This window comes from Hippoglossus hippoglossus, chromosome 20 (genome assembly GCF_009819705.1).
Source record: "Hippoglossus hippoglossus isolate fHipHip1 chromosome 20, fHipHip1.pri, whole genome shotgun sequence".
Taxonomy (NCBI): domain Eukaryota; kingdom Metazoa; phylum Chordata; class Actinopteri; order Pleuronectiformes; family Pleuronectidae; genus Hippoglossus; species Hippoglossus hippoglossus.
The window spans coordinates 4,038,880-4,110,968 of record NC_047170.1 but is presented as its reverse complement, the minus strand read 5'-3'; the positions used below and the strand labels follow the sequence as shown (position 1 = coordinate 4,110,968).

The window sequence follows — 72,089 nt, the reverse complement described above, 5'->3', positions numbered from 1 at the left end:
TATCCTTGAAGGCTTCTTTAAGATGATAATATACAGTGGGACATCATGCAAGAGGCAGCACTGGAAAGACAGCGAGAGCTTCTCAGTTTTTGTGGCTTTCGAGACGTCAGACTTGAATCACCTGGGAAAAAAAACATAAAGGCAAACTCCTCCACTGGCAATGTGAAAGAAGTGCACCGCCTTTTTTTGCAGGTTTACCCATTTTAATGAAACCTGCGTATACCTGTTAAGTTTGGTGTAAAAGAGGTTTTACAGGAACTTCAGCTGAGCAGTTTCAGCACAAGTCAGTCTCTAGTATCCACATGCTATCCAGCACTAAATGCAGCATCTGACTTAACACATGAACAAATTTGTTTTTGCCCTGAAACCTCACCGAATAACAATCTGCAGTGTTCAGCATGTTTGTCGCAGCTCACTGCAACACCATGTGTTGGTAACGGCGACTGTGTGGGTGAGCTGGGAGCTGGGAGCTGAGTGGAGTCAGGTCCAGTGGAGAACACAGGTTTCCAGCTCTGAACAGTCTCAGCAGCCACCGTGAGGAAAACAGTGAGCCAGTCTCCGACCGCACTACTTAGAGAAAGAGTTCAACATGTTGAGCCAAGGAGTGGATGTGAGGATTTCTTACCGTTCTCATGTCTGTACCGTTTATATGAAGCAACCGTCAGTTAGATCACCATGACGACTGGAATCCATCTCTGTTAGTTTGTGGTTTGTTCAAGCTGTCAGAGTCGGAGTGCTGCACTGTGGCTTTTTCCTGAGAGCTCTACCTACCAGTGCACAGTCGTCACTTACTGAACTTAGTGAGGTTTAAGCAAAAAAAAGATTTAAAGATAGAAACGCTTTTTTTTCGATGGCATTATGTTAGAAACGAGAGCTCTCCACTTCTCCGTCCTTTCATAGATAACTTAGAAAGAGCATCCTTTGAGTGCTGAACCGGAGCACTTGAAATCACAACAAGGGGGTGATGTCCTCTCTTCCCAGACGGAAACTCAGCAGTCGCCAACTGGGCACAGCTACATGTCTCTTTTACAACAAACCGCCCGCACAATGGGCACTTTCTTCGGATGAAAGGGCAGGCGGGTCCGGGTGGCGTTGTTTGGAGGAGGAGGGGGGTTGAGAGTTGGGGGTGAGAACAGGACAAGGGGATGACAGTGCAGCTCTGAGTGTGTGTCATTTTTTTTTTTTTGCAGAGGAGCGCGAGGGCACCGCTGAGGGACAGAGCAGAGGCCTGTGCGTCCGACACTTTGAATGCAGATTAGGTTACACTGTACACGGCTCCCCCAGAGTTCAGAGGGAGCGGGCTCATTTATTTTGTGGATATTATGAATGTAGGGTTTGTTTTTCAGTATCGAGCAGAACACGGATGTTTTCGCTTATTTCTTCACACAGGGGCTCAGAGGTTTGGGGGGGGGCTTTTTTTCCCGTCCTATGGAAACCATGGGATTAATCAGTCTGTAATGTAAAGCTCTCTGCAGTGCAAGTATTTACACGAACGCAGAGAGTTTATGAGAAAAAGTTTCAGCTGCAAAAAACTGGTGCAAGTAAACCCGGGATAATCCAGTGCGTGTACCCAGCTAGGGCATGATGTACACAATCTGGAAATTATAGAAGGGTTAAAAGCTTTTTCTCTGCTGGCTAAAGGTCCCAGAGGTCAGCAATAATAACCCAGAGGAGACTTCGCCTGATGAGGGAAGAAGATAAACGCTCACATGGCAAAAGGGAGGCCCGGGCCAACACAACACCAACATTATTGGCTCCTTTCTGCCTCTCTCACTCTCCCTCTGCTAAACAATGTCTTTATTCAGTTCCTTTTTTCTTTTTTTTTAAAAGGCAATATCAGTCACATATGAGCGTGGAAAACGCTGAGAGACATTCCATGCGGAGAGGGCATTTCTTTTTCCACGAGAGGCATCGCAGGAAAATCAAAAGCTTTAAAAAAGGATTTATCGGGCAGATATGGTCGCATTCCACAGCGTCTGTGTGTGTGTTGTTTTAAAGCGCGGCCGGTGAGGGAGACTGAGAGGCGGCTTGTTGGTTTTGCGCTGATGGTGCATATTAAATATTTTCAGAGTGACTACTTAGATTTAGCGGGCGACGGAGGGGTTTGATCACTTTAGCGCGGCGGCTATTTTAATAAACCGAGCAAACACCACACGGACAAACCGGCCCTTGTGTGGAAACACAGTGGTTGTGAAAAATGTTCACGTTAATTATTAACTCCCAGGACGGACTGAGAAAAGGAAAAGGGTGTGTGGATTTTGGGTGCGTGTGCTTGTGTGGGAAAGTTATGTCCCCCAAAACGCTCACTGTGTTTTTTACCCTAATCCTTGACATTTGCCTACACTAGGGTTTTTTTTTTCCTCCTTTAGTATTATAATCCTATTTTCTACCTCAGTGTGACTTCCTCCCTGAACAGTATTCTTAATTAAATTGGCTCTGAGTCTGGGGGCAACAATAATGGCGGCCATTAACCACATCTTGACACCTTCTCAACAAGTCCTGTCTCGGTCCAAAATGACTCTGAGAGAACGTCATCGATTTTTTTTCCCCGCACGTTAATAACTTGACCTCTGTTTGCTGAAACTAAGTAAGAGCTCACACCATGACAGACAGGCAGGAATTTGAAAAGGTCATTGCTCTACATGATGGAAGCCTTACATCGAATAAAACAGCGCAAGTTCAACAACCCAGAGCAGCTGGAGAGAAGGGTGTATGTGTAAGGCAATGCAGTGGTTGTAGTTTTTTCACTTTCATACATTAGGTTTTAGTATGAATAAAGTTTTGGTTAAACATACTCCAAAAGCATCAGTTTGACAGTGAAACTCTCCTTTGTTTGTGACCCTGACCCCCCCCTCAGGGGCCCCGCTCCCATCACCTTCTGACACCTAGAGAAAGGCCTTATTAAAGAAACTGGGAGGGCCGCGAGAGAAACAGGGGAGATCCCACATGGTAGCTTGGGAAGGCTTTTTTTCCCTTTGAGACGGGCCCAGCTGACTCCATCACTCAGGACCAGTGACTCTCAGAGGGGTTTCAGAGGTGTGTGTGTGTGTGTGTGTGTGTGTGTGTGTGTGTGTGTGTGTGTGTGTGTGTGTGTGTGTGTATGAGGTGGATAAAGAAAGACAGGGAGTGTCTCAAAGCCATATTGAAACAGAGACCCCATCTGGAGGCAGTGGACAGATCTGCTCAGCAGGACTGAGGCCCCTGAAGTCTGGCAGCACACTGGAGGTGCTGGAGGAGGGAGGTAGAGGTGGAGGGAGGGGTGCGTCAGGACCTCCATCTTCAAGGGAGTGCAGCAGAACATGGTAGATGGAGTGTTCCAGTAGAGTATATTTACTTTGTACCTTAAACCATAACAATCAAAGGTCAAGACGTCAAACATGACTCACTGATAAGATATGACGATGCAAAAAAAATCCATAGTAACACACACTGTTTTCATTTGATCCAGACGCCTTTTCTTTAAGACATTAGCTGTGTTTCGATTCAGGGGCTGGATCCTTCGGAGGCTGCATCTGCAACTAGACTGTCCCAATTCGAAGGCTCCTCTAAATGTGTACTTCCGCTCCCGAGCATTGGAGGCTCCATCAGGTGGATCCTTGTCTGCCCAAACCTATCCCATGATACATTGCGCTTCGGTGACAAACCATTTTTTCAAAGAGGTAAAGGCACAAGCAGCAAGGAAAGCAAAAACACTGGAAGAATATATTTTTAAATGAAAGTACTCAACCGAACAGTTAATGTTACACACGTTAAAGAAAACATCTTTTCAGTGTTTTTAATCAACCAAAGAACGTTCTCATCAGCTCTGTTGCTAGGTGACGGCAGTATGGGCAGGACAGGCTGGTGACACAAAATAAGAAGACCGTTGCAGTCTACACAGCCAATGAAGGATGCGGCCAACGCTGGCTGTGTAGCACGGGTCCTCCGAAGCCGGCGGCCCCTGAATTAAAACTTGTAAATTGATTTTATTCTAATTGAATAATATTTTACTCAGCAGTTTCCTCATTTTAGTTTTAGTCCATAGAAATATTTTGTATCACATTAATGGGGAAATCTGCTCCTCCGGTTTTGACTTTCAGGACGACACCTATACAGAAACAGAAACCATGGCCAAATCATACAGCACAAAATGTTTCTTTGTACAGTTTTCATAATAACACATTTTGTTAAAACAAGAGGTGGCTTCGGGTTGTTTTGTTTATATAAGTCTGTAAGTCGTTAAAACAAGAGAATGATAATAAAACAGCCTGAGCAAATGTTGTTCTTTCATTTCGTCACACAAAACACTTTGTTAACCTGGAGGCAGCTACTGTTGATTTTCTTTTCAATATCTGATTGATTCCACAATCTTTCCAAAACCATTACCTCCTAAATGAAGCTTAATCTTTTGATGCACACTCATAACTATCAGTCCTCTAAACATGCATGATCAAGATCCACGAATTTATATTCGAGAAAGCAACAAATATGTTGGGAAACGCACGCAATGTTGAAGATGAAATTTAGAAAAAATTCCAGGCCCCTGATCCAGATCTGCACCACACTTTTATGGGTTCTTCCCTGACGCACATCACATCCTTCCTTCAAGTTTCGTGGTAATCCATCTCGCAGTTTTTGCATAATCCTGCTTACTAACAAACAGGCATGAGCAACAAACAATCACAGACGAAACCATAACCTCACAAAATGTCTAATTGCTCTGTCTTAGTTATGTCTGTGGTTTCGTTGGATACCAGAGAGAAAAACTGGAAATTGATGTTATTTCAATATCTTGTGCCTCATTCTCGTGCTCTAAATTCTTTTTGTGAGACAAACTGACATTTTCGAAACAATCTCATTTGATCTCGTTCCAGCGGCTCCACAAGGCTCCTTCACATATTCTCCCTCTTTATGACTTGTCTTTTACGTTTGTCTATTTCTCTTTGAAGCCGTGACATTCTGCATCTGTCACGATGTTTGAGTTACAACCAGGAGAAACCACCCTGAAAAACATGTTTGTCAACTATTTTTATGTTATTTTCGTATGTCACAGAGAAAAATGATTGCTGTCATGACAGGTTTTCTTGGTTGCTTTGTTTATATTTACGACCGTGCCTTGCAGGCTGGAGCGAGCTGTCTCGTGGGCCATTCACGGCCCAGAGGTGGAGAGCTTCCCCACCCGTTCTCCACGTACAGCATCTCCCACTATTTCTGTCTGAATCTCAGGCATGTCAAACAATCTTTGTGTGCAGTGTAACGTCAGTGAATGAGTGTAACACAACTCCATTCTTTTGGTTTGCTGTTGTCAGAACAGGTCTAGAATATCTGCCCACAGTGTGGCAGCTGAGAACTGAGGGTGGCCCGGCATATCATCCACACATGTGATCCTCGAGAAGCAGAAAATCAACCATGCTCCATGTATAGTTGAACACACACACGCACACACACACAAAGGTACACACACTGCGATTCTCACGGTAACCAAACAGGAGTCTCAGTGTTACAGCCTGCGTAAATCCTGTCTTTTCATCTTGTATTTATCAGCTGTCAGTGAACAGCAACTGGAGGTGCCGGGTCAGGGAAGTCCCTCGGTGTTTTATCCCTTGTCACCAGGCAAATAGACCCTGAGGCCTGTAAGAGCTGAGGCTCCAGAGACTGGACGGATCAAACCGACAAGTCAGTATGTTGTTGCAGCCGGGGGTGTTTACAGTGCAATCCATTACTTTCTGTATTACTACCAATAAACACAAGCCTCAAACTTTTACTGAAAACACTCAATCACTGGAATCCAGTGATGACGGGCGGAGGTGTCAGGATATGCCACTGCTGTATTTGCCACTGTTGTATTGGCCACTGTCATCCTGTGTCCGTTTTTTGAAATTTGTGGTGTTTGTGCCACCAAGAGTTTTCCTTTCAAAGCACAAGCTTCCTGCTTATTAGGAGGAAACAGTCTGTACACACTCTAACACAGATGCAATGAATTGAACCGCACTGAGGACGTCTGGATATTAAGAAAACATCTCCCCTCCTGAAAATGGCCACATAAAAAGCAATGTCGCACAGAATATTCAACCCTTTGTCCTAGAAATTGAATTTACATACTACAGGCCCGTACAAAGACCGAAACATCTCCACTGAAGATTTGGGTTCATGTTCGTAGTTTTCTCTTTGCCTAGCAACAAAAGCCCTTTGCTTAAGGCGAAGAGAAGAATGTTGTTTTGATTAAATTTCAGTAGTGTAAATATCTCATTTCTCTTGCTATAAGTGACTTTTGACTTTTCCCACTTTTCTGACCAAGTGCTCTGAGTGCTGAAACTCAAGCATAAAGCAGCTGTGGTGCAGGGGAAAGAGCGTTCTGAGTTCAGTAATGATGATACATGCATCTATGAAGATCTGTGTTTCTACCTCACCATTAAAAGGTAACAGATTAGCAAATTACAATCAATTACCTGTTAGATCCTGCAGAATATCCTCTGTATGTGATTGTATCACCATTTCATCACACTGCATTTGGGCAATCGGCTTTCTCTGTAGCAGCCACAAATCAATGGAACCCTTCCTGATCATGTGAGGAGCTGCAGCTCTATCAGCACTTTCAAAAACGTGTTTGTGGAGGGACGGTTCATGACCCAAGGAGGAATCCGATACATTTCGGTTCAGATCTGGATCATGGAGTGGATCCAGGATATATTTTTTCTGTTTCTTTAGCGTAATGAGACAGGGTGTTTTGCAACATTTCCATTGATTTTTTTTTAGATAATTATTCATGGATCCTGATTCAAGTTGATCGGGCATGTTTAGGGGACTGATATTTATAAGTGTCTACAATTTGGTGCAGATCCAAATAAAAATCCGGACCTTGTGAATTTAAATGTTGTTTCATAAGGAGACCACAAGGCGGAGGTATGAAAAGCAAACATCTGTGATGTGCTTTTCTGTGAAGATGTGTGTTGTGTTTCTTTTGTGTTCAATCTGTGTGTAACTTTGTATGTGCCATGTGTCATTGGTCTGTTCAGACCTGCCAAAGAACCACAGATGTGAAATAGCTTGAAACTATAACCTGGTAAACCTGTCTCTAAAAATGTATTATAATACTTTCAGGTCAATGTACTCACCACTCATCAACTGGCACCAACTCCACTTTACATATACAAACTTATGCTTTGTTTATATGGCTGCGTATATTTTTTGAAAGTATATTTTCCCCTCCATTTTACAAAATGTCACCGTCCAGACGAGGAGATAAAAACGACTGCTAATGCTCAATCAAGCATGTCGGACCACTAGGTGGCAATAAAGTCTACATCCGCGGTTCATCAAATACCAGAGAGGGTCACTGTGGTCCAAGTTATACAGTCTCTGGGTCCAAGTTATATTGACCCCTGTGAATGCAAACTTGTCATAAGACCTAGCAGTGCTGCCCAAACGCAGAGATACCGTTAGGCCTATATAGCCACCATTGTTGTTTCTTCTCGATAAAAATATCCATAGTCTGACTGATCGCAAGTTCAAGTTCCTGGTTTAACTCTTGCACACAAAGCAAGGGACATATTAGAGGTTTGTGCAGTGTGTGCTCATGTTGATACTCTGTCTTCTACTGTAACAGGCTTTCTTTGTCTGTTTGGAGACTGAAGGTCAAACCTGACTTGTTTATGCATGTTTTTTTAAGTAACAGGCCCACCACTATGCTAACACTATTTCACTCTATCCTGTACTTATCCCATCCTTTACAGGGGTTGGCTCTTGTGCAACAGGGTGACCTCAACACTTTAAATACCCTGGTTTGTACCTTGCTGAATCAGCGGTGTCCATGATGTCTTACAAACAAAGAGACTTTATCTTCCAGTAGCAACCCACTCTTTGGGGTTTAGACATGTTTCCCGAGAGCTGGAACTAGTTTCCTCTTCAAGATTAAAAATCCATTACTGACCCAAACATCCTCCTTATATCACACACACACATACACACACGCAGTTAGAGCTCTGGTGCCCCTTGGTTGAAAGAAAACAGGAAGCGAGGGGACTCTTGGTTGGGATGGTTCCCTTCTCTCTAGCACCTGTTTTGGTTGGACTCTGTTCAGCTCTGGCTATTCTGACCTAAAATAAAATACATTTGCTTTCCTGGACACACCAACCAAGAGGCATCCAAAAATACAGACATCCTCTATTCAGAACACAATGGCCTCATGGCCTTCAGGATGTGAGTGAGTCAGTTGAGTTCCTGGCTTCCATGTTTTTAGTACGGGGAAGCTTCACTTGTTTCTGTGTTTCCCCAAAGACTCTGCCTCCCTTTTTTCATTCCCGCCCCCTCTCTCTCTGATGCCTTTATGAAAGAAACCTCTGCTGTGTTATTGGAATTGACAGCGGTGGAATAAAGCTATACACAGGGCGGTGGTTTACACCTGTGGCCACGCAGATCAGACACGACACGAATTCTGTGTTTTCCCTACATCCCGGCCGTCTCAGCTGATTTTTATCCCAACACCTCAATGAGGCTCGGTCTCTGACCCGGCCCCTCCGCACCCTGTCATAGTTGTGTATGCACAATATATACATTTCTGGCTCTGCATGCCCCAGGATGTGTTCAACAGGTATACCAACGACAAAAACAGGCCCCCTGAGATGGTTCGAACCGGGCTTGGAAACACAGGGGCCGGTTGTGGTCTGACCGCCATAGGAAACACTGCCACCAATGTTCAACCAACCAATGTCACATTTGGTCCAGGGAGTCAAGTTCCTACTGGTATTTCTAAGTTTGATACAGATCCTGTTGATGCTGCCTCCGGGAAATAGCTGCATGCTGCACTCCAAAGTTCGACATGACGAATTTGCTACACACCATCTACTCAGCTTTGATATGACTAAATAACAAACAATCGGAACAGCCTTTGAAAGTGTTACAAACTACCTTAAGCACTGTGTTTAGTTTCCTGTAAGCAGTGCAGTTGTTGACTATATACGGACACTAAAAAAAAACAGATATCCGTCAACTCGACTCGACTTCTGCTTCTGCGGAGACATAAACTCTAAAAAAAGATGGCTGACATCTCCTTGCTTCAATTGTACAAAAGCCAAGCCAAAGTATCACTGATATGGGTGGTGCGATTTTAAACTTTTGATGTAATACTGAGTCATGATTGTTGTATTGAGGCCCCACCAATACTTTACCAATCGCTAGTCAGTTTCAGCTGTCAATCAAGACGTTTCACCTCATTTTTTATGGCATCTAATAACTAATTAAAACCAAACTTGAAAACCTTTTAATGTTTCTTTGACTTTTTAATTTGGTCCATGTCCCATCCACTAACATGGAGGAGGTTATAGCCCACTCTGCAGCCAGCAACCAGGGGGCAATCAGGATGTTTTGGTTTAAATTTTTTGCACCATCCAGTGCTTGTTAAATAGAGTGCTGAAAGAATTCTATTTCCCTTGTCCTGAAGTCAATGGGTATATTGAATGGTTTTCCCTAAATCAAGGTCTGTGGTTAACACAAGGTTGTTTATTCTACTACATAGAATAAAGTAGGCCTATCCCACTCTACCTTTTTTAAGCTTGAACATTCAAAATTCAAAACAACTTTATTTGTCCCCGGAGGGCAATTAAATAATTCAAACATTTAACTAACTTTCATCCAAACTTTCGTAGCAGGGGTAAATGCAAGTTTGAATGTTGGTGGTACTGACGTTAAAGTGTGGACAGACACTTCTAGTGGTTGTATTTAGACTTCAGAAATAAGAGAGGTTCATTTGTGAAAATTATCTTGCCAAACAAAGTTTGTAAAAATCATAAACTTTTGTTTATAACATTTTCTGTAGTCCTCCAAAGCCCAATGGAAATGCTTTCTTTCTCTTCTCTTTTTGTGTATATAAATTATTTATTTTCCATTCCCCATTTTTTTATTCAATTTAGTATTGTATGGATTTCAGAATATGTTTAATTTTTTGTGATTTTAAAATCAGTTATTGATGAATTCCGTGTTTTTTTAAAATTTTAATTCTTTGTTCATTGGACATTGTGATGTTGTTTGATGACCCATAACTGAAACATCATATTTTGAATAGTGCTGGCCAGTGTGTAAACTAATTTAAGTGCTGAACACTGATTTACCAAGCGTAATATTTCTGGATCCGGTAGCTAGACTGAATGAATGACAGGAAGAGGATCCCTCTGGTTTTTCTTTGGAAAGCACACACTATAAATCCGTCTGGATCATGCACAGCCTCACACAGACCCCAGTTGTTTGCTTTCATAAATGAGACAAACAGCTCTGTGTGTTTTCACATGTGTGCATGTGTGTGTCTCCAAACTGTGTGAATGGAAAGACAGCCTCCTCTGTTGGGGCATTATGACCCTCTTCTCTCCTAAAGAAAAGGGAGAGTACACAGCACTGTCAGTGGGGGTCACAACCCCAGCACAGAGGAGACACACAGTGGTGAATGTGCCACACTGTTCGAGCGAGTAAGAGCCTGACGGAGGAGGGATACGCTGATGAGGAAAAAGAGAAGTGGGGATGGAAGTGGCGGGGAATATCTGTGGCCTCGGTGAGCTGCATGCCAAACCTTATTCCGGATACCAACCCGCCCAGGATGCTGCGTTTCTGTGCTCTCGCTCTTTTTTTTTTTCAGAACAAACAGACCAAACGGAAAAACCAAATGTATTAATTAAAACATGCAGGTGGGCGAGAGGTCGGCCAGAGTTCCTTCAAATTTGAGAAACGCGGATTAGAGGCCAGCTCACTAATGAACCACGGAGCTCATGTTGTGTGGTTAGAAGTAACAAATATAAGATGAGACTCTGAAGGAAAAGGGAGGAACGGCAGAATAAACCCGGCACAATAATGAAGTATCTCCCAACAATGTGACTGAGCTGAGCTCACAGCATTTATTCCTAATGTTTGCACGGCTCCAAATTGAAAATGACAGCGCTGATCCAGCACATTAACTTGAAAGCAGAGTGACTTTCTTATGTAATGTCTCTGCTTCACATGTTTATCATTTCCTCTTGGAAAGTTATTATTCCACAGGACCAACAAAGGCTGGAAAAATACCTTTTTTTTTTCCTCTTTTTTTGGTTATTGTCATTGCTGTGGAGGCAGACGAGGAAGGATGATGCCATTTTCTGTTTCGATTATTTAAAAGCTTCAGTGTTCTCTGTGCTGCGCAGCTTCTCTGTGACTGAGGCCCAAACATGTCATTAAAAGAGATCTGAGCAGTTGTGGTTTTGCTGGGGCAGGGCCGCTGGACACGGGTGGGACTGCATGGGATAGGCCGGAAAACAGAAACATGTTTTTGCAAAATCTTCAGTTTGGAGATTTCATTAAGTCATCTAGTATCTGTGTCTCAGAACCCTGGGTGAAAATGTCGTCTCTCCAGTTTTGTATGCTTGTATTTGGGTTGGGATGTTCTGTCTTTGTTTAATTTGTTATGACTCTTAACTAAAAGAAGCACTGTTGTTTATTTAATTTGACCTTTTGAATGACATGTGCACTGTTTTCTAAGCAACACTTTACAGTTCTCTGGTTTTAGAGTTTCCTCAGATGATGCAACACCTTTTTTTAAGACAGAATTTTTTATAAGCAATATTGATCTTGTGCTTTTCAGCAACTAGGAAGTGCTCTTTTGTTGTTTTGTCCTTTAACTTACATCAGAAGAGGGATTGACATTATGTGTCTGACTGCTGCCTGTTATTACCCAGCAGCTACATTTGAGCAAATATCACGTTTTAAAATGAAGTACACCTCTGAAGACTGACGGCTGGAGGGAATTGAGAGTTACATAGAAGCACTAATGAGATCACACAGCACTGGGATCAGCTGGTCATGTTACATGAGCTTATTATTGTGTAACAGGCTACTTAATCCAAATATACTATCAATAAATACATATACATGCATTTTAATTATAAAAATAATATTTGATAATCAGCTTCCAGACCAGCAAAGTCATCAAAATCTGCTTTAGATATAATTTTTTTACGAAAGGTGCCAGTCAACTTAATAACCATAGAAACAGTTGATCTAATAGTGAGCTAGTTGACTTTTATAGCTAACTTCAAGGTTTATTAGTCGCTTCGAAAACAGAAAGAATGGGGCACATTTACTGGTGCCATGCTTATTGCTGTTTCATGATCTGTAAAAAAAAAAACTATCGTCACACAGCTGTGATTATATAAAATATGTCGATATGTTTATGAATATGAAGTATTAATAAATTGTGCTAATAATTATATATTGGCTTATGTATTTAGAACATTATATTAGAGTATGTTGTATAATCAAATATTAATCTGATTACAACTATGTTACATTGTGTTATAATTTTTTTAAAGTTCTAATTCTAGAAAAATGTATTTAATAAATAGGTGTATAAAAACTCCTTATATATGTATTCATATCAACATTATATAGCATTATGTATAGTGCATTGAGTCATTAGGAGGTGCCACATGCTGTTCAGATCTTAACTGTGGGGGTCAAACTGCAGTATTATACACTTGGTGCGTTAAGAACATGAGGGCATTTCTCCTGCAGCTATTTTAAAGGTGCATAGAAAACATTATAAAACAGAAAATATCTTCCTTCTCACAGAGTGCACCACCCGGTGGTAGCAGACGTCTCCTGGCTCACGTACCACTCCTTACTAAGGTGTTGAGTTCTCTGAAGTGAAAGGGGAGTGCATGGTAAACCAAAGTCCAGCAGCGGTAGCACCAACTTTCACTACTGTTCGTTCTACATCTTCAGGAAAAGAATTAACGCTTATTTTTCCTGCGCTGGAATTTAAAAAATCACATGTTTTCTCCTTGCTTCAAAGTCAAACCTGCACTTCCTGAACAGGCAGAATTAATCCACAACAGCAGGGTGGTGGAAAAGCATCAGCCGTGTTTATACGTTTCAGCTACAGGAATAACATAAATCCCTGAGTAAACCTAATCTGTCGCTGATTGTAAACAGTCTGTCGCAGTAATGGCCTCTAGAACAAATGAGGACCTCATGGCGGGGGCCTCAAGTAAAAGCTCTCACACACCACCCCGCCCCCCCCTCCCCATCCATCCCCGTCTCCTATCTTACCTCTTGCCTTTTAAAATCCTCCAGTGTCTGCAGTGTCCCTGATGGGCTAAATGAGGAAGGAGCTGGTAGGAACTTCCTGCCTTTGCTCTAAACTCTCGGGGAGCTGGATATGAAAAGAGGCTGGCACCACACATCACCTCCCAGCCTTCCAAAATCCCCCCTCTCTGTCTACATCTCCACAGCTTGGGAGCAAGCAGAGGCCTGACACCGAAGCAGGCCGGGCCAGGATCTGTGCACGAGATAAGACAGGCAACAGGAAGGAGACAACCCAGGGCCCTGCTCCCTGACGTGACAGAGCCACTATTCATTTTTCAGGAAGGAGACAAAGAAAAAACAACATCAGCAATATCAGATGCAGCATTGGGAATTCAATGGGGGAATAAAAGATGAGAGTCCGCCAGTGGGCGACTTGACTTCATTAACAAACAACGCCTGTCTCTTCCCAGGAAATCGTTGGCTCGCCAAATGTTGTTTTTAATGGAGACTAAAAACACAGAAAATAACAAATTTCCCTGTAAAATCATCGCATCCTTCGTTTTAAAACACCCACAAGTAATAAATACACAAAAAAGTTTCTGCATTTAGAATTTAGCATTTTGTAAAACTTCCTTCAAATAAACAGACCTGTGGAGTCGGGGCCTCTGGGCTTCAGCTGATCGCCCAGGATAAAGGAGCACATTGGCGCCACTGCAACCAAAACACTTGTTGGTGTCACTACACACATAAATCATTCCTTTCTCTTCATCTCCGCACAGGAGCAGCGAACAATGGCAGGTAAACAGAGCAGACGGTGGAAGAAGAGTCTGTTAGCTCAGCACTGTCCTCTCCCACACACATTCCTAACAGCCTGTGTGTCTAGTTAAGGTGCAGATAAACAGCCGTGGCGGCACCATATGTCAGCACAAAGCAAGCACGCCGGACAGAGACTAGAGCAATGATTAGGATCACACACACATACAAACGCAAACAGTGGTCATGTGTACGGGCGCACAGAAAAACCGCACGGACACATGCGCCTTTCACCAAAGTCAGGAGGAGCACGGAGAAATGACGTGAATCCACTTTTCAGTACTTGACGATGCAAATGTTAAGTTCAGCTTCACTTCTCATTGTCTGTTTTCCATGCATGTCAGACGTGCAATCTACGAGAGCCAAGAAAAGAGCTTCTTTACCATGCAAACAGACATGTGTGAGGGGAATGTGAGTGGCCCCGCAGGACAAACTGACGAGGAGGAGGAGGAGGAGGAGGAGGAGACGACATGTCCGCAGCAGACGCTTCACATATGCAGATGTATATCAGCTCCCTGGGAGCGTTCCAATAAAATACTACAATGAAAATCTGCCTTTTGAGCATCAACTATTGAGCCACTGCCTGAATGGAAGTTGTTGTCAGCCTGGTTTAACAGGAGTTGTGATCCAATGATAAAAAGTGATGAAAACCTTTTTGTTATGATGTCGTTTCATTTATATTTTTCTCATGAAATGTTTTTTTTTTTTTTACAAATAAGAGAAGATTTACTCAGTTTACAGTTTTGAAAGTATTGTTGTTTTACTTTGTGTTTAAATTATGTGGAATATTATTAAAACTATCATTGCACACTAAAAAGACAACCTGTTGTGTTGCTGTTCACATAGCACAGTTTACAGTAACTAACTTTTCAGTAAAAATGTAATTTCTCATATTATCATGACAATACATTTCTGTTCTTCGTTTGACTTTTTCAGATTTCAGGTTAAAGATTTGTTTTATTATATGACTCTCAGATAATAAAGATGTTGAATGACAACAAGTGGAAGAAAGTGGAAGAATATATTCTTGCTGTGTGTAACCTTTACTTAAAGAGGTATAATCTTTAGATTTTGGATTTTTTTTCGGCCATAAAAAAAAAAAAAAAAGAAGGATTTTCAAACTGTCTCTGGCCTCCAGACAAATTCAACTCCAATATTTACTTTACTCACAGTTCAGTTTTAGTGTGAACCAACCCCTGAGGGAATATCAATCTATGAGGAATATCTGACTCTTATACTGCTGGAAGATCATGTTCACCAGATAGTCACTGGTTTGTCCAACTGCTGAGAAACAACACAGGGACACAAAAACTCTCCTAGGTTGAGGGAAACTGAAAAAGTTCTCTGTGAATTTGTTCCCATTCACAACAGATGCAGCTTTCACATCCATTAAATAATGGATTCAAACAGTTTTATATATTTTTGCTACAAACCAGACGTGGCCAGTTTGCTCCTCAGCCTTCCTTTGTTTTCAAGGGGGGAAAATTAAATTAAAATACGAACACAAAACAGACTTTAGAACACACCCAATGAAATGCCCACAAGCTATGACCTTTGAAGTCATGCTTGGCCTGCGTGTCCTGTGAGGGTGGCGGCCTCTGGCTCAGGGAACCAGCGGTTGGTTTGGCCCTCACGCTGGGAACAGAGGACTGCAGGAGGGGAGAGAGAGAGCGACAGACAGATGCATGGCTGGGAGGAAGAGGAGGAGGAGGAGGAGGACTGGATTGACAGCAGCAGGTTGCCCTGAGAACAATGTGGACTCCATAAGTGTTTGGGTCCCTACTCCATGAGCCTGAGAAGAATGAAACAGCACCACCTTGAAGTCAAGCATCAGTGTAGCTCAGACGAGGAGATGGTGAAAGTGAAGAACTCATTGTCTATGGTCAAGTAATGAGGTCAGAAACCAGCTACCAGTTACACCAGCTGTTGGTGAGGTCAAACTTGAAGTTATTAGGTGGAGATTTACCCATCACTAAATGATAAATCCAGTGTGTAGGATTTAGTGGCATCTTGTGGTGAGGTTGCAGATTGCAAGTTACTGAATACCCTACGCCTCACCACTCCCTTCCCAAGCGTGTATCTATGGTTGCCTTCAAGTAATGTAAAAAATCGTGAAAGACTTTCTGGAGTGGTTGTTTTGTCTGGGCTATAAACTTGGCATTGAAACATGATGAACTCCCTGGAAACGAATGTACACCAGGGCTCATTCTTTGTTTCTGGTGGTTATACAGCAATGAAAACATAAATAGCATTTTAATCCTAATTCTGCAAGTAAATCCCATAAATCTCCCACACAAAGTAGTTCTTTATACCCAGAATAATCAGACGAGGAAAACAACTTTAGCCTGCCAATATATGATCCATTAAAGGCTGTGCAATATGGTTCTGACACAACACTTAATACAACTCTTGTATGCATTAAACAAACATATTTACCTCTACAAAGAATTAGCAGCTACATTTTTAATCATTTGCCCATTCATTTTTTTTGTCAACTGCTTTAAAGCATGGCAAACATAATGTTTCATAATAAACAATATATACACATATGCACATTTTTATCTACAATACTGTATATACACTGACACATTATCTTTATATTTTGAAGCAAACAAAGCAAGTTTGCTTATTTACACATCTAGCATAAGGTGTAAAGTGTTTCTATCCATCTGATGAAGGTGAGTCCAATATTCACTCCCTTTTCGCTCTGTTTTTGGTCTCCACCACCTCCTGGAGGATTTAGCTGTTAAATGATCCACTATCTTCCCCAGCTAATTTCTAAATGTGTTTGTCTGCTGTCTGGTGCCTCTAAGGTTGGGTGTATATTGGTTTTCAGAGCTTCTTCACTGAAAACACGGCCACTGAAAACACGGCCACAGGCAAAACAGATGCAATGAGAAGAGTGAAGCAAAAACAGTAAGTTTACAGACTGGACAGATAAACAGTGAGCTGAAATTCACTCTAAAGCTCTGTAGCTTTAAAAAGAAATCCAACTCACACCCTCTGCTAAAGTCAAATAAGCACACAAAGTAAGTCAGAAGGACTATTGTTTGCAACGGAGATGTTTTTCCTCTTTTTTTGCTGATATTAAATGATGCTATCACCACCAGTGCATACTGATAAATCAGTGAGAAAACATTACAGGTGCGATGTGTTGGCCAGTGGCTGTTTAATGAGCTGTAATGTGCACAGTGTGTTTAGACTCCATATTCAATCCTCCCTAATACTCCTTCTCCATTTGGACCCAGCCGCAGCAGAAGATAAATCTCCACGGGAGCCACAGAATATGCTTCCTTGTTGTTAATTGAGATTTAGTGCTTACATTAACATTCTCGGGGCAGTGTTTGAAAGCTTAGGTGCGTGCCAAGTCCTCTGGAATAAGGATTAAAGTTACAGAGACAGTAAAGTAACTATGGCATGTCCTGTTAAATCCAGCCTGCACACCCTCCACCTCCCCTTCAGACAGATCTCTCATTTCACCTGTATTTACACAGACAAGACTTGCACTTGGGTTCATATGGTGGAGAATAAATAGTGAGTCGGATTGTCGGCTCTGTGGAGTTTCATGGGAAACGAGGCGGGGGGGGGGGGGGGGGGGGGGGGGCTGACTGGTTTGAGTTTCAGAGAGGGAACTCAAAGGAAGTCATAAAGCTAACTATCTTTAATGTGAGACAGTGGATGATTAGAGCTAAATAAACAATGTTTGCCAGCGTGGGGAAGTTGGAGTTTGACTTTTACTGGTTGTGTGGCCAAGTAGGTTCACTGAATCAAATTTATTGATTTTTCAGAATATAATAATGTATAGTACATTTTCTGTTCTCATCAGTGCAGTTTGGATTTGGAATTCATTTTCGTTTTACTTACAACAGTCTAGTTAAAAAAAGAGTAATCTAGCTGAATAGATTAATAGATTGCATTAAAAGATTTTCTAGCTAGGTTATGCAAAAATATGATGCCAAATGTAATAAATAATCTAAGTTTCATAATAATATTGCCATTCCCATTATACTGCAAGTAATACTACAGGCCACCTGCATGTCTTAAACAATGAGTTTTAATAATGTCTAAACTGCACATGTCTAAATTCAATCAAGATGCATCAAATTGCACACACTCATAAATATCAGTCCCCTAAATATGCTATTGCTTTGATCAAGATTCATAAATTATTCGCTGGGAAACCGGGTAATGGCCAAAATAACAGGATGGCGAATACAAATTGGTGAAATGAGATTCCTCCTTCAGGTGACTGTGCTCAGCCTTAGAGATAGGGTGAGGGGTTCGGGCATCTAGAAGGATGCCCAAACTCAAATAGACCCACTGCCCCTTTATGTTTAAAGAGAACAGTTGAGGTGGTTCGTGCATTTGATCAGGAAGCCTCCTGTGTGCCTTCTATTGGAGGTCTATTGGGTGTGCCCAACTAGGAGGACACCCAGGTGTAGACCCAGAACCTGCTGGAGGGACTACATATCTCATCTGGCCTGGGAACGCCTCAGGATCCCCCAGGAAGAGCTGGAAAGCATGGCTTATGTCTGGAACACCATACTAAATAGTGCATCTTTAATGGTGCTATCAATATGATATTTATGTGATTATAGCCTCTTTCAAATAGTTTTAATGGATTTTCTTTTGCAGGTAAGTAGAGAAAATGACCCATCCATCCATTAGCTATACACCTTATCCTTTGAGGGTTGTGGGGGGAGCTGGAGCCAATCCCAGTTGGCATTGGGAGAGATACAGGTAGAGGTGTATCCCAGGAAAATAAAAATTTACATCATACTTTATGTTGCATTTAGCTCATTCATGTCAATTTCCCCAGTTCAGATAAGGGGGTAGCTGTGTTCACTGTTACACATAGAGGCATTAAGTTAACAAAGTGTATAAAGGAAGTGATTTCAGATATACTGTAGATGTTTATTCACATATTATATGATCTTTTGTTGCAAAGGTGACCCACCAGTTTCTATCAGTCAATCACTTCATGTGATTAATCTGTGTCAGCTAAGCTGTGGCTGCTTGTAGGTGCTGTGGGTCTGCCACAATCAGACAGACTAACTGTGAGGCTCCGCAGCAGCTTTCTCTAGTCTTCCTTTTTATCAAGGACTCCATGACAGAACCAGGATGTAGAATGAGCCTTTAAACTCCAGCAGTTATCAGCTTCATGTCAGAATCCGAGCCACTGGGCCCCCACAGTAGCCGGCCGCGATAGTGATCCTGCCTTGTGTTAGCATTTATGCGTGCGCTATCCATCTCCCTGGGTTTCTGCGGGGGTCAGTGGTCGCTGATCGCTTAGAGCTCAGGAGAGTTTGCCGGAGCTCTGTGATGAAACATACACGGAGCAGGAACACCTTCATCGCACAGCAGCAAGGGGTTAGTAATGTGACACAGATGGAATCCATGCTGGTGGCTTGATGAGAGGTGGCCTGTGATTTCAAGAACCAAATCACTGGTAGACCACAATTAAATATCTGCAGCCTCCGTAACTGTCAGCCGCCTTCAGATGGGATGTTTGTGGTGATTGGGCAAAGGTACCTGGCAGCCATACTTGAACTCTACCCTACACTAAATATATCTGATGTCGTGTTTATGAAAGATTTCTCGGTAGTCCTGAAGAAATTACACAAGGGTTTGAATGTGAAATCTTCGAAAAATGTTATTACAAAGAAGGGAAAGTGAAAAATGCCATGTTGCAAGGACCACCCATGGTCAGCTTGGTGCATTCTTTGAGGCATTGTATGTAATTTGGGCAAGCTGATGTTTGTGAAACTCCTCTCCGTGCAACAAAGGATTCATTTTCTGATGTTTGTTGACTTAAAAAAAGATCCAGATTAGTGGCTTGCCAACATGACGGTCACCCTGGTGTCACTGGATAGGCCCTGTGTTAAGTCTGTGTTGCAGATATTGCCAGTGACAACATACAATCTTCTACATGGTGGCACGCAGAGTGGAAAAATCAGTTAAAACCACAAACGGAGTCGTTAAAGGAGGTTGTGATTCAGCGCAGCTCATGTGTCTTTGTATGTGACACAGAAAAATCCTCTGGTGACAGAGTTTGTTGTTTCTTTTTATTTGAATGTTTGTGTGCTGTTTTATTGTGTTGCTAGAAGTTTTAAGGCCATTGAAATTCTGTTTGAAGGCGCTGCTGCCCCCCCCCCCCCCCCTTGGGGTGTAAAGTAAAATTTTGAACACAAAGGCCATGTCAGGGCAACACCAACGTTGTTTCATTTGAATACAAGCAGTATTTCTGTGGTAACGCTTTGACATTTTAGGCTGTTTTAGCTCTCCTCGTATTTCCCCCCCTAATATTCCTACTCATCATTCAGTGCGAGCTTGGCAAGACTACCAGCGTATTCTCCTTGGCTGTGATCTTGAATTTGATTTCATTTTCATACATTGCAGATGTTTAACTCACATTTCTTTTTGTGTGCGACGGAGGCAGGAACACACGCGGTTTATTAGGAACAACTTGGGTTCTGCTTCGTTGAAAATTACCAGTCCACCAACCTGTCCTCCAGGGATGTAGCCGCATAACGCCCCTTGACTTCCCCACCGGGCATCCATCCATGCCCAGAGGCCCCAAGCCAGGAGAGCCGGGCAGAGCCAAGGAGTGTGGGGAAAGTCACCTCATAGAATATGTGTCATGTTCTTCTCCCTTATTCATGCGAGTCCCAGCCTGGTGGAGGGTAACACAAACAGGCGAACAGCAGGGGGCCACTGGCGCCAAGACAAACAAAAGGGGTTGTGTATTCGCTACAAAGCTGCACACGCACAAAAATGCAAAAAAATATACTATAATTCCAAGGCATGCATATGATTTTATAACCAAGGTTCCCTCTGAAAAACTCTCGGCGCAAAATGTACACGAGAGAAAATCCTCCGCCAAACAAACGTAATCGTCACAGTCAACATTGCAAACCAATTTGGTGAGAGGAAATAAACAGAGTGAGTGAGGTAAGCACATAACCACTGACAATGTACACATGAAGGTTTCTTGAGAGAAGCCATGAGCAGGAAAATGAGCCACATAAATGCACTCACACACACACACACACACCCACACAAGCCAAGTCATCTACATCATCCCAAGGTGCAGCTTCGGGTTTCGTGGAAGGAAAAGTGTCTTCATGGCGGAGCGTCACGTAAACGGCTGTTGAAATGTCAGAGGCTGAATGTGGTGCTGTCATGACGCCGCAGTGCCCCACTGGCCTCCTTCAGGACGGCACAGATACAGCTTTGTCGTCCTGGCAGAGGAGACCTGCACGGAATCCATATTTGTATGTGATGATGGAGCAACTCAGGCTCAGATAGAAACTGCGACCAGATCTGCTTCACATGGCTTCTTCACTTGTTTATTTTTAGTCAGATACTTGATTTTATTGGTTTAGTTACCGTTGAAATCTTTCACTTAAATAATACAAAAGTAGAGCCATTATAGCGACTAACACAGACTAATGTTTTTGCTTTGTAACAAAGGATCCATAGTTCGTTTAAGGTGAACTGACCAAAGAACAGTCTAAAAATCACTTAATCCTCAAAAGGTTTAAACATGGTTAATCGTGGTTGGCATGCATACAAACAAGCTTATGGTCAAACATGCCGCCACTTAAGCATGTGCTGATCCACACACACACACACACACACACACACACACACACACACACACACACACACACACACACACACACACACACACACACACACACACACACACACACACACACACATGCAGACAGGGCAGAGTTAGCGCACTGTACTGACTCTGGTCGGTCTGAGGTCTGGAGCAGTTTTCACCTGCTGCCTCTGAACTCAGCACAAAGACCTTATTGTGACCAGTTAGATTCCACTGTTAATCATGGCTGAGATTATAAGACTTTGATACACACACACACACTCACACATATACTCATGAGTGGGTTTCTTTTCCCCCTCTAACACGCTTTCACACCAGCATGAGCATATACAGTAGACACTTGCATGCTAGAAGTCATGTGGAGGCACTCACACACACACACACACACACACACACATATATATCACTGCCTCGGGACAGTTCTCTCAACCTGAGCAATGTGAGCAGCTTGTACCGACCTCATTCAAAGTGTGACGGCTGCTCACTTGTCAAAATACACACACACACACACGCACACACTAACCCTAAAAGAAAATCTTAGTGTTTTGAAAGAGGGTCAGAAAGTGAGCACCAGCCAAAATGTCCTGACTGAATGTGTTCTAAGCTCAAAATGGTCCTTACTTCCATTCATTGTGGACAGTCTAACCAAAACCTTAAACCTAACCTTAACCGTGTCCAATTCATGCCTAATCCTAAATTAAACCTAACCACAATTCACGTCTTACCTCTGACCTTAACCAGGAGCTTAGAAACAACGTTTTGCCTCATGGGGAGCAGGCTACTGGTTTTGAAAATGTCAGTGTTGATGCTGGAAAAGGTGCAAAAACAAGTTCAAGCACACACGCGCACACACACGCACACACACACACCCACACACACACACACACACACACACACAAACACACACACACAGCAGTGCAGGCTTTTTTTTTTTAAATCATAGTTAAAGCACTCTGTATAATGTATGCCAATATTTTAGTCATAGATGCCTTAAAGACGTAAAATGTGATACTTTGCTGAATAACTTCAGAAATGTGTCATGAACCTTTTTTCAAGAAAGGCCATAGGTTGGGATGACCAGCAGGCTTATACCACCACCTGCTGGAGAAAGCACGAGATTGATTTATCCTTGCATGGATGGATCATGTAACCTCATTACTCATGCTAAGAATATACGAAATATTAAGAGAAGAGAAGCAAGCATGTAACACTGAGCCTTGTTTTTGTAAAACACCCATTGTCTCTACAAGTTCATGTTTTATTTTTAGAGCTAGCTCACTGTATTACATTTAAAATGCCCTTTTTTCTGCAGCAGATGTTGCTCTTACTATTACATCACAGTACCAGAGGCTGAATATGAATGGTGAGGAATGACATACTTGTTAGAGGTTTTCCTGTGGGACTGTACTGGGATGGTGGAATGATCGCAGCTCGACCTCTCTCTCCACACCAGAGACACCCTAACCCTAACCCGCTATGTTCTGTCTTGTTTCCACATAGCGCTTTGATCCAATACTTTGAGTCTGAGGACGTGTGTGAAAACGATCTTGCCATTTTAACTAGAACCATTGATCATCTGCAGTAGCAGGAGTGGAGTTGGTGATCAGCCTCCCTCACTGGAGAAAATAAACATCAGTTCATATTATATTTGGATTTGAGGAATGTAGTTTTAGTTTATTTTTGAGGCGAACTAAATAAAAACATGAGGTCCTTTTTTAAAGATGCGATGAGGTGTAATAACCTGAGCTCATCTGATAAGAAGGATCTGCACAAACATGTTATTAAATACACAGTCAGAGAAGTAAGAAAGCAGCAGTCAGCCCCCAGCAGTGTCCCCCGGTCCTCTCTCAGTATCATGTAGTGCAGTGTATTTGTAATCATGTAAGGATGTCAGTAATGAACGTTTAAAACTGGATCAGGAGCATTTACAAAATATTTCCTCCAGTTTGCTCCTGGCAGTGAAACACTCACACTCACATTTTTTCTGATGGTATGATGGCATCACTGTGACACTTCATGGTTGTGTTACAGTCAGCAGTTTTTATGGTCATCTCATTCCATGCACAATCTGTGATGTGCACTTTGTGTACATGAAGCAGTGATGAAATTATGTGTGTATATTCTCTCTCTATGTAAAATACTAATAAAAGACTAATAGACTGAAGCCTAAGCAACTCTGGGAAGGTTGTGTTAATATTACCTGATAATTTGTTTATAACTATCCATTGATACAGAATGTTTACAAAGTTTTCCCTTTGAGTTGTAAATTCATTTTTACCGTACATCGAGTTGTTGTGGCCGAGTGGTTAAGGCGATGGACTCGAAATCCATTGGGGTCACCCCCGCGCAGGTTCAAATCCTGTCAACAACGATCAATCAATCCATCAAATATTATTTGTGTAGCCCATCTCATAGGGCTTAACCAGGTGCTACAAGAGTAAGGAACAACTCCTATGAATAGGGAGTAGGTGTCTAAGAGAGCCACAAGTGAAGGAAGGATCCCTCTCCCAGGACAGACAGAACTGCAATAGATGCCCCGTGGAACTGAGAACATCAACAAAATAACAATGTTTACAACATTAGGAGAAACTGTTTGTATGAATTGAAAGAGTACGATGATGTTTCCATCTATGACATCATGCTGGAAGGTCAGAGCCCTTTCTCCGAGGATTTGATTACAAGTCAAATGCAACAAAACTTTGAAGAATTCTACATGCACGAGCACTAATTTTATTGCTATCCATAGTTTTACAACAAATTGAAATAGTTTAACCCATTTAAGGGAATTTTCTAATAAAATGGAAGCAGTTCTCTGGCCTTGTTTTTGGAGCAGTAAATATATTGACCTATGATCGAAAAGGCTTCTGAAGTTTCGATGACGGAATCCATTTGGTTTTCTTGGTTGTGAAGTTGTTGTGGCCGAGTGGTCTAAGGCGATGGACTCGAAATCCATTGGGGTTTCCCCGCACAGGTTCAAATCCTGTCAACAACGGTGCATTGGAGACTAAAGAAGATACTGATGTGGTTTCTAAACAACACCTTCACAATAGCCACAAACTTGACAGCTCCATGTCAGGCTTTCCTCTTCATTAACACAACAGCAACACTGTGTTGGAATGTCTCCTTGAAGACTTTATACAGGGACTATTTCCTTGCTCTGAAGCCCCAGTTTCAGAGTTGCCTTTTTAAAGACCTACAAGCCAGATAACAGGTGACCAGTTCAAGGTGTTGACTTGAAAGAAAACTATTAAAAAATACATTTATAAGAGCGCAGGAGTCTCAGAGTGTCTTCCGGAGGTTGTTGAGAACCTCTGATAGACTTTCTGCAGATGATCTCAGTGTTCCAGAGGGGACATTGTTCAGTAGAGTGACAGCTGTGTAAGTCGGTCTGAACCCATTCAGAAGCTTATGAAATTATGTGACTGGACATTTTGGGGGTTAATGAGGGACCCACTGAACAGAATGCTGATGGTTTGATTGATAGAATTCAGGTGTTTTGGCAAACTTATAAATATAAATCTGCGATGGCTGGGAATCGAACCCAGGTCAACTGCTTGGAAGGCAGCTATGCTCACCACTATACCACCATCGCCACATCTGCATGAAAAATCCCTCACAATAAAAACAGGAGAAGAGAAGAGAAGAGAAGAGAAGAGAAGAGAAGAGAAGAGAAGAGAAGAGAAGAGAAGAGAAGAGAAGAGAAGAGAAGAGAAGAGAAGAGAACATGTAACACTGAGCCTTGTTTTGGTAAAACACCCATTGTCTCTACAAGTTCATGTTTTATTTTTAGAGCTAGCTCACTGTATTACATTTTTTCTGCAGCAGATGTTGCTCTTACTGTTACATCACATTACCAGAGGCTGAATATGAATGGTGAGGAATGACATACTTGTTAGAGGTTTTCCTGTGGGACTGTACTGGGATGGTGGAATGATCGCAGCTCGACCTCTCTCTCCACACCAGAGACAGCAGATGATTGGAGGCACCACGTTCTCTGTCTTGTTTCGAACATAGCGCTTTGATCCAATACTCTGAGTCTGAGGATGTGTGTGAAAACGATCTTGCCATTTTAACTAGAACCATTGATCATCTGCAGTAGCAGGAGTGGAGTTGGTGATCAGCCTCCCTCACTGGACAAAATAAACATCAGTTCATATTATATTTGGATTTGAGTAGTGTAGTGTTAGTTTATTTTTGAGGCGAACTAAATAAAAACATGAGGTCCTTTTTTAAAGATGCGCTGAGGTGTAATAACCTGAGCTCATCTGATAAGAAGGATCTGCACAAACATGTATCTTCTTTGAAATGTGCTTTTTGATGCCTCTCCTGCATTGGTCATTAAGACATGAGCGTTTTTACTAAGTAAATAAGTCACAGGTTGTCAGACCGATTGGTTTGTTAATGTCAGGCATCATTTTATTCTGAAAATCCAGTATCTGTTGGACCAACAACAGGGTCATGTCTGCTGAAGACTCATTTCTGTGCACGGGACGGCTGACCTGATGTGTTCACTGCTGCTTCAGTGGACATTCATGAGGATGTTTGACTCCCTGATGACAGTGGCTTCTTCCTGCAGAATTATATACCTTGTAATAATCCACACTGTAAAAGATGAAGGTGTTGACTTGGTCTCCAAGTTCCTCAGATCTCAAATTGGTCAATGTTAAAAAGGCCTCGCAATTTAACAGAACTTAAAAGATGTGAAGTAAAAATGTTGGTGCTACTGTAACTAGACAACACTCTGTGAGAGGTCTTAATGACCAATGCAGGAGAGGCTGTTTTTATTTAGTTCGCCTCAAAAATAAACTAACACTACATTCCTGAAATCCAAATCTAATATGAACTGATGTTTATTTTGTCCAGTGAGGGAGTCTGATCACCAACTCCACTCCTGCTACTGCAGATGATCAATGGTTCTAGTTAAAATGGCAAGATCGTTTTGACACACATCCTCAGACTCAGAGTATTGGATCAAAGCGCTATGTTCGAAACAAGACAGAACATAGCGGGTTAGGGTTAGGGTGTCTCTGGTGTGGAGAGAGAGGTCGAGCTGCGATCATTCCACCATCCCAGTACAGTCCCACAGGAAAACCTCTAACAAGTATGTCATTCCTCACCATTCATATTCAGCCTCTGGTACTGTGATGTAACAGTAAGAGCAACATCTGCTGCAGAAAAAATGTAATACAGTGAGCTAGCTCTAAAAATAAAACATGAACTTGTAGAGACAATGGGTGTTTTACCAAAACAAGGCTTAGTGTTACGTGCTTGCTTCTCTTCTCTTCTCTTCTCTTCTCTTCTCTTCTCTTCTCTTCTCTTCTCTTCTCTTCTCTCCTCTCCTCTCCTCTCCTCTCCTCTTCTCTTCTCTTCTCTTCTCTTCTCTTCTCTTCTCTTCTCTTCTCTTCACATCTCTTCTCCTGTTTTTATTGTGAGGCATTTTTCATACAGATGTGGCGATGGTGGTATAGTGGTGAGCATAGCTGCCTTCCAAGCAGTTGACCTGGGTTCGATTCCCAGCCATCGCAGATTTATGTTTATAGATATGCCAAAACACCTCCTTCTGTTCAGTGGGTGCCTCATAAACCCCCAAAACGTCCTAAGGCTCTAAATGGGTTTGAACTGACTTACATCGCTGACTCTGTAGTTAACCACGTCCCCTCTGGAACACTGAGATCATCTGCAGAAAGTCTATCAGAGCTGCAACAACATCCAGAAGAAACTATGAGATTCCGGTGCACTTATATATATATATATATATATATATATATATATATATATATATATATATATATATATATATATTTTTAATCATTGTCTTTCTTTTCGGTTTTTATGCATTTTTTAAATTTCATTTAATTTATTTTTCTTTTCTTTTGAATGTGATTTCATTTTCTCCTTAAAATCTGTCCTCTTCTTATTTTGAATGTCATTTTAGCATGTTTAAAAATTGTCTATATTGTATGTAAAGCACTTTGAGCGACATTTCCTGCATGCATGTAAATAAAGACTATTATTATTATTAAGACATGAGCGTTTTTAATAAGTAACTAAGTCACAGGTTGTCAGACCGATTGATTTGTTAATGTCAGGCATCATTTTATTCTGAAAATCCAGTATCTGTTGGACCAACAACAGGGTCATGTCTGCTGAAGACTCATTTCTGTGCACGGGACGGCTGACCTGATGTGTTCACTGCTGCTTCAGTGGACATTCATGAGGACGTTTGACTCCCTGATGGCAGTGGCCTCTTCCTGCAGAATTATACACCTTGTAATAATCCACACTGTAAAAGATGAAGGTGTTGACTTGGTCTCCAAGTTCCTCAGATCCCAAGTTGGTCAATATTAAAAAGGCCTCGCAATTTAACAGAATTTAAAGGATGTGAAGTAAAAATGTGTTACTGTAACAAGACAACACTCTGTGAGAGGTCTTTATAATAATAATAAATGTTATTTACATGCATACAAGAAAGAAATGCTGCTCAAAGTGCTTTACATACAATATAGATTTAAAAATAACATGCTAAAATGTAATTCAAAATGAGAAGAGGACATTTGAACATTTGAACATGTTAAAATTACATATAAAATATAAAAAGGAAAAGAAATTAGATTCAATTTAAAAAAAATGCATAAAAACAGAAAAGAAAGATAATGATTAAGAATATATGTATATAGCGCAGGAGTCTCTGATAGACTTTCTGCAGATGATCTCAGTGCTCCAGAGGGGACGTGGTTAACTACAGAGTCAGCGATGTAAGTCAGTTGAAACCCATTTAGAGCCTTGTGAATTTATATGACTCAACGTTTTGGGGGTTTATGAGGGACCCACTGAACAGAAGGAGGTGTTTTGGCATATCTATAAACATAAATCTGCGATGGCTGGGAATCGAACCCAGGTCAACTGCTTGGAAGGCAGCTATGCTCACCACTATACCACCATCGCCACATCTGCATGTAAAATCCCTAAAAATAAAAACAGGAGAAGAGACGAGAAGAGAAGAGGAGAGGCGAGAAGAGGAGAGGAGAGGAGAGGAGAGGAGAGGAGAGGAGAAGAGAAGAGAAGAGAAGAGAAGAGAAGAGAAGAGAAGAGAAGAGAAGAGAAGAGGAGAGGAGAGAAGAGGAGAGGAGAGAAGCAAGCACGTAACACTAAGCCTTGTTTTTCTAAAACACCCATTGTCTCTACAAGTTCATGTTTTATTTTCAGAGCTAGCTCACTGTATTACATTTAAAATGACCTTTTTTCTGCAGCAGATGTTGCTCTTAGTCTTACATCACATTACCAGAGGCTGAATATGAATGGTGAGGATACTTGTTAGAGGTTTTCCTGTGGGACTGTACTGGCATGGTGGAATGATTCTTCTACTTGTGAGCCCACATGTGTAAAAATTCATGGTAAAGAGTAAAACCAGCATGATGACCATAACACTATACTGTCTCTGTGTTCACTTTTCAACAATTCACCTCCTGCAGAACCAAACTGTTTCCTACCACGTGGAAGTGCAAAAGGAAACAAATGAAACAAACAACCTGCCTGCTGCAACAGTCCTATTCCTACAAGTACAGAGTGAGATTATGTGCAGTGAAACAGATTGCACATTCACCATGAATTGCACAGGCAGAAATTATTATTGCAGTTAAAAAGGGAAAATTGTGTGTGTGGGGTGTGTGTGTGTGTGTGTGTGTGTGTGTGTGTGTGTGTGTGTGTGTGTGTGTGTGCGTGTGCGTGTGTGTGTGTGTGCGTGTGTGGGTGTGTGCGTGCGTGCAGTCTGTAGTAACATTGGATTGGTGTTCATGTTCACTGGTCCTCTGTGACAATACTTGAATTAGCCAAAAGGTGGCAGTAGGCTCCTTGTCTATCTATGGCCATTTAAGTTGATTAATATTACCACTATTGCAACTTTTAACCAATTCTGTATTTCACATTATATATTTGATTTCATATAAAATGCCTGACTTACTGCTTGATATGTAAAACACTGGGTTAATATGCAGAAGATGACTGTGCTCTTCTATTCAGGTACTATATCACTACATCACAAAACGTACTGCAACCATTGTTCAGTACTAGTGCAGCATTTTTATTGATAACCAGCGGTCAGACAGAGGATTTACTGCAGTGTACATTTGTACTGAACAGAGTGAAAAAGACGGCTTAGGTAAAGTCACTAATCAACGATACATGGACTAGATTGGAATAAAATATAGAGGTAATTGTACTTTAATGTAAATGAAAAGTTAAATTACAGCTCCAGTGAGCGTCAGCATCGAGCCATTCAAAGTAATCCTTCATTTTTTTGATGCACTCAAGTGCTGGGACGCAGCCAGGAGCAGCAGAAAATACAGTCATCCATCTTTAGAAGGCTCCTGTGATTTGAATTATAATTGAATTCATAAAATGTATTATGTATATATATTCATTCATCCTACTACGGTATTTGATGTAAACCACAATAAATTGCAGCTCTTTTCTTGGACGTCACACAGAGCTTGTTTCTTTCCATGGGAATGTTTTACTCATCGATTTAAACTGGGATTTAATGCTCGCTCGCTCAGTTGTATAATCTTCTTTAATCAAATGCTTTCTTTGGGTAGTTATTGTACAGCTTATGTTTATTATAATAGTTGTTTTGTTAAATGCAGCATTGTAGGTTATACATTGGTATATTTCTCTGACTCTGGACTTCATATTGAGACTAGTATACAGTTGCAGCAGGGCAACATGGGCCAGTCACAGAGGTCCCAGAGATTCCAGGTTCACTACACTTCGAAGGGGTTGTATAATTTGATCAAGTAAAAATGTGTGGTGGAAATAAATTGACTGAGTTCCAGAATAGGTTTCCCTTAAACTAATTTCTTGCAGGGTCTAAAATTAAATGTCAACCTCAAATCGATTGTTTGAGTTTATATTCTGCTCACATGGGACACATTCTACAGAGTTTTACACACAGCTTGGTGCTCTGTACTTGGTGGCAGTGGTGGGATGTAACAAAGTACATGTACTTTGTTACAGTACTTTAGTAAACTTGTATTTGTACCATGATTTGTACTCTACTTGAGTAGATTTATTTTGGGGTTGTTTTCAGTGTTTACTCCACTACAGCTATTAGAAAATATCTGTACTTTCTACTCCACTACATTTTTACAATGCATTGTATTACATGTTCCCATTTTTTAAAATATTTTAAAACTAAATTAAACCAGCAGCAGCACTCACCTAAAATACACCACCAACACTTATAATGAAGTAGTAGACTGTTGCATTAGGGATAGATTACACTCAGCAAGTACTTTTACTTTAAATTCTTCAAGTATATTTTAAAGCAAGTACTTACTTTTACTCAAATAGAGAAGTTGAATGCTGTACTATTACTTAAGTATGTTTTTGTCAAATTATTTGTCTATTTTGAACATTTGTTGTTAAAAGTGTTTTCTTACCTGCATATATTGATATTTTTATTCAAAACATGTTCAAATTAAAAACCTTCCCTTTAAACTTATTTATCTGTATTTTCACTTAAGTAAATGGGAACTCGAAGGTAACAGGACACATCACCCGAACATGTTAACACAACCATGGTTACAAGAAGATTTCCCAACAAGAACAGAATATAGTTGGCCTTTATTTTTAGCATTATTCTTCTTGCATAACAGTCCTTTGTCATTGCATTAAAAAACAAATCATAATAATGAGTGGAAGAAAATCAGAGGCAACATGTTTCATGCAAAGACTTTTATTTATGAATAGTCTGCAGTACTGTACAACAGCACAAACTTGTCTCTATTTACGACCATTTTAATGATCATAGCAAATATAGACAAATGTTGTGCCTTCAAAAACAGTTCCCTTTTCACAATAAATCTAAAAATACCTTGTTCTGTTTAAATATGTAGCTTAACCTTTGAAAATAAAATATACATTATATGAAATATAACACTCGTTTATTGGATAGACTATATAGTACCAAATGCAATTATATGCAAATACACCCTCTCTCTCTCTGTGACGTCTTACGCACTTCATGCACGAAAAAAGAAAATGAAAGATGCCGCGCATACAAAAGAAGCTGTACATACTTCTGTATGAAAATAGAAAATATCAAAGCAAGATGTGCACCAATCGTCTATATTATGTTACAAAGAATTGCAGTACAAAAAAGACCTACGAGCCAGATAACACGCGACCTGGAACACAGAGGTACGGGTACTGGGTGGGTAACAGGACAAAAGACGAAACCTCAGACCGAGCCTCCACTGGTGAAGCCGAGTTCGAGCCACTTCCATGCACGTGTCTACAGCCACATCCGACAGGTTCAACATCATATACAGCTGGATCAGAGAGTGACAGGGTCGAACGAGCAAAACCACTTCCAGTTTACGCTTTGAATGTTGGTATTAAACCCAGTGAATGGTGATGTCCAATGCATAGCACAAAGTTCTGTTTGGTATGTTTTTTTTTAATTACTTGTATTGCTACCCCATAAGTGACGTGAGTGTAAACCAATTGCCATTTATGCCCACAACTTATAAAGCACTGATATGTCAACATTAAATTATTTATCATGTTCAGATACTGTAATATTCCAACAGCTATGTTCTGTACAGCGTCAATACTAAGCACCTTCAGCTTAATATTTATTATTATTGCCTAAACAACTCCAAATGTCTCTTTAGTTGGTGAAAGTTAAATGAATCATCGATGTCCAGTTTAAATTAGGATTTGTAAACGGACAACACATGATGTGTGACACACGGATGAAGTTCTCCACAGAAACAGTGTGTACAAGGCACACTGCGATCAATATAGCTACATCTATCGTTTCCTGCAAGAAAAGCACTTCTGAAACTAAGATATGAACAAAGGAATCCCCACGGTTAAATATAGACTTCTGTAAATGCCACAAAATATAGATTTTTTCTCTTTGAACAGTATGAGGATCAACAAAAATAACACTTAAATCAGACGTTTCTGATACATGTTGAGATCGCTGATGGCACCGCTGAGCGTGCGAGCGCGAATCCCTGCGAGTGTAATCTCCGAGTATTTGAGGAGATTATCAGGTGCTCGCTGGTGACATAAAGCCAATAATCTCAGCAGTGCGAATCTAACACTTGTACCAAAAGGTAGGGCTTCAAAGCAAACCTTTAAATAAGATCAGCTCCTTCAAATGGAGACTTACCTCTCAAATCATGTCACAGACGCCCGAACACAACATCTATATTGCTCTTGAGTGAATCTATTCAACGACCACAGTGTTTCTCATTGCAATCCCGGCTCTCTGAGTACATTCTCTATCACACAAGTATAAGAATAAAGAGCAGGGGGTTTCATTATTAGTAACACACCCAAAGACAACACTTCCAAAAATCTAGTCGTTTCTTAACATAGATAAGAAAATATACATTTCTTCTGCAATTAAATGTCTTAAACTGATTTTTTATATTCTTAATAAAATCTAATAACTCTTTCTTATTTACATTTGGCGTAGGTTAATACTGATTGTAATGCAATACTGTTGCCTTCTTGTTTATTTTCACTGTTACATTTCCTTTGTTTGCAGAGCAGAAGCACTTTTACATTCATATTTCAACACCCGAGCAATCGAAGGAGCCCAAGTGCAGAATGGGAATAATGACACGCATTTTTCCAAAAGCAAAATAAAACAAATTCAAAAGGAGGAAGTCCGCCTGCTTGAGCAAATAAACCTTTTCGGGAGGTGGAGTGAATGGAAGGACGAGGATGACAAGGTTGAAAAGGCCTGGAGAATTGGCACCAGTGGTGCCTTTATTTGGCTGTTGAAAAAAATGCTCTCGCAGCACCAGGACAGTCAGTTCCGTGAGAAGTAATGCGTAACAGTATTGGAGGGGTCACGGCAGACAAAGCCATGAGGTGAGATGAAAGCCTTTGTTGTTGGAAAAAGCTGTTAACTTGAGAAAGACAGGTTTCCCCAGTGGTGAAGGGAAGTGTCAGAGGTTACACTCTCTCCACCCGACTGGGGTCGTAGGCGTCTGATGAGAAAATAGAGAAAAGAAAAAAATTAGACAACACCATTAAAGATAAGTCGTAGAGTCAGAGTGTCAGAGCCAAGTTATCTCTCTCTCACTAAGGTGGACCTTGAAGGAAAAGTCCAACATTTACACTGAATGCACTTATTTGCTTCATATGAAAAAAGCTATGACAATCTGTCTGCGAGTTAGGTAAGGGTAACAGTTACCCAGGCTGTTCTGAAACATGTCTAAAAACACTTCTTAAAGCTCATTAATGTGCAGTGCATGGCTTTACAATAAGATATTTACAGTACAGTATAAGATTTTACTCATTTGAAAAAACGAAAACGAAGAAAAGAGAAGTTGGTGCTGTTGGTTCATTATGAAACTGGAGCAGGTCAGCGGATGTAAGCCGAGTAGGTGGTCCTCCATATGTGGCACAGAACCCATTTGCATTCACACAGCTGAAATAATTTGGTCACACAACCACCTCCCAATCTGGTCTCTGATTGGATCTCAAATGCCTCCTCAATGTGTTCACACCTTTACTTAGACTTTAACACCACTTGTGATGGATCACTCAGAACAGCTGTTGACACCAGATCTGAGAAGGATCTGGTGTTAACATCTGTCCTGAGGGATCCAATCACACAGTTTCACAAATGTATTTGAACTCTTCTCAGTGTCCATATGTTTAATTGTTTGTGGCCACCACCACATTATCAACAATGATCACCACATGGCCGATACGTCCATCGGTCAAATCTATCTTCACAGCACATGCAGCTAAACGAGATTCATTCAACCCCTATGACTGCTCTCTCTCTCTTCCCCTTTTTCTCGCTTGCTCGCTCATTCCAACGCACAGAGACATCGGATCTCTCGGGATGGATGTTAATACGAAGCCTCGGATGAAAGGTTAGTGCACTCATGTGTGCATGCAAAGTATAGTAAGCTAAGCAGCTAGCCTAGCTACGAAAACAATTGCGGAAAAAAAGTATCAAAATCAGTAAAGCTGTTTGCAAATAGTTCAAACCATTATCATATGTATCATGTATGTCTTTACTTTCAAGTCAAAATAAGCAGATCAAATCATTTATCTCCTAATTCTTTGGTACCCACCTGAGACCGGATGCATCTCCTCATCCTCAATGTTCGAGGGGCCACAGATCCCAGAGCTGAAGCTGAGTGGCAGCGTTATCTCTCTCTTGGGAACACTGCGTGGTTTAGGAAGCAGAGGGGGCTTCTGCAGCTTGGTGCGCTGCTTTGGTTTGGGCAACTTTTGCCTTGTCGATTCAGCTTTCCTGACCTCCTCTGCATTCTGTCCGTCTCTCACTTTCTCCAAAGGCTTCTCTATATCCACCTCCACAATTTTCCGCTCCACCTCTCCTTCAGACTCTTCTGTTTTTAATTCAACATCGACTTCTCTACTCCTTTTATTGTCTACTTTCAGTGCAATCTCAACATTGATTTCTCCTCCCTCCTCTTCTTGTCTTTGCTCTTCATTACATATCCTTTCTTTCATTTCCCCTTTAGGCTCACCGACGTCTTCAGGGTCTCCTGACTTGTCACGTGTTTCATGTGCATTTTCATGTTTATCTGAGTTTTCTACCTCCTCCCTTCCTGCTTCCTCCAGTTTTTTTTCCTCCTCTTCTTCTTGCTTCTCCTCAACTTCCTCCTTTGCCTCTTCTTGAACCTCGCTCTCCTCTGTGTCTACCCTTTTCTCCTCCAAAACAATATCTCCTCCAGACTCAGAACCTTTGAGACTGAGGCGTCTTATTCGGGACACTGAGTCCAGCTCTTTCAGGCGTGTCATTCTGTCTGTGGTCGATCTGCTCAGAGATGTAGCAGATGAAGAAGCAGAAGTGTTGAGCTTATCTTGCAGGGATTCGATTAGTTTGCATGCCCCACCTCGCCCCTTCTTCTCCACATTACACATGCTCCGTGCTAGCTTCTCGTTTGGTGTGACAGGCAGGGATAGGGTAAGCTTACTGGGGGGAAACTCAGGCAGGTCCAGAGCTGCGGTTGACTGAGTCTCAGGATCCTGGTTGTGTTCACCACCATCACTGTGGTCATTGCTGTGCTTTTGTTCATTCTCTTCCTCTTGGTCTAACCCTAATCCTGTCTCCTTCACCTCCTCTGTCTCTGCCCCATGAACCATCAGGGACTCCTCTTTGACTTGCTCACACTCTCCTATCACCTGCTTTGCCTCTTCACTTGGACTTAGTGGTTCCTCGGCCACTGTGGCGTCAGTTTCATCCTGGTTGTCCTCAGACTGTTTGTCTGCCACTCCCAAGGCCTCCACTGGAACAGCTATACCCAGGATCCGTGCTGCCCTCTGCTCAATGGACTCATTCTCGGGAATACCTTTTGCACATTTGACCTCATACAGGTTGCTGAGGTCCTCTGCAGGCAAAGAATTGGCCTTCTCCTGAATCAGTAAGTTCTCCAGATGCTTATCGGCTATTGTTGACTCATTCTTATAGGAGATAGGCTCAGAGATGGCGTATCTCTCCGTATTGTCATTGAACACAAAGGAAACCTCCCTGCTCAGCCTTGTGATATGTGAGGAGCATTCTTTCTTGGGTGATCTGCTGCTTTCGCTCCTGCTTCTACAGATTCTTAAATTCACATCACCCCTGCATAGTGGAACACTGTCTGATTTAGCTTTTCTCTGTGTGTCCACTTCAGCTTGATGCTCTTTATTTGAATTGTGCTTGGGGCAATCACCATTTTTAACAAGTGCTACCCTACTGTCCCACAAGAGCTGCACTGTCTGACTAAGCTCCTTGTGATTGAGTGGAGACGGGACTGAGAGAGATCGCTGCATTGGCTCCCCAGGGCCGCCAGGGGTCTCTGTGTATACAGTAAGCCCCACGTCCCTCAGCAAGGACTCTTCAGGGACTGGGATGTCCTGTCTATAGAACGGGGTTGAGTCGTTGTGAAGGGATAGTGAGGACAGGAGGCAGTTGTCTTCTAGGCCTGGGTTGGGGAAAACAGAGAGCTCATTTGTTGGTGGCATGTTGTTGGCCTGTGGCCTGGAGAATGCAGTCCTTATGTCCATGCAGTCTAGATCAGCGGTAGAAGCCAAGGACTTTGATCTGACTTTTAAATTTGTGGGGTTTTCCATGTGCAGTGGTGGAAGACTGATTGCTTCCCTGCCTGGTTCTGGACCAGCAGTGAAATGTGCTCCTGTTTTAAAGGGGTCTAGTCTGTTATTCACCCCATCAAGATAATCAGCGCTCTGACCTACTTGGGGTCTCTTGCTGATTGTGTCTTCCATCTCCTTATTAATGCACTCCAGTTCACCAATTGCATCATACGGTCTTCGGTTCACTGGCTTTAAGAGAAACTGTCCAAAGGCCACTTGCTCTGCACTGTCCGGGGGACAGGAGTTGCTTTTCCTTGGAGAGGATGGCTGCTGGTCTCCCTGATCACGGGCCCTGGATGGGGAGGACGGCTCCTGCTGTAAGGGTTGCTGGGAGAGTTGCATTACTGGTGCTTGTGTTGGGCTGAGACTGGGACGGGAGAAGGCGCTGTTGCTGGAGGGATGAAGGTTTTTTTGGCCCGCCATAGGGTAACCATAAGGGCAACCACTGTCTGTCCCCAAACCACTGTCTGTGGTTGTGTCTGAGGCAGACTGAACAGGCTCTTGTCCCCCAGGCGGACTCTGGGGTTCTGGACTTTTCACCACTGTCAATGGTGAACCAGTCTGTGTTTCCTGATTACGGTACTGATTTCCAGGCCAGGACCCGGCATAGCACAACTCTTTGTCTTCTCTGGCTTGGAGTGCCCAGGCATCTATTATCTCCTTCCTTAAAGGAGCCCTCTTATAGTTCCTCATTGAGGATGTGCTGCTGGTGTGAAAGTGAGAGTAGTGGGATTTGATGGGCATCTCGTTCACAGACTTGCTCCGAACGCTTTGGCTCTCTCTGAGGCCTACAGCAAAGGTTTCTGTTTTAGTGACAGTCAGGCTTGGCATTGTCTCATTGTTGTTCTGATCTGCTGCCAAGTCTTTATTAATGTTTGTTGGTGTGTGAACAGGGACAGACACAAGACAGAAGATGGTCTCACTCACTCTTCTCTTTGTGTTCCTGTTGTTCTCTGTGCCTGAATCTGGGGCTATTTTCTTCACCTGTGTGATGGTTTCTGAAAACACTTGGTCTGAGTTGGACCCCTGGCGGGAAGAAGATCTTGATAATGGGGCCTGGAAGGTTGCAGAGGGAGATAGAGGGGGACGTTGGTTTTTGGGATATCTGTTGTTGCAGTTTTGGTCAGTTGCTGGGAAGTTATCGACAGTATCTTTGTGCAAATCACTGTGCCACCTGGTATTGTCATTGTCAAACCCGCTAGAAGACGTCTGGTTGGCATCATCGGCCAGTTTGGCAGCGATGAAAGGCCCCAACGGTGGGGGCAAAAAGGCACTGTCGTCGGACACAGGCTCCGACACGGTGACGCTGGGAAGCTCATTGCGAATGTGGCGGATCTTGTCAGCGTCCGTCAAGGAGTTGCCGCCCAGGGCTGAGGAAAAATGGCGGATGCGCGGGTCATCGAAGGGGATATACTGGACCCCTCCACCAGGGTGCTCCTGGGAAGTATACACTGGATAAAGCTGCTTCTGGCAGGACAAGCTCCTCTCTCTCTGGGGATCCGGCCAGGAACCTACTGGATGTCTGGTGAGCCAGTGAGATCCATCTGGAGCCACATGTATCTGCTGGTACACATCCCCTCGGTACCTGGAATTGAAAACAACACAGATCCAGTTATATTTCAGCAACACTGACTTCAACAAGACAAAAAGCAATAAAACAAAAGGAAACTATAAAAAACGGTTGTGAAAAGTGATGTTAGCCAATCTAACATTGCTGTATGCTTGGTTGGTGAGTGAGAATGTAGCTTTATTGCACTGGACAGATACATTGATAGCCATCAACAAATGTTGTTACCGAACAGACAGCAATTAGAGAAGACTGTAGCTTCTCCAATGTTAATGCAGATCCTAAAACCCATTCAGAGACATAAATCGCAGGGTCTAAAATCTAAATAGGTAGTCTTAATAATGCTTTTTCACACTTTTTTACGCTTTTTAGTGCATTAATACAACAAAGATCTTGTGCCATCTCTGATCATGAACACTGAGAGATTGTTTTTTGTAATCTTGTAAAGTGCCTATGAGCATTGTTCAAAGCACTATACAAATAAAATGCATTATTATTGTTCATTGTCCAACAAACAACTGTAATTTTAATGTTCATATTCCTTTCACATACAAATGTATTACAAATAATTTAAAGCTAATTTCTTGACATATTTGGTAGAAGTGGTAAAAGTAAATTCCTTCATGTATTGCAACTCTCTCCACTATTATTATTACTACAATTTCCATTTCATTCAAAAGATAATAGTGTAATGTAAAGTGAAAAGATTTCTTGAATATATAGTTAAAGATAAATCAGAAAAAATGATAATTTACCTGTAGTCAACAGCAATGTCACCATACCCCCGGTGCCCCCCTGCCATTATAGGGGCTCTTTTATAGGATGGCGGAGGGATGTATCCCGGAGGTCCAGAGTCCTGTGCAAAATAGTCCAGCTGGGGGTCACCTGTCCTTGATATGGGAAGCGGTGTTCTGTCCCTGGACTGGGGAATGACAGAGTCTCTCCCAGACAACACCTCACAGCTTCCCCTGATCTGCTGGTGCATCTCATAAGAGGGTGGTCTGGGGGGTCGGGTGAAGCGGGGCTTTGGTGTCATTGAGAGTTGGTTAGCACTAGCCGGCCTGCCGTTCTCCTGCCAGCGGGGGGTCCTGTAAAGGTCATGGTGTGACATTGGTTGGCCATTGACCCGCCTATACAGTTCCTGGCCAGATGAGGCTATTTCGACATATTGCAGGCTCTCAGGCTGCAACATCCTCGGCAGGGACTGGGATTTGGCTTTGGTCCTGGGGTGGACTACCATGCCTTCCGGAGTCCTGGCATGGAGACGCTGCTGCTCCTGTGCCCAACGCTCACCCTCACTCTGTGACAGCTGGCGGCCAAAGTTCACGGCTGGACGCCACTCATCTGTCCCCAAGCTCTGGCATTTCCTCTCACTCGCTATCTTCCAGTGATGGAGAGCCGCATCCCTCTCTCTACAGCGGGCCTGAGCTTGGGCCTGTGCCTGAACCTGAGCCTGGGCTGCCCAACGCTGCCTCTCCTGAGCCGCCCTCTGACGCTCCTCTGCAGACATCTCTTGGCCCCTAGCCTGCTGTGGCCCCTCTGGCCTGCTGTAACCCCCCTGTCCTCCTCCGTGGGGATCTCTGAAGTTAGCGTAATCCAACAGCACAGTAAAGTCCTGGCCTCTTCTCCTCCAGTAGGCCACGTCCTTTGCCTGTGGCTGTGGACCTCTGGTGCCATCACAGAACCTGAGAGGAAGCATAAAGTAGATGTAAAGCACTGGTATGTTTCAGTGAATTGTTTGTCAGAGGTTAAACAGCATCTTGATCCCTTTACTCCTACACCTTTTTGAAGTTGAAATAGAGGAGCTGCGTCAAACAATTTCTGTGACTGTCCAAAACCCCCATTCTGAAAAACATGCTGACACTCGACTGGGCTACACACACTCACAATCATTCGAGTGAGGCTATGAGCATTTCTAATTATTCAAACAATAAAATAATTAAAAATATTGACAAGCAGCTGTTCCGGGCCATTAAATACCATCAGGTCGTGATAAAGGGAAAATGAGAAATTGTTTTTGCGCTGTCATTTGGATAGATTAAAACACTGAATTCATATCCCACTAGATGGCGACAGATGACCACGAGTAGCACGCCAGTGCCTGGTAATTGTGATATTCTATGGAGCATAATGAACAGATTACACAATGACACACAGTGGCTGCTAGTCCCAGATGTCCTCCAAGACAGATCAACAATTTAGAGGACGTTTCATTGACAGCCTTTCTATTGCTCTGTTCTTTAGCTTAAGCTCTGAGAAACTAAGTAGCGTCTCACCAAACCAGAGAAAGGAAAGCTCCCGCTACACTGTGGTGTGGATGGCAGATGATGTTTGACGGCAGAACTGATGGGCTACAACAAGATGCAATGGTTGATCATTTCAGTCTATTTGTGGAGTGACTGACTGACTGACAACGGAAACAAGACGCAAGCACATGTGTACACACCCGCGAGGCCGAGGCCACTGAACGTCCTTGACATTTCCGTCCATAGTCATCACTGGCCAGAGATGCTTGCTGGGGGAGAGGGGGGGGTAGCCATGCCAAATTTACTAAATCTGAGGGCATCTCATGTAAGATGAGTTACCGTCATTAGTCTAATTGGGTCTAAGTTGCACTTCTCAATCCGAGCTCTACATTAGGCCTGTTTCTTATCAACACTACGGCTGCCGGGCAAACCGGGTTTGGATAAGAGGAGAAAAAAAGGAGGGTGAACAAACAACAGACTGAAATTGCAGAACATATGTCTTAGCAATTCCGACATTCCCAACAGAAAGCTCTAATGGCACTGGTGGAGCAGCGACATGAAAAATGAGGATTACTCATCTCAATAGAATAAAACCAAAAAGTGAAAGAATAAAACACTAACACACTATTCAAGGTCATTGGACTATTTTCAGATTCTCTGTCACTGGCTGGTGGCGAAAAGGGATTAGGGGGAAAAAGGAAAGTCGGCCAAACAAAATATAAGGAAAACAGGGGGAAAAAAATATCTGACAAGGCTGCCTAATTGTGTGGACATTGGAACAGCTGTATTGACTTTGTCTCAGTTACAGCACACTAACCCCCAGAATTGGTGCAAATAGGCAAACTAAACAATCCTGGTTTTAGGAAAAAACAGATTGGCTGCAGACAGGCGACATCTCTGGAAATATCATGCGGTCCTTATCCGAGAGGGTTTCAATTACATAACTCCAGACGTAGCTAAATATAGCCTATTCTCCATATTCATATTTAAATAGACCCTACACGGATCTTGTATTATTGATGGTCAATGCATTATATAAGTAGGTGTAAAGCCTTTGAGTGGAAGTGGAAGCCAGCTAGGAATGTGGGTCATGTATGGGGGTAGAATCTGGAAGGGGTTATGCCAACAAACCTGGCAACCTGCATGTGTAAGACTGGGCATGCTCAAATGGGTCACATAGGTTTTTCCTAAAAGCTATTTTAAATACAACTCCAAGGTCCCATGTGGCAGATTAAGACTCCAGCACACATTATCCCCTCTCACTCTTCCCCTCGTCAAGACCTGACTGGAAAAAGGAAGACACACAAGGGGAAAGATAAAAGTGAGGACGAGATGGCGGAAGGGACTGAGCGGCAGTGTTAAGCACTTCAATTAATGTTATGATGTGAAATCCTCATGGAAAACTCCTTGACAAGCTTCATTTTCATTCACGTGCTCCAATTAGGCACCGTAACAATTCAAAACTCTACCAATCAATCAAAGAAGTGTGAGGGCAAGCCATAATCAGGACAGGGCATGCAGACAGGAGTGCATTACTGATCTCAAGGTACTGTGTCTTACCCACTGTCCGAGGTCAGCGATTCTCCCAAAGAGTAGGTGTCAATGTGGCTCCGGCTCTCAGCTTCCCGCCTGGGCTGGCTCCTGTCCCTGGGCTCGTTGTTGTTGTTGGTGCAGCCGCTGCTGTACGGTTGGGGCTGCCTGGTTCCACCACCGTTCCCGTAGGGTGCCCCGGGCCCCCTTTCATAGCCGTTCACTGTCCGGGGGCCGGGCCTGTTCTCCAGGATTTCGTGGTGTTTGCTGTAGGACGGCGGTGAGGATGAAGACGCCTGGCGGGACGAGGACGCGGGGGCTGGGGTAGGGGTGGAGGAGGGGGTGGTGGTATGCTTGGGCAGCTTGTATCCATGAGAGATGAGGAGGTCCTCCACGCTGTACATGGTCGCATTTGTTTATGCTGGTGTGGTTATATTTTTTCCCCTCTCTCTCTCTCTTTTTTTTTTCTTTTTTGTGGAGAGGAAGGTAGGTCGGTTGTCAAGGCGTCTCTGCTTCTTCCCTACGTGCAGCGGCAGGATCACCGGCACAGCTGCGCAGCTGAGGCCATTGCTGGGAAAAAAAGAAAAAGGGGGAATGACATGAAGAGACAAGAAGAGAGACAGAAAATAGGAGGTGACGGTAAAACCATTATCCCTTCTACCCGTGTCCAGCTTTTGTCAAGGGTCCCAACCCGTGTGGACAGTTGAGAGGACGAAAACAAAAAGAGATCCCCGGACCCAAATTCTGAGCTGCCATGCACGACAAAACCAAGATCACCCGCCTTCACCAGCAGCCTTTGCCTGCCTCCTCTTCTTCTCCAGTCCTCCTAGCAACAACCTTCTTCCGAACTCACTCGGAGATCACCAGCACCTAAACCCGTCCAGAACTAAGTCGGACTGGGAGGTAGAACATGCACTCTTAAATAACAAACCACGATAACATGATCGTTGGCGGCAGCAAGACTTTCAGAAGGCTGCTGGTGCTGCAGTGAAAGCACAAAATGCCACTGTTTACACTGGGCTCCCTGGAGACTTCCATACAGTGGCTGTTAGCAGCCAACCGCTACTCACATTTTACATCAGTGAGCCAACTAGGGGATTGTATTCCTCTCTGCTCACCTCTGCATTGTCTCTTTTTACATCTCTACTCCTTCAAAAAGGATGTTACGGTTAAAGTCTAAAAGGATGAAGACATTTTTTTTCAGCTGTCCTCTAAATATATCTCTGGGTTGGATTAAGGTTAGGTGTATTCACACAGCCCTTTGAAAGTAATAGAACTTAAAATTGATCACAAAGTATGGAATTGTTAAAAGATGTGTATATGATTTCACACGCTCCATGCCTTCCTTTATGGTGTGTTTCCATAAACAATTAGCAAAGTATTCGACTGACCGAAAAACATTCTGACATATTACTCTATTAATTCCATTTTTACTTAAGTTGTCAAGTCATTTTTTTATTAAAATTTCAATTGCTCCTCTTTTTCAAATATGAATATTGGTGATTTTCAAAATGTTAATGACGAGTGCAGTGCCTGTTCTAAACCTGCCTGTGTGGAATTGGCTGTTAGCTTGGCCTGAGGTTACTCTGGCTGCAGCTTTCTTTCTGAAACTGTTAAAGTGACCTGCAGTAATTGAACCGCAGCAAGTGCAGACTGGCTGCTGGATTCAGTCAGTGGCTGCTCCACTGCTGCTGCACAAAGAGCCGCTCACCTGTTTATTCAAGGTTCAGAGAAACTCGCTGATGCCAATATTGTGAATGTGCTGTTGTCATGAATCAATGTTGTAAATATTGTAAGTTTGTTGATGTGTTCTGCTACACGTGGCATCTGCTGCACTTCTGTCCGTCCTGGGAGTGGGATCCGTCACATGTGGCTCTCTCTGAGGTTCCTATGGTTGTTTTTCTGGTAGTTTTTCCTTACTCTTGTTGAGGGTTAAGGACGGAGGATGACGTTCATTGTTAACCCCTATGAGACAAATTGTAATTTGTGAATATGGGCTATACAAATTAAATTTGATTGATTGGATTGATGATTGACAAAATCAATTACGCTGTTGACTCCCAGCCGCCGCTGCTACAGAGTGTGAGTCACCTGTTTATTCAGATTTTATTGTTAAACGCGTCATGTTTCCAAATTGCACCAAATTTGACTGCACTTCCCACGGGCCCTTAACAAAACAAATGCCAAATGTCAAGGCGATAAGATGAACAGTTCTTGAGCATTCCACAGACAGACAGACAAACAGACAGTAAATTGAATGTCTTAGTGTTTTCGACTCTTGTTCAGACGTGACAAGTGATGTGAAGGAGTTATTTTGGGCACTGGGTAAATGTGAGAGGCTATTTTCTGACACTGTGTAGACTACACCGTCTGCACACTAATCGATAACAGATAGCTGTAGCCCTGTCTGTTAAATCCCATTATTTTTAAGTGTTTAAACCGAGCTTGAAAATAGAACAGCTGGAGAGGGACACCACAAACACAAAGCGGGTAATCTGCACAGACTGCAAAGGTTAAAAAGTATTATGACATTTGCTTCCTGCCCCCAAAAAAAGACTACAAGTAGCGTCACGAACCGATGAGGAAGTGAATGATGACACCCAGGGTGCATCTGCTCATGATGTAATGCCCTTGATGAAGTCACGCTTGCTGCCTTGTCAACAGGACAGATGCTGCTGCAGCCCACTCATTCAATACTCTCCAGCGAAACAGACTGCCAACAAACCTGGCTGTCCTTAATAAGAAATGGCATTCAGGAGCAGCAGTGTGGGACTTGTTGCCAGAATCAAACGCTGTTCAGACAGTTTAAAAGCCAATCCCACTATGATTGTTTAATGGCACGAGTCAAATTGCTTTTGTTTTCGGCTCTGGAAAACAGACGGCCGAGACAGAGGGAAATGTATTCAGCAGCAAACAGATTAGCATTTGTTTAGCTTCTTGGCATTTGTTTAGCCATGATAGCGCCATAGAGATGAAAAAAAAAAAAATTCTATAAATGGAGCCCTGACTCAGAGGGCAGCATCACTACCCGTGTCTCCTTCCTCCCTGCTCCCTCCCTTTGCTATAGTCCTCCTTGTACCTGAACCGTAGGATAGCCTACTAGGTGATTAACAGGATCCAAGACCGTGAAATGCCGCTCCCTTTGTATGTCTGGCTCTCTAATACGATTATCTTTTTTTAATTTAAAACCTTAAACCTGTTAGTTTTGGAGGATTGACTCTTGGCGCCTGCCCAGTTCATATTTTTGTTGAGTTTAACTCTTTCCATTTGTGTTTTTGCATAATCTCCTCAAGGAGAGGCTTCAGTCCTGAGTCTGGTTGGGACGTTCTTGTCAACAATGTCATTGCGATCCAGAAAAAGGGTTTTCTCTGCTTCATTTTCTTCAAGATGAGCAAAGGAACACAATTCTTCATGAACTTCAGTTGAACTTGTGCTGGGAAACAGGCCAGTGACTATGGTCAATAACTCACACTGTGATTCTGACATACTGTAAATGGCAGCAAAATGCAATCCAATATGGTCGTTTTGTTGCCATTTGACACTTCAGATTATTCACTTAAACTCACATGACCAACATGAACATTTCTCTGAAGTGTAAACATTTTCGTCTGTACTTTAAATTAAGAAGCACCACCAGGTATCCCCTTACAGGAACTCATTTCAAGCTTTGGGATCAGAGAGTGGTATCATACCCTTTCCTTCCTGTAGCTGAGGCTTATCCCTCCAACCAGGCAGAGGCTTAATTAAGTGAGGCTTAGGTAAAGGGTTATTATTTATTAATATGATAATTCCCTTTTGTTATGATATTAGCAGATAACCTGTCTTATCTGAATATCCATATGCTGTCTAATCGAGCTAAATCCTTAATCTCAGTCAGTTGCTCTTGGTGTCATCACCAAATGAGGATTATCTCCATCACCAGTAAAAGTAAGGAGTTACATCCCGTAAAAGTGACCTGCCCTCCCTCAGCAACCCCCCAACCCTCCCCCAACATAACCCCACTCCCTCCTTCCCATGACAAGCTCCGTTTAAATACTGCTAATGCTGTTACGCAATGGAATTACCCATTTTATTTCAAATAAAACCTCAGATTCAAGCAGTGGTATCAAACAATGGTCGGCTTTCATTCCCCGCAAACACAACAACATTGTGTTTCGTTACAATGCCTTCTTGTGTGAAAAAGACTGGCATTAAAGGCGCTCGAATTTGGCAACCGGGGGGGAAGAAGAAAAAAAAAGTGCAGATCTGCTCTATTTTTAATGACACTCCGGCTCGCTCAAAGAGAGAAATTAATGATAAAGTTTATGGATAACACATGCTGCAAAGTAAGCTAAAAATAAACAGAACCACATGGGGGCTGGCATTTCCCTACAGACGACCCTCACACCAGCCCGCACATTTTCTCTAATAAGTCACTGTACACTGCTACTGTAACATCATCGTTTTTACATTTAATATGCACTGAAATATGTAAGACCTCAGAGACCACCACTTTTCAGGTCAAGTGAACTCATGTCAAGGCCTCGGCTTGTTTATTAAAACGGATACAAGCATTTTTTGTGAGAGTTGGGGGGGGGGGGGGGGGGGGGGGCGTGCCCTTACACTGGTGGCTACACCAGCGGCAGGCTGCAGGGGCATGACGGCTTGCAGGTTGACAGTTTGGTGTCAGCTCCTTATTCATGACCCAACTGAGATGAGGGCATGGTGGAGAGGTGGGGAGGCGGGAAGGGAAGCAGAGGGACAGCACGGGTGGCAGACAATGCAGGACAGAGACCTTCATCAGGCCTCAGGGAGGACAGAACTGCAGTGTTAGAAAATGGTCCAAACTATATGGGTTACAGGCAGCGGAATAAATCCCACTGCATACGTAACTAAACTTTTTAGACAGTGAAACGTCATTATTGTCCATGAAAGTATGACCAGAAGTGAAGAGTTTCTGCACTGTGCTCAAAACAAATTGAGCAACAGTGATGAATGTGTTCCTGAGGAGGACACAGAGATGTGTTAAAATAGCACATCCCTGTTAAAAGTGGAGAACTACAGACAAAAACAATCTGGATTTAACAGGCTCCAGAATAAAGGCACCACTACAAAAGAAATCTCGAACGCCAGCGCCTGGAACCCAAAAGACGATAAGTCTGCTTCCTAAAATATTCCACAAGAGCCGCACCTCCCCACCACATTGTTCCTTGGATCTATAACAACTGACCCGAGTGGGTGTGTACTTGGCTCGTCTCTGGCCTGCATCTGTTTGGACTGTGCACGCACATGGGTTTCTCAGGGATGACAGCCCATCACATTCAGCAAACAGCAACGGGCCGCAGATTGTTTATCTATGTGACATCACTGTGTCCAGCAGAGGGGCCGCCTCTCTTCCTGAGGAAGTGCGTAGCTGTGAGGACGGAGGAGAGCCGACGGTGTCGCAAATGTTTCCAATCAGGCTCTCTGCGAGCTCCTGTTTGTCCTGGGGAAAAGAAGCTGGACGCCTGCTTCTGGCTGAGGCCGGAGGAATAAACAGCCGGGCAACCTCGAGCCATATTTTACCCATGCTGACCTCTAGGAAGCACAATGTTCTGCACATCAGGTAGACTGTAACTCAGCAACATAAAGTGTGGGCATGTTATCTGGGGAGCTTTCTGCCCTCTGGACACTGGCAATCCATCAGGAAAATCCCACTGGACTCAGCAGCCATGCAACTAATTTAGGCCAATTATATCCTGCTGCAACAACCAAAGACAAAGGTTGTAATTTAATTCTAACAGGTGGGCATGTATTTAAATGAAAAGATGTCCCTGTCTAGCACATGACAAGCCCATCACCACGTTGCAACCCATGTGCTTTCTCCAGCATCCACACCCTCCTGCTGGAGAGAGTACATCAACAGGCTAGGCCAATGCATTGTGAGTCAATTAGCTCATGTGGAAAGGTTTAGCCAAAAAAACACCCACTCGCATTATTTTGTTGAGCACATCCCATGGCAACAGTTGTTTTGCTTTTGTGAATGGCAGCTTGCAGACAATAGCATGTGGGCTGCTCAGATATTCCCGCTGCATTGCCACAGTCCAAAACTTATTGCAGTCAGACTCCACTGGCAGCGAAATCAAAGGCAGGATGGGGGTGGGAGTGTGGGAGTGTGGGAGTGTGGGAGGGGGGCCAGAGGGGCGGGGGTGCTGGTGTTGTTTTTATCCCATCCTATTCTAACACATCACAGTCTGCAGCACTGTGGCGTGGTTTCAGACTCATTTTCAGGCTGTCAAAAAAGCTGAGCACCCGAACGTTCGTCATCAGAGTTTCGTGCAAACATTTCTATGACAAGTGGCGTAGGAGCAGCGTAGCTAATGGCTCATTAACGCATGTGGCAAAGCTGTACAGCACACATAAGACACTGCCGACGTGAAGGTAATTACATCAATGGACTCATTTTCTATTGTAAAGAATGCTTAGCTCAGTTTAGCTCAAATGCAGGAATTTGGCGTCATGAGATTTTCTTCAACCGAACGCATCCAACATTCATGCATTATGTGCAGAGGAGATTCAGGGCTGAGCATTTGCTCCACAGATCGTGCCAGCGTTTCAGAATCATCATTTCATGTGAGAGGAAAATAAAACATAAAGGAGGGGGCATATTAAGCGCACTAATCCAACGAGGCACAGTGCTGCTACACAGTAGGCTTCACCTGCACTGAACTATTCCCAGGCCATGTTGCTTCGGAGCCTGCCAAACCTGCTTCATGGTAATTAGTGTCTGTCAAGGTCCGAGCATTGCTTGAGATGACAGTGGCATGGTTTATTAGCCAGGAACACAGTGATCAAAGGGTTAGCAATGCTCTGGCTTCCTGCTAATCAGATGTGGACCCAGCATGCCTCTTGCTCCTTATTATAGAAGGAACGGTAATAAACAACCTAACATAGACAAGAGAATATGCTATAACCAGGAAGCTTAAACACATTTAGCGCATGATATTTACAGACAGCTGAAGGGAGGCGGCAACAGCAGTCTGTGATGCAGATTACAGGTGGGGTGAACGGGCTCTTCCACACGATGTAACTGAAGTGTTGTCGTGATGGATGGCCTGACGAATGTGGAAAAAAGGGCTATGTAAACACATGAAAATGAATGGTCAGGGTTATCTCAAGGGCTTAATCACTGCATGGGCATAAAATTGAGAAACATAAAATCACAAAGCAGGCAGCTCAACCATCTGCCAAACATATGGACTTCCACCAGGCTAGCACTCAGGCAGGACATAACAATATATGCACGGGGTGTGCTTTCCACGTCATTTCATGCCTCCGATTCAGTGCTCTGTATTCTCGCTCTGAGAGCCGCACTGGCAGATGTCAATAGCTTTCACACGTTTCTGGCTGGCTTCACCCACCAGACTCCTTCCTCCCGCCTGCGTCACCTCTGCTCTGACATCACATGTGACATCAGGCAGCACCTCCGAGGGGATCCCTGTAGCCGGGCAAACATCAGATGACTTTCAGAGGCTTCAGCTGCTGCTACCCAATGGCAGAAAAACTCATTTTCTTGATGTGACTGGCCTAGAAATACAGCTCAAGACTGACAGACAAGGAGAGGGAGAGAGAGAGAGGGAGGGAGAGAGAGAGAGAGAGAGAGAGAGAGAGAGAGAGAGAGAGAGAGAGAGAGAGAGAGGAAAGAGGAAAGAGCTGTCTACCATGAAAGATGTTAGAACAGCTAGTGCACACACACACACACACACACACACACACACACACACACACACACACACACACACACACACACACACACACACACGCAAGCAATAGTGGAAAGGGGAAATCTAGCCCTAGGATAACCAGACTGGCTGCAGCACCAGGAAGTAATCCCAGCCCGTACTTATCGCTCTCTGTTCGGACCACTCCTGAAAGTAAAACTGGTGTGACTCATTTCATAGCTGTGGAGGGCCCCTCCAGTTTCGCTGACCAACCCTTTCCTCGGCTGCTGGAAGGAATTAATGAGCTGCTTCCCTTCCTAATACGCTCCCCGTCCCACCACACTCCGCCCCCCCTCAGGGCATCTAGCAGGGGCCTTGCGTTCACACACCATCTCAATCTCAAGGATGTGTGACAGACCCACCACATAACGCACATGCGCCCACACACACTTAAGATTTCTCTCACTCTTTTCTGCTCAAACTGCATTTTAGCTGCTGCTGATCTGGACTCTTTTTTTGCAGTATGTTTTTTTTCATTTATTCGTCAGCTTCTGGTATCCACAAATCCGGCCCACTCTGTCTAGAAAACGTCCATATGCTGACATTTACTGACAGTATCTGATGTAAGCTCACTGAGCTATGAAAGGTCTTGGCGAGAGGGAACGGCTCACTCCTGGGCAGCGTTAACAGTACTTCCATAAATACAATAAACAACTCTACCTAGAATAATCATACCTGAGGGCATGAGAGAACAGTGCTAATAACAGTGAGTCGGATTACTTCATAGGTGGACGTTTGTTCGCTGCAACAACATTGTGATAACTCGGTAATAACATTATCTTGAAGCGATCAGCTCTTTGACAGTCTCTCCTCTGGAGGTCCCTAACCGACAAGCGGCAATGTACGTGCAAGATCTCAAATTAAAGCCATTAAGCAACTGAAATCCCTGTGACAAAATGTGAGGTATGAAGAGCAGTGGCAAGTGTTCCATCCATTGAGGGCTGTATGGGCTATAAAATGTAACTACACCATAAAAACCTCTTTAAGGTCAGCATCCAATAGTCCCAACGTAAATCTGAGCACATAACATTTACCAATTTCAGCCGAGTGACAGCAGGAGGATGGCTGCTGTGACAGTGGATCCATGCAAGGTTATAAAACAAGGCGGTGCGTGCAGGAGGCAGCGTGTGGGGGGGGGGTGGGGAGGAGAAGAGAGGTCAAGCAGCAGCAGCAGCCATCATCGTGCAAACATGCTGCAGGTGTGACAAAGTGACAGCATGCAAACATCACAGCGACCTGAACTTGGCAGACCATTTGCCAACGGCTGTTCGCAGCTCATTTACATTGCCATTTGGCGTTCCCGAGCATCCGTGCAGAATCGAGAGCTACACGCGTCTCTGGACCCGATTCTCATCATCACCATCACCACCATCATCATCATCATGTCGGTACGAACTGACTGACAGGCTGGGCATCGTGCTCGCCCCGCTGGTTCCCATGCAGGTTGCTGTGGTAGCATTTCTAGCCCGTAGCCCCCGATGCGCGCAGCTCACAGATGCAGGAGGGGGGGAAAGCAAACAGGAATTCCTTTAAACATCTGCCTGTTTAAAGTCTCGCTACAATGCAATCCAGGTGCGGGGCTGTTTTCACAAGACCTAACACCTTCTATTGATCAACAGAGGTCCTCGGTTAAATTCGGCGTATAAATGACCCACTACAGAGACTGCATTTCAATGACAACACTGTTTTATAACTCTTGCTGCTAAATGTCTCCCATCACAGCTCACCGTGGATGGAACAGCACTCAGGAAAACAATATTCTACAAGTTGAAATTCTATAAGAGTAATTAATAGATGTTTGGAGTAACGCAGAAAGCAAACCGAAAACAAGCTATGACCACAGTATTTCGCTTGAGTGCTTAATTTGTGTTCCTCTCCATCCAGATCCCCTCTCGTCAGCTAGGACGCATAAAACTGCGTGATTTGGACGGAGTTTGGCCTCTCTCTCCCCCGCAGCTCAGACAGCGGCACAGCGGCGCTAACGCTAGCCCGGCTAGCTCCATCAGCAATCTTTAACCTTCAGCTGACAGGAGAGCGCGTCCGCAAAACTGTGGCAGCCGCACACACGCTTCAACTTAGAGAGGGAGGAAAGGTAAATAACAGACCGCCATCCTCCCACGGCTTCACCTTCTGCACGTCGCGTCCGGAAAGTGCCACGGTGCCGTCCTCGATCCTCTGGTCCCGGGCGGAGGAGGCAGGGACGAGCCGGACACGGGAGAGGAGCGCGCGGCGGAGGAGCTGCTGCGGCTCGGCTGAGAGTTGAGTGAGGGAGCCGCTGGAAAATGTTGGAGCGCAAGATCCCAGCCGCTGTCTGCCCCACACGCACACACACACACGCGCGCGCGCGCACACACGCACTCACAGCAGCTCGTCTCCTCAGCATGTGTCGTCAAATTAAAAACACTGAAACAACGCGCTGCGTATGGCTCGAGCAGAAGCCACTTTTTTCTTTACCTGTGAAATGCGGGGTTGCGGGGCCGCCTAGTCTCCAGTGGTCCTCCCGGCCGCTGCTGTGGACGGACTGAGCTGAGATCTGCTGAGGGAACAGCCCCTGTGCTCACTCGGCAGTGAGGAGGCTGCCCTCCTCTCCAGCGGGGAGGCAGCTGGATGCTGCTCACACAGAAGGTCACTTCACACTCAGCGTCTCAACGCACTCTGCACACACATGCTGGAGGAACATGGAAACATTTGCCTGTGATTTGTACTTAATCCTAAAATAAGAGTGCGATTCTAACAAATGTGAAACATAGATATCCTCTCTGTCGTTCTCAAGGATTCTTTATAAATACTGTTAACCCTATGTCTCTTGTCCTGTCTATCTATCTATCTATCTATCTATCTATCTATCTATCTATCTATCTATCTATCTATCTATCTATCTATCAACATAGTCTACCTACATAGTCTACCCACCTACATTGGGAACCGTTGGGTTTGTCTATAAACTTAAGGTGTTGACCTTAAGTTTATAGACAAACCCAACGGTTGGCTCTTAAATTGGACTGAACAGAATATCTTTTATTACAATCGATTCTTCATTTTGCCATGGCCTTTTGTGTGAAACACTTTGTAACCTCGTTGTACCTATTTTAGCTAACTACCTACCTACCGACATAGTCTACCTATCTTTGCTACCTGCCGACCTACCTACCCACCTACCTGCCCACCTACCAACCTACCTAGTCTACCTACCTAGAAGTACTAACTAATGTCAGAAGGTTGATAACTTGCAAATAAGAATGCATGTCACCTTCAGACATCCATGTCTGTATAGGCTATTTATGTTAATATATATATGGAGTAGTATAGGCTTTGTATGTAGGCTTTGAAAGGTGATTATGATTCAATCTCCTTCAACATTGGCACACATGACAATTTGCTTCTTTGCTCATTTCCTTTCTTTCCTCATAAAAACCTGATAGATGATGTCACTTTGGGCTTAATAGAACAATAATGGACATGTTTGTCTCTTTCTTTCTCATGTTTTATAGTTTAATTGACAATGAAAATAAGTAATTTAATTTCTGTAAATATTAACCTATGTACAACTTTGTTATTTAGAGCAGTTGTTTCAAACTTCAAGTCCACTGTTTTTTTAATGTTTTCTCTCCTGTGAGCTTTGCCAAATCCTATCCTTTACGTCTGTCTGGCTCCAAGCCTTCACAGCTGAAAGTTGTACTCCGTTTCCAACTCTTAAAAAGAACAGAGGAGCCTAAAATCTCCATAATATTGACACAGATGTTGCATATAACTGAGTTCCCCTGAAAATAAGGGAGGCTGGTAGGCTTCTGTCCGCCCTGGCTTGTGTATTCCCACAGTGGAAATAATTTCAGTGGACTGCCTAGTGTCTGACCATTGACATGTACATCCTCTAATTTATTTGAAATGTCTGCTTTGGCTGTCCACTTTGCATGATCCCAGCTGTTGATGTGTCCTCTGGTTAATAGCCTCCAAGCAGCGGTGGATGAAGTATTCAGATATTTTACTTACATGAAAGTACAAACACAGCAATGTAAAAATAATGCATTACAAGTCCAGCATGAAAAACATATGACAAACATCTCCTATTTAAAGAAAAGCAGGGAAGTGTCATGATTAAAATGCAGCTAAAATGCTGGTTTGGTCCCTGTGACTGATATATTATAATATATGACATAATTACAGTATTAATACTCAAGCATCAATCACCGTGCGCACGCAGCACGTTACTGCTGCCAGACGTGGAGCTAGTTAAAACTACAGTTTTACACACAGTTGTATTCACCAGATAAATCTGATGAGTAATGAGATGATTAATGGGAAAAGAAAGATGAAAAAATGATGTTCCGTTTCACAAATCTGTTTTCAGTTTTTCCAATCTTTGATTTTTTTGTGAGATATTGGATCATTGGAACATTTATTGAAATGAAACCATGTGAGTGGAATAGAGAGAAAAATGAATGAATTTTTTAACTCATAGACTGAAATGTGACCCTGATTACGCAAGGTTGGATACCACTGGTTTCCTCTTTAGAAAGGTGTTATTATTTAAAAGTGTGTTATATTATCCATGGTGTAAAACCTTCCCCTCAAAGGTAACTGGTAACTAAAGCAGTCGAATAAATAAAGTTGAGTAGAAAGTCTAGTATTTCCCTCTGATATGTAGTGTAGTGGAAGTATAAAGTTACACGACATGATAGTCAAGTAGCCCAAAGTACAAGTTCTATAGTACTTGAGTAAATATACTTAAGTTACTTTCCACCACTGTCTCCAAGCTATCATGTTCATGTTTACATAAAGTCAGCTTAACTCTGAATTACCCACTCGATGACTATCTCTTTTCCTGTAAAGTCAGCCATTGTTCCAGTTGTTGACTTGGCGTGTCCCGTGGACTTAATAAAGTCAGACAGACAGCGATGTTTGAGCTCCCTGTGGCAGCTGAAAACAGTTTGTCTAACATTTCGATGGCAGACAACGGGACTCGTGACACACTGAGACGAGGAGTAACTGAGAGGAACCTGATAAGAACAACAGGAGTGATATGAGATGCTGGAGCTGCTGTGTTACAGTAGGTTGGAAACAGCATATCATTTCATTTGGCCTGTGACTCACTGGCATCTGCTCAGTATCACCGGCGGTCAACACTTCCATTGCTCCCTGCGTTAACACAGTGCACCCCGCCCCCCCCTCACTGCACAGCACCCAGCAATCCGGCCGTGTCTGTTTTCCATTGTGCCGTACATATGCAGCTCGTATGCACTGCACTGAAATGTGGTGCAGAGTCGCTGATGTCACCACTCCGGTTGCCAGTTGCGGTTTTGAGGTTGAGTGTTTCTGAGCTTGGTGAGCAGCGCTGCCCGCTGTGGGCTGCCTGCTGTGAGCTGCCTGCTGCCTGATGCAGATGCCTCTCCCCAATTTCCCCATAAGTCTGGTCTAACATCTTGACTCTGTAGGTGGTGGTGGTGGTGGTGGGGGGGGGGGGGGGGGGTTATGTTGATAGCTCCCTGCTTCTCTAGTCAGTGAGCAATACCAACTACCCAGAAAACTCTGTCATGAATTCATGAATCCTTTCTCACAGAGCTGAAGTCAGAAAAGCAGAGTTTGAGCAATGTTGTTATCTGTAGCTTTAACATTTTGTATGCATGGGAACTAAACTGAATGTCTGCTCTGCAAAATCTGTATCAGAATTGCTTTGAAATCCTTCTCTGACTCCTGAGAGTGTGTTTGCATGTCCTCCCATGTGATTGGTTCAGATTTAATACATATATGCTATAACATTTAGGAAACTCATAAATTTTCTCACTCTCTACTGCTACAGCTCCTTTTTTCAGCCTCTGTCTGAAACACTTGGTTGTAGCTCCTGTCTTTGATAAAGCCTAGTCTGCCCTGAATGGCCAGCTGTCCCACTTTGTTGTGATTGGTCGACAAAGCTTTTATGCTTTACCTGGATTTGTTAGAGGGCGTGTCAGAATACCTATTAGGCGTGGATTATGCAAATATATATACAAATAAAAAGACTTTCTACTTATTTGTCAAAAAAGTAAAATGTTTGGTTTAATTCTATTTATATTCACTCATTTGGCAAATGCTTTTATCCAAAGCAACTGTAAACTGAAGGACAACATTAAAGCTACAAGTAAAGCACAGCAGGTGAGCTTGAAGTAAGTACTGGGTGCTAAATCCGATCAATAAGTCAAAGTGCAGGAGATCAGGTAAAGAAGCGCAACCAAACAGTAGCACAATAAGTGCTAGTTAGGCATGTTAGGGTGTGAGAGGTGTTAGTGCTCTTGGAAGAGATGAGTCATCAAGAAGTAAAGAGGGACGCCCCTGCTTTGATAGCGCTGGGTAGCTTGTTCCACCATCTGGGAACCACAAACCAGAACAATCTGGACTCTGCTTTGTGTGCAGGGGTGTGCAGAGATGCCTTGGAGGGAAACAGTTGCAGAGAAAGAGCATAAACCAGCAGGACTTTCAAAGTTAAAGTAGATGGGTGCAGACCCAGATGTCGCTCTGTAGAATCTGGGTAACCAGTGGAGGTCGATAAACAGTAGACACATGGAAGAGCAGATGCAGTGCCACATTGTGGACCATCTGATTTTTACAGTAGCCTTTATTGAAATAGCTCCTCTATTATATTTCCAGCACATCATGTGTCCCTATTTGATGGTCTCAGCTGTTTTCATGGCCTTTTTCCATATTGTAAGGAATAAAATGAAAATACCTGGTTTATGTTATTGGTTATCACCTTTTTTACATTTTAGAATACAAGTTCCAAATCACTGAAATTCGTAGAAAGAAAAAGATCACATTGACGCAACATCCTCGACGGTAGCTACAGAGGATGCCATATAATTATGTCCATTCAGTGCGTATGCTGTATTGTATGAGTTACCTCTGCTGTGAATTATCACATCAAAGGCTGCTGTGGAGAGAGGTTGCTACAGTAGCTTTAAATAGATCAGCAGGTAATGGGCTTTGGAAGGCTGTAATTGTAGCGAGTGAGGCCTCCTTTTAAAGCTTGGCATGGGCCAGACAGATTACCATCAGGGGTCTACGGTGCCACCTGGCAGAAACCACCCTCTCTGTGATTGGGCTAATTTACGGCCACAGGAGCTGGCTCACAGGCTTTTGTCTCAACAATCGTTTTGGGTTGTGCTCTAACAAATAACTGGTGATGATTTAACTTTCTTCTGAACAACAACAAAAAAGAAACCTTTTGAAAGCAGCCGAGGTTGTGAAACCACTTTCAGATGTATTCTTTTTAACGTCACCTTCATGGCTCGCTTTCCGAGACAATGCCAAAGAACGGTTTCATGCAGCTTCTCGCCTGTCTGGCTGGTTTCAAAAGTTACTTTTTCTTACAAAAAGAATGTGCTAAACTTGGCTCAACTGTAATAACTGCGCATTTGTGGGCCTTGCGGACCAAAATTGTCCATTTCCCATCAGAATCCATCTGCAGACCTATAATTAGGATTATTTTAGGAACACCGAGAGTATCCAGTGGTCACTGCATCTTCAGGATCTATCTGGCAGAACCACAGGAGCTGCCCTGAACCCAAACAATTGCACCACAGTGTAACGTAAACACAAAACTGATTCTCTGTTACATTCCTCTATTCCTCGAATTAAATTGTGACTCAACAGCAGGAAACCATTGTCAACATTCGGGGCATTGTTGGGCAGTAATTGTGAACATGTGCTCCTTGTTTACTGCTCGGTAACACTGTTGTCTTTTGTCTGTAACAAAACGTCTGAAAATATAATTGAGTTGAACCTACCACAAGCTAAGAGAATAGACTGAGAAGGAGTGAGCTCACTACATCGTATCCCAACATTGGTTATCTAATCAACTCAGTGTCTTCCTCCGGAGAGTTTTTATTTGTCTAGGCTGTGGTCCCACAGCAACTGGTCAGCAGCTAGCTGAAACAGCAGAGAGAAAGTTTGGAAAAAGCTGTAATATTCTTGGCAATTACAAACACTAAGGTACAGAATCTTCTCAAATGTGTTTTTTAAGCATTTTCCCACGTAACACAGCCGTGATCAAACCGATTCCAACGAAGCAAATCCCTAAACAGCTGGGTTTTGACAGGGTAAAGTGCCTACCGTAACACAGGACAGATGTGGACGGGGCCCGACTGTATGAGGTCTGAGCCTCCCCAGCAGTATCACACCACCCAGAGGCATCTGCTCAGGAGATCTGAGGGGCCGACCGGGGATTTTTTTTTGTGTTCTGGTCCGGCTGTGGATTGTGGTTATTGTTATAAGGTAAGAGATCTGTGGGGAAGAGGGCACACAGGCCACTCTCAACACATGGGGATCATGTAAAGCCCCCTCACCTCTGAACCGATGGTGTGAACAGCTGCCTAGTATTGATATAGAGATTCACTTTGATCCACCTTGATCTGCATTCAAGCAGACAACTGTGTTCATATCATGTCGGGGAGTTACTTTTGGAAATTGCACGCTGTGCATTTACCTGTTTTTGTTATCTACCTGTATAAATGAAATATTCTCCCAGCAGGGCCGGATTAAGCACCTAGTGGGCCATGGGGCAAAAAGTGACCTGTGGGCTGCTACTGAACCCCCACATGTTCTCTGACTAAAATAAAAACAGAAAAAATGTGAGTCAGATCTTTAGTAAATAGGGACGTCATACAGTTGTAAAAATACATGTTCATTCTGATTCTATTTTAAATAACATGATGTTATTTAATAGCTAATTTATCAGTTGTATGTCATAATAACTTATAAACTTATAAAGGTTGTAACATCTTATATCAATGAATCAAAGGACATCATAAAAAAAATGTGATAATGAGAACGAGATCTTTTGTAGCGATGAACCTACCGAGAATTTCCGTTTTCTTTCACAATTCTTTCATGGAGCTTTATAGTGACTTTCAGCTCTTTCAGCTCTTTCAGCTCTTTACCTGTCCGGACCACAAGTTTCCTGTTGTGGTTCACTCTCACCAATCTCTTAAGCTGCTTTCAGACATGAATTCCTCCGTATTTTCTCTGGAGGGGGTGCATGTGTGAACACAAATTTCTGCGGACTTTCCTCGCCTGGCCTCCTACTATAATGTCCGTAGAAATCCAGGAGAAGTCTATGTGTGAACACAGCAGGGGATCCCCCGCTGGATCAAGTGGGGGGGGTTGATAACATGCGACAGACGCAAAAATAAAACAGAACCTCCCGCTGTGTTGTGTATGTGTGAAAGGCAAACTGCGAGAAAACTCCGTAGCCAATTCTCCGGATTTTACCCGCAGGTCATGTCTGAAAACAGCTGCAGTGTTGTACCTGGCCCCAGCGGGCACTGGCAGCTGATTTCTCTAGTCGTTGCATGTTTGAGACCCTGTGCTGCAATCGATTGTGAGGAATAACTAGTAAGCAAGTAAGCAACAAAGTTAAAATCCTGTCTAAAAGTAATCGATAAACCCATTGAAAAAAAATGCAGAATCTGAATCATGTCTTGTATGAATTAAACTGTATCTATATACTCTCTTATATCAATAGTAGTGTTAAAAAACACCCAGTTACAGATGTATTTAAAAGAGCAAACCTAGAACATGAAAGTTGTTGTAAGTGGGGGGGGGGGGGGGGGGGGGGCTTCATTGTTCTAAACAATGACCTTTATATCTACAGTGAGAAAGTGTAAAACATAGTTCAGAAAAAGCAGATTAAATGTTGTGGCTGCATTTCACTCTGCAGGTGGAGAGAAAGTGTGATCTCATGAATTCAAGGTACTGTACATCAAGGTTTTTTCTCTCATTTTCTTAAGAAATCCTACCAACAGGAATCCTGTCAGAGAGAGGCTGTCCTCGCACGGCTTGGGGGAAAAAGAGACTGCGTTGCACTGAGGAAGCAGTTTGCATCAATACAGTCCTTGCAGTTAATTGATTGTTTCAGTGGTACTCAGATATTTAGCCCAAGACTGCAAAAAACACTGAGCCATCTGGCTGCGGACCTCATCAGCTTCTCCTCATTGCTTTGCTAAGATTTCACTTAATCTGGTTTAAGCTTCTTGTTTAAAAGCAGGGAAATAATTGGTGGGAGTGAAACCATTGAAGTAATGATACAGCCATTCTCTCCTCAGGCTAATTGGTAAATTAAATTAATCCGCTTTCCATTCTGCTGTTGCAAGTCTCACATTTTCTAAAGGAGCCTTCAAGGTCACCAGACCCATTTTTGAGACGACTTCTCAATTTCACTTCAGGACCAGGCCTTTTGCTGACAGAACGTGCAAGTTGATCAACAATTTTGTGTTTTCGCTCAAAGGCGAAAACAGGATGGACGCATCAGATCAAACCTGTGACATCCAGAGGTCTGATAAAGCGCAGGGCACTTGCCTGCTGCTCTGTCTGTGACACATCACATTGTTTGAATGCAAAAGTATGTCCTCCGCTATCAGAATTAGATAAGATTTAGATGCTTGGTGCAGGCAGGGCATGAGGTGGCCGCCGGCGAGGTATTTGACCTCTGTTTGGTATATGAGTCATGCAGATAAATGCTTTCATGCAGACATCGTGGCTAATTTGATATGTCCACATCGGGCCTGCTCATGCCAGAGATGACATCAGTACACACTGCGGAGGGGACGATACATGGGAAAAAGTCTGTGTGAGTGATGGCTGTCATCTTCTGTGCTATCACCGATGAAATATCAGGGGTTTGCTGATCCAATCCACATTATCCATCTGCAGGCATGGATCCCCGAATCCCACAGCAGAACACGGCCCTTCTTCAATCATTATGTGTGATTAATTTCACCACACGCATCAGCCTGATGACAGATCTGCTCGGAGCATTTGCGCTGAAATGCATCATTCTGGGAAAAGCGCCTGCCAGACTTCGTGGACTACCCAGTGAATCACTCTGTGTGTGTGTGTCCATTTTGTCATCCCTGTGTCTTGTTTGTACTTCTCCTTACTCTTCTAAGTGTCACTAGGTTGTTATATGGCAAAATGCACAATCCCAGTAACACACACACACACGCACGCACGCACACACACATGGTCAGAGTAATACAGGCTGTCCGTAGATTCTCATGGGGTCTGAGTGGAGTGCAGCAGACACGCAGCAGACAGCCCCAGTGAGCCAGACGTGGAAAAGAGAGGGAAGGAGGATGGAAGAGCGCCAGGGGGGAAAATACAGGCTTATAGTGTAGACAGTGCAGTGTTTCTAATCTGCAAAAAAGTTCACAGTATTGTGTAATTACCACACAAGTCTATTATTTCAGGGTAAGTGGTGGATGATATGAGGGGGGACTGAAAACTGTCTCACATTATGACAAACACATTTTCTTGCGTAACTGTTCTGGTGTCTATTCGAGCAGAAAACAGATCTTTTTATTTTTTATTTTAATTTAATTGGGAGATTAAATTTGAATTCATTTTAAATGATGAAATGTGTTTTTGAGACCGTGGTGACATCCACACCACTACGTTTGAAAACAAGTCAACTCTGCAATTGATACGCCTGGCGTCCACACTACTACGGAGTTTTAGAGGCCCTAACCCTAAGTCCGGGCAGAACTGTTTGGAAACAATCACGTACACACTCACTTTGCTGATTGGCTATTTTCGGGTCAAGACGTAGCCTTCGCTGATTTGTCAGGCACCTAATCACATGACCCCCTTCCGGAAGCAAACAACCGGCTACCAATGTAGAGTTGACATGTTGTGGATAATCAATTTCAAGCGTTGTTGACCCTTCTGTCTTTGCTAACAGCTGTTGTGCAGCTAAATTCGGCATCTCATAATGATACATCTGCTTACATGCGTAGGAGACGAGCTGTACACCATCACACGCATGCCCAGTGTACACGAGTGGTAACATGCATGTTAATATGGACATGGATTAAAACTGACAAGGAGCCAAAATGCTTTTGCGGACATCGCGGATTGTTGCAGTGCCATACGGGTTTCAAATAAAAACATAGTTGTATGTAGCCTGAGTCACATCATATAATCTGCAGAACACGCTGAACAGCTCATTAGAACCATTATCTACCAAAGAAGTTGTTTATATGAGATAGTTTGTGTGCTCCCCGACTGCACAGCTAATTGGGCGAGTAGGAGTAGAGAGGCCTTCAGACATGGGAATGGTTACAATTAAATGCTGTAAATTTAGCCTTTTTACAAAGATATTTTAAGAGATTTATTTATTTATTTTGCATTTAGTACATCATTTAATTTCATCTCTGTGTCGGGGAGGAGGCAGAAATCCAAGAGGACAAATGAACATGGACAATCTATTTTCATGGAGCAGGTTCCATCAGAGGTGAGTGAAAAACATCATCTATGTGCTGGGAGGATGACGCAACTCCTACACTGACCAGTACCAGGCACGCATCTCTTCCCATCAACCCCCAGTTCACCCTCCTCCTCCCCCTTCTTAGCCCATACACCCCAGCAGGGGGGTGATGATGAGCATGCTGGACCACTGGCAGGTGATGAGATAACTCACATCTGGAGCCACAAACAGGGGTCTCTCCGCTCAGCTTTTCAAGCCCTGATAGGAAAGTGTGGCCATTCGGCAGCCATCTTCTCAATGGCCCCCTGGGGGATGTTGTTTAGGGCTAAAGAGACCAGGACTCCTATGTAAATCGGTGAGGAGATAGCTGGTCACCAGGAAATAAAAATCACCTGGCAAAATTGTTGAAAACTGCTGAAAGGAGAAAAATTATTTTCTTTCCTCAAGTGTCCTATATAGGTTTTTTGTACATGAAAAAGTTCTGCAAACATAAAAAGTCAAAATTCCGCAGTTACGTAAGCTCCTCCTCCTCACAGAGAACAACTCCTCAGTATTCCAGCCCACACATCTGCACCATCGTGATGTCATATTATATTAATATGACCCACAAACCTAGCAGGTCGTCTGGCACGCCCCCTAACGAAGCCAGGTAAAGTGAGAGCAGAGATTCAGTATATTTATTTGTGTGTGTGTTAAAATGCATCTTTTTCCTTGTCTTTTCCCCACAGGTTATGATTAAGATCGTACTTTGCAAAAACACAATTTGCTTGTTTTTACGATTTTTTAATTGCTAAATATCACATCCACAAATGGGTTCTAAACCATTCTTCTTCTGTTTTGAGAAAGAACTAACTGAACACGGGGATGCCATAATACTCTGCAGCTACGAGGCCTGCGCTTGTTGTTTTGTTGTCTTTGGTTTTTCTTTTTTTGTCCCTCTCTCACTGTACCTCTGGGGATAATGTTGTTGTGGTTGACTGTTATACGTCTTTCTGTGTCCTACTTCTCCTGCACTGTACTGTGTTCAATTATGTAAAGAAAAATGTTTTCCATTCGGCTGTTTTAAGGCGGACGACTGGCTTATTAGGGGGAGGGTCAGGATACGTGTCACACAACCGCCGTCCTTGGCCTTACTGACTTTCCCAATCGGGATTCTTTAAGTGGTTTTTTCCCTCTCTCATAACGTCTCTGAGTGGAGTCAATAAGACGCTGGTGAGAGGACAAAAAGGCGTAACTTGAGTCAGCTGTAAATGTTACACTCTCCTTTTAAACTCTCATTCTCCCAACATAAGTCTACTACACTCGGCCGCTGCTTATTCATTGTTCAGTGAGTGAGCAGAGGAGTTAACAAGAGGCAGAGAGGGAACATTGAAGCTGACCACAACCACAGGATTGCAGAATGTCTGTAAAGTCTTTCCTACCAAAACTAAAGCGGAATTCCAAAATAGCCGAAGGTGATGTTTATCCAGCTAAAACCTGCTAACTTTTCATGCCGGTTGCCTTTTTTACAAGTTCATGCAAAAGTTATGATTTACTCTCATGTGCATGCCACGGAGGCTCCGTTATCACTCACGCTCACACTTCAGCGTGCAAACCAACGCACGCAATGACATCCGCCCTTCCCTGAAGAGACATTAGCAGAGTGATTCGCTCCGTGGGGGCCAACAGGCGTGAGAGATGGATGAGCGACAATGGTTGATGGGGATGCACACACACACACACACACGCACACACATGTGGCATACACGTGGTTGGGATTCCTCAGCATGTTCCCTTCCTCTTTTGACATGTTGGTCAGGGATAAGGAACTCTCTTCCTCCACCCTGAGGACTCACAGCGGCCACTGTTAGCTTTTCAACCGAACCCTTCCAGTGACTAATTATAGTGTCAGCCTATTTTGCACTGGTTCCTACACCCAGCTGTTCCACATACTGCCTGGCCGAAGATCCAAAGAAAACTTTACTCTTCCTGGATAAGGAGTAAAAAATTTTTTTTTTAAAAACTCATATTTCTTACTTACTTCTTGCTTTTTTTTTAATAGATGTGTAGAAGTGCAGTGGGAGCCGACGGCATGAAAAGCGCTTTTGATAATGTTACATAAGTCCCACTGCACTTCAAAAAACTGCTTACCTGTGTGTCCTGCTGCAACTGATACCACTTGGACGGCATCCTTGGCAAGTGCTGCCTGATCTGAAATTTGAGAGAAGCTGAGCCAAAGAGAGAAAACCTGAGTTAAGGACAGAGACATAAGCAGAAACACAAGGAGATACAGAGGGGCGAGAGGGAGAGGTGTGTCACGAGGGTGTCAAAATAAATCCCTGAACATTAAATCACTTTGGGGCGAGGGAAATATGACACAGTGTTGTTTCTGCTGAGCTCCAGTGCAAGTGCTCCAGAGAGGTAAGAGACTGAGCGTCGAAGTTGAGCCAAAGGACTGAAAGTGTTTGTTGTTTTTCAGCGTGCTGATCCAGAGTGGAATCTAACCTCTCTGTGCTGTTTTGTTCTGCGCGGCGGTGGAGGTCTGCGGCGAGGAGTCGGGCAAGGATGGAGTTGGAGAGGCTCCATCCGCAACTCTCAAGGGCCCGTCCCAGCCTCATTATTTTTTTGCCTCGGCGCTGCATGTTGTGGGACGGAGGTGGGGACGGTATCATCTGTGTCAGATTTATAATTCATGCGTTTGGCTGACTGCTCGTCTCCAGCAGTTTGAGTGCATGTAAACAATGTGACGGGGGACAGGAGGAAAACCGGGGGAATAAATCTGGATGTGCAGCGAGCCCCGCCCGATTGGGCCTGCTTCCAATCAGCAACATGTAGCTACCGACGCTGCTCGACACGTTCCGCCGACTTCCAGCAACTCATTTGTTAGCATTATCAGCAACTGCCCAGTTCACTGCGAGTCCATTGACGCAGAGTGAAGGCAGCGCACAGGGTCAATCACAGTGCATCACACTGGATCATTCTCCCAGAGTTCACTCGGAGCCATAAGACCGAGGCTCCTGCATGCAGATGTAGCTGTGTGGTGAACCGCTGCCCAAACTTCTCTTGCCTCAAGGTGAACTCCTCACTTTTTTTAAGCTACATGCGGTATAATCTATGCACACACTAACTAGGAGACATGAAATTTGTATTAAAATATGCCTATTCAGCTCGACAGTAAAATGCAGAGGCACTTCAGCCGCCCCCCCCCACGCTCACTTTGATAAACATGATGTATTAAAAAGGACCTGCAGAGCCACAGGTCATTAATTGAGCAAATGAACACTTAGCACGTGTGTCCAAGTCAACATACTTGACACAGCCACTTTAATATAAATGAATCTTTACGCATTAAGGGGATGCGGTGCTCTCATTAGTATGCAAATGTATGCATCTAGGTGCTCGAGTAGCTAATCAGTTCATCCGCTCTATAGGGGGAACATGTACTGTCTGTATAAAGCTGTTTCTAATGTAATGTTCTGCAGATGTACAGAGGGGGATAGCACCGTCATTACATAATGTACCGCTGCGGAGGGAAATAATAGAAATGGAGGCTTTGATGACTGACGCAGGGCAAGTGCACAAATGTACTGACATCCATTAAATGCAGCACAGTGTGTGTGTGTATCAGCTGTGAATGTATGTCCAATTTGTATCTAAGTATTCACTGTTAAAGGAACAGCTACTTGCTTGATGTCTATACTATTTCTATTTTTCATGGTTCTATATAAATCCCTTTTATGATTTCCCCATGTAAAACAGTTTTAGTCTTCTGTATGGATTACTGCACCGAATTTACCCATAACAAATGTTGTGTTCTCTTGCCTGTTATTTTTATATTGTGTACCAGTTTAAGTCTTCAGTCGATAGTCGAAGTTTAAGATGTTCAATGGTTGCTCTGTAAATGTCTCACTGCCTTAATCTGTGGAAACTCTCCAATCATTTGAATGTGAAACGAGGTGAGACGCATTAATATAAAGATGCATTTCTGGTCACAAATTAAAGTAGTTGATAACATCCCACAGTTGTGAAATGTTGCTGTCTGTATTATGAGCGGCTGAGCAGTGTTTTGGTCACTGAAAAACCTTTTAGTTCTCTAGTTAATACATCAATGTGTTACTCCAGCTCGACTTCCTGGATCATACCTGAAACAACATTAACGCAGAGCACGTATGATAAAATCCACAGAGCATTTGCTGACCTCAAATTGTTTAAATCTCCTCCTCGCTGCAGTGATGTGCAGATGTACACCATGACATCACTTTTTGGCAGTAGCTACACTACATAGTGTGGGGGATAGAACTTTTTACAGCCACCTCATCAAAATATGTCGACGAGTCGGTTGGTTGTTGCATGTTAAGTTGTACGAATCAATATTCCAACAGCTGACAGGCATTTTGCAGGATTCGGGTCAGACCATGACAATTTCTGAGCAACCTCTGGCTGCAAGGTATTGAACATGTTGATGAAAACTGGACTCAAAATACCAAATAGTCAAAAATACTTCTGTTTGCAATTCCTGTTTGCATAGTAACTAAATATATCACAAAGCTATCGAGCAAGACATTCAGGTTCAATTCATTGTCAGGATGTAGTTTTCCGGTTTGTTTGTTATGTCCCCGGTATCATACATATTCTTGTGTCCTTCGGGAGGACAGGGGAGGACTTCTGACTTCAGGACACACAACTCGTATCTTGTCTTCTTCCCACTCAGTAATAATATACGGATCTGGGAGTCTGTTACCGTTTGTCAAAGACCTTTGTACGGTAGCAGTCACAATCTTTAGTAACTTATCGCCATATTTGCGTTTCCGAAAAGTGCATGCAGCTTACATATACATCATCAATGTTTACACACTGTAAAAGTGTCTTTAGTTCGTCTACATGAAGGAGAACAGATGTAAAAACTCAGCTCACGCCTGAAGCAAGGTCATATTTGTTCCCTCTAATTAGCGGAACGTAAAAAATGCACCACACCACAAACATATTAAAGATAATATTATCAACAACTGCTTGGTTCTGCAAAACATCCAAAAACAGCTTTATCTTGTTGTTCCCTTCTCTTATTGCGACGCTTTAATTCCAGCCTGCAGAAGACTGCTTTATTGCAACAATGAGTGAAATATATATTCATTGCTTTAAACATCTTGGCCTTTCCATTGAGCTCATTTCAGTTGCCAACCTAATCAAATACAGTGACATGTGTGCTGGTAAGAGCGCAAATGAAGCAGCGCAGGTTTACAGCGCGGTCACGCCACAGGGCAGATCTGGGGCTGCCTGGCGCTGCCTGTTTTGCTCTGAGGTTTGAATGCACACAACCTGTGATCTGGAGCCAGCGACCAACTATCCAACCAGCCACCTCCTCCACCTCCCTCATCCCCTGTAAACAGCAGTAATCTGCACTCCAGCTGCAGCTCAGGGACAGTGGTGGGAGTCAGGGACACGAGGCACCCATGAAGGCCAATGCTATGGGAGATGGGATCATGTCAACTGTGGCTAATAACTCATTGGATTTCTTCTTGTTCTCCATCTTTACAAATTGGTGTTTAATGTCACATACATGCCGTCGTCCAACAGGAGCTGGCAGTAAGAGGCAGCGCCTGCTTTACAGGAGGCTCCAGAGCCATCATTGTTTAACAGAAGAAGAATAGACCCCCGTACACATCAGGGTGCTTCCCCACATGTAATGCATTACAGCATTCCACATGCATTTGCCCCCTTTTGTCGTCCAAGAAAGACCCGAAAGAACTGACTAGACTAGTGCCATAAAATCTGCAGCAGGGAGGACCACCAACGTAGTGAGAACGCGTTTAATGGTCGCTCTCTGCCGCTCCCCCCCCCCCCCCCCCCCCCACCCCCCCCCCCGTCCCCCAGTTGGTGGGTAATACAGGGTTTTACCGTCCAGCCGCATCAACCCTGCTGATGTCGGCGGAAATGAGACAAGCTAAAGGACAACTATGAAAATATTGATCCAAGTGGTGCGATGTAAAACTTGGCGGCGGCGAGGTAGATTTTCTGATAACGCTGCTTCCTGGAGAGTAAATTAGATGTTTTTGTTCGTGTGGGGCCGTGATGAATGCTTGTACACCTGCAGGTTAAATAGTGGACCGACCCACCATTACAGATACTTGATGCTGTTGCAAACAGCTGTTGGTTTGAGATGTTATTTTCATTGTCCAGATGTAGATTAATCAAAGGAAAGGATCTTGTAGTCACCTTTTAACACAGATTAGTAACAATAACATGAAACTATCTTTGCCATCACTATTGCTCTGTAGTAATCACACAGTCCTCAAGAGCCTTTTCTTGGAATTTGAGGAGCAATTTATATTCCAAAACTTAAAGCTGCACTGATAAATATTTGTATTATAATAATAATAAAACTGTGCGTTATGTTAAAAGTATACATAATGACAAATCCACAAAGATATATCACCTGTTTTAGCACCTTTCAGCTCATTGTTTTGGTTTTATAGTGTTTAACTTTGCTTTGCTGATAATAATAATCCTGATCTCTATATTAAATGTGGCCTAGACGAAGTAATATTATTCACTGCCTTTGCAGCTGCCCTCAAATTAAGAGATTCTGTGAAAAAGGTAAAACAAACTATATCTGATATTATTTCTATTGCCTGCACTGCCCCTGGGCATTTGGCCTTGGACTCCCTCCACCTGAGCTAAGACTGTCTGGTGCCAATAAAAAGATCATTTTATTGCTCACTTCAGGCTGAACATTGTGTTGCAGCTGCATGGGAGAGCACTGAGGCACCGACAGTTTGCCATTGGTTTAAAAGTCTCTCTAGCTTTTTAGACAGGGAAAACCTAACTTATGCCACTAAGGGAAAACGTTTTTTCAAATATCTCAATAATCACCCATCTGGATGTTTGCTCAGCACTTGACAACATACAATTATATAATGTATCACTACATAAAGATATAAAGATAATATAGTGTTACCGAGCATATAGTCATGTGGAATAGTGTTTCTAATGAATGGGTTGCTGTGTTTTCAATAAATGCTCCAAAAGTTCTGTTTCAACGGTTGAATTATTTGGGAAATGTGGAAAAATTCACCAGAAAATGTTAGAAAGTGTTTAGTGGGCTCTGCAGGAATGTGATGGTGCTGTGGGTTGGGTGTTGTTCACTGCATGAATTTATCATTGCATTGTGTATTTCGATTTGAGGCTGGAGCGACTGTAACGAAACCCAGTTTCCCTCCGGGGATCGATGAAGTATTTCTGATGCTGATCAATACAAACTGATGTATTGATCTACAGGCTGAATATAATATCATGTAATTCAGTATATTATTTAACAGGATGCTGCTAAAGATTCACTCCTTCCTGGGGTGAGATCTCTCCCTCCCCGGACTTTGTTCCCACACATTCACTCCCCTCATGGGTTCATTCTCCACGTCCAGATGTCAATGCCACCTCTTGATTTGCAGGCGCTACTGTGACTTGAGCAGCGTCCTCGCTCGCTCTGGACAGCGTCTTTAGTTTGGAGACACACCCATCCCGTCTCTGTGAGATCCCAGAGTGGCATTCCACATTCCAGGAGATAACGGCATGGGAAAACTGATAGCATGTCTCAGTGACAGCCCTCCAAAACAAACATGATAACACACTATAAATACGAGACTTCAAGACAGCTTCATTCCATCAATGCTCTGTTTCTTGCCTTTGAGCGCTTCACTGACAGCCTCTCTGAAGGAGTACAGTCACAAATGGCATCCTTCATAATTAGAGCACGAGCTTTTTTAACTTTACACCCACATGCTGATTGTTTATAGAGCAGAGACATTCCGTTTGTCATGTCAGTTTAATAGGCTAACATGTAGGTCAGAGGAAGGAGTGTGTTGCTTTGGGCTGATGCAGTAACCACCTTTCTTGGAATACACCTCCACAAATTACTCGCATCCAGAAAAACTTCAAGGAGTTCAAATTAGGAGGCTGGTCCAAGTTGGCAGCAGTAAACACAAGAGGCAGTGGCCGCGTGATGAAAAGAGCATTTCCGCAGATAAAGTACCAGTCCCTGACAGGCCCCTCCCTTTCTCAGTGAGTTGTTGTTGCTCCTTATTTGGGAGGGAAAACCGCCTCAGCTGTGATCTGCAGCTCCACCGAGTTATGAAATGAAGGGAGTTTGTTGTCCTAGAGGTGGAGAGAAAATTACACTAATAAATTGCTCTGGGACAAACAGAATGGAGCCTCGGCTCGAACGCTGCCGCTCGTGCATGCTAGAGTAAACTGTAAAGAGCCTCTCAGCGCACAAATCTGAGGAGCAATCTTTTGTCTAGCCTAAAAACACCCTGAGCATCTGTGTGTCTAACAAGTAGCCGGGGAGTACACACTGTGAATAGGGCTCTGTTGTGTCTCTGTGGGGGTTGGATGAAGGTCAAATGCTAGTGAAGGTAGAGGTCGGGGGTTAATCTCGGAGGAGCGGGCAGTCACTTTCATGGGTCAGCGCTCCGAGGCTCTCCAGGCCACCGGGGTTATGGTGGAGGGGAAGGACTCGGAGGGATCGGGGTCATCGGTTTACGAGTTTGCGCAATAGTGCACTTTACGCTAATCTGGGCATTAGGAAAACAAACAAACGGGAGCTTCTGAGAGAAATCCGCCTTTTGTACACTTTTGTGTTGTACATGGAAATCAAATGAAATTTCTTTCTTCGTGCAGATAAGACAAAAAATAAGTGGACACAGGTTTCAGGGCCGGACTGGCAGCAGACTACACCAGGCTGAAACCTCTCATCATGTCCTGACCACTGTCTGTGGGATGGTATGATTAAAACATGATTACACAGAGCAGGTAGACTAGCCCCTCCCCACTCCTGCAAACACACTGCAGCCCCTGCCTCCACACACATACACACCCACGCCCTCTTTGACTGGTCTGACTCCACAGATTGCTCACACATGCTCCTGGCTCCTGGCTGCCTGCCACCCGCTTCTTACGCTCTTACCCCGGCGCAGGAAGCCCAGCAGGCAGGCGAGTGGAGCGCGGCAGTGACGGTCTGGTGAGACAGCAGAGCACGGATCAGCAGACCCGGTCTGGACTGAACCGGTGAAGTTCATGCTGGGTAACTCTGATCGCCCGACAACAACAACATCGACGGCCTGCTCACGGCAGAGCACTTCTTCAACTTCAGTCCAAGGCCTGAAACGGGTCACGGGTCAGATTCTGGATGGGCGCCACGTGGCGAGATGAATGGTGCGGTTCAGTGAGCTGGGTGCTTAAGACTATATTTCTGATTTGGGGTATGTTAGTTTTAGAAGCGCCTAGAGATGTTTGACTGTTTAAGTCCCTTGTTCCCCAAACAACACGCTTCCATGAAATCCTGCTATTTTCTCCTGGGTCGACCCGACCCCTGGTTTCTATCCCTGTGTTCATTCACTACTGTTTAAACACACATTTGACTGTTAAAGGTATAATAAATATATATATATATATATATAACCCGGAGAATAACGCTTTTACAATCCTTCTTTAATGGCGAGAAGTAAACATACTTATTTATAGTTTTATTTTTTTCAAGCCTTTGTTTAATTTACAAATCAACACACAAGCTATTTCGGAAAATGTCAGCAAACCAGCTAGCTCCAGGCGGACATAAATCATGCAGCAAAATAAACCATTGTGTGGCTGTAGAAAATGACTAATTCTACTTATCTAAGTGTGACAGTTCTATTGATAAATAGTAAGATATGATATGAAAGTATAGGCCAGACTGCAAATAAGTATTAGCTTCAGCTATATCTTATGCAATATATTTACATGGCTTAATGTTTTACGTTTACATATTTTATACAAAAATAAAATGCCCTGCTTTTAAAGCTGCACAAATTAGAATTTGTAAATTGGATCAAATCAAGTGACAACTGCTGCTGTTTGCCACAAACTTACAGAGAATCCTCCCCAATGCAGCAGTTCCCACTCAAATCCACAAAGGTTTATTTTCCTGTGCATTGTTTTGGTTTTCTAACTTACAACTTAACTGTTTTGCTTCAGTTTCCTATTTTCAGAGGCCTCGATATATTCACTGTAAGTTACCTGCCCAGCACCAAATAGCAGATTGATAAAACTAGCAACTGGCTGGTGAACCAAGTGGAGCTTGAAGCAGCTTTAGGAGTCAGATTTTTGTTGGTGAGTTGGTGGAGACCAAAACAAAACTGAAAGAACGGTGAATATTTGACTTCTA

The 72,089-nt window shown here is 43.3% G+C and overlaps 1 protein-coding gene, 1 long non-coding RNA gene and 5 other non-coding genes across 8 annotated transcripts; 4 read left to right on the top strand and 3 right to left on the bottom strand.

The window, feature by feature from the left end:
• Positions 1-23,751: 23,751 nt before the first annotated feature.
• trnas-cga lies at positions 23,752-23,834 on the top strand. Its single transcript has one exon. It is a non-coding gene; the product is annotated as a tRNA-Ser (tRNA).
• Positions 23,835-24,372: 538 nt separating this feature from the next.
• trnas-cga lies at positions 24,373-24,455 on the top strand. Its single transcript has one exon. It is a non-coding gene; the product is annotated as a tRNA-Ser (tRNA).
• Positions 24,456-24,983: 528 nt separating this feature from the next.
• Positions 24,984-25,055, bottom strand: trnag-ucc. Its single transcript has one exon. It is a non-coding gene; the product is annotated as a tRNA-Gly (tRNA).
• A 212-nt stretch (positions 25,056-25,267) lies between these two features.
• Positions 25,268-28,865, top strand: LOC117753885. Its single transcript, XR_004612320.1, has 2 exons — positions 25,268-25,361; positions 28,784-28,865. It is a non-coding gene; the product is annotated as an uncharacterized LOC117753885 (long non-coding RNA).
• trnag-ucc lies at positions 26,917-26,988 on the top strand. Its single transcript has one exon. It is a non-coding gene; the product is annotated as a tRNA-Gly (tRNA).
• trnag-ucc lies at positions 28,337-28,408 on the bottom strand. The gene has a single exon. It is a non-coding gene; the product is annotated as a tRNA-Gly (tRNA).
• A 2,315-nt stretch (positions 28,866-31,180) lies between the features above and the next one.
• jcada (junctional cadherin 5 associated a) lies at positions 31,181-52,480 on the bottom strand. 2 transcript variants are annotated; one of them, XM_034572301.1, is made up of 5 exons: positions 52,138-52,480; positions 41,975-42,514; positions 38,924-39,853; positions 34,573-38,186; positions 31,181-33,471 (listed from the first exon to the last, which is right to left on the bottom strand). In XM_034572301.1, the coding sequence occupies exons 2-5, from the start codon at positions 42,346-42,348 to the stop codon at positions 33,437-33,439; spliced, it is 4,953 nt and encodes a 1,650-aa protein (XP_034428192.1). In that variant the 5' UTR covers positions 42,349-42,514; positions 52,138-52,480; the 3' UTR covers positions 31,181-33,436. The 2 variants fall into 2 exon arrangements, with proteins under 2 accessions (XP_034428192.1, XP_034428191.1); XM_034572300.1 differs by lacking the exon at positions 52,138-52,480 and adding an exon at positions 51,811-52,083.
• Between the last annotated feature and the right edge of the window lie 19,609 nt (positions 52,481-72,089).

Coding starts and splice junctions, on each gene's coding strand:
- jcada (XM_034572301.1), bottom strand. CDS start 42,348: ATGTACAGCGTGGAGGACCTCCTCATCTCTCATGGATACAAGCTGCCC. Junction 38,187..38,923: donor GACATTGCTGTTGACTACAG/GTAAATTATCAT, acceptor TTTCAATTCCAG/GTACCGAGGGGATGTGTACC. Junction 33,472..34,572: donor GGAGATGCATCCGGTCTCAG/GTGGGTACCAAA, acceptor TTTTCTCATCAG/ACGCCTACGACCCCAGTCGG.